The sequence below is a fragment of the Haliotis cracherodii genome, unplaced genomic scaffold (assembly GCF_022045235.1).
Source record: "Haliotis cracherodii isolate W230 unplaced genomic scaffold, xgHalCrac1.p SCAF_4, whole genome shotgun sequence".
NCBI classification, from domain to species: Eukaryota; Metazoa; Mollusca; class Gastropoda; order Lepetellida; family Haliotidae; genus Haliotis; species Haliotis cracherodii.
In genome coordinates this window covers 67,236,962-67,297,909 of record NW_027266297.1, presented here as the reverse complement: position 1 = coordinate 67,297,909, position 60,948 = coordinate 67,236,962, and the positions used below count along the sequence as shown (strand labels likewise).

At 41.3% G+C, this 60,948-nt stretch overlaps 5 protein-coding genes across 7 annotated transcripts; 3 read left to right on the top strand and 2 right to left on the bottom strand.

Annotated features, from left to right (window-relative positions):
* The first annotated feature begins 3,237 nt into the window (after positions 1-3,237).
* Positions 3,238-12,348, top strand: LOC139479735 (TATA box-binding protein-like 1). The gene is made up of 5 exons (XM_071262594.1): positions 3,238-3,853; positions 4,183-4,265; positions 4,904-5,071; positions 6,873-6,967; positions 7,778-12,348. The coding sequence occupies exons 1-5, from the start codon at positions 3,623-3,625 to the stop codon at positions 8,023-8,025; spliced, it is 825 nt and encodes a 274-aa protein (XP_071118695.1). The 5' UTR covers positions 3,238-3,622; the 3' UTR covers positions 8,026-12,348.
* Positions 12,349-21,622: 9,274 nt separating this feature from the next.
* On the top strand, positions 21,623-29,658 carry LOC139478882 (regulator of chromosome condensation-like). Its single transcript, XM_071261556.1, has 11 exons — positions 21,623-21,730; positions 23,408-23,489; positions 23,604-23,791; positions 24,332-24,511; positions 25,210-25,354; positions 25,489-25,560; positions 26,253-26,411; positions 27,043-27,159; positions 27,507-27,665; positions 27,976-28,081; positions 28,504-29,658. The coding sequence occupies exons 2-11, from the start codon at positions 23,411-23,413 to the stop codon at positions 28,571-28,573; spliced, it is 1,275 nt and encodes a 424-aa protein (XP_071117657.1). The 5' UTR covers positions 21,623-21,730; positions 23,408-23,410; the 3' UTR covers positions 28,574-29,658.
* A 2,131-nt stretch (positions 29,659-31,789) lies between these two features.
* Positions 31,790-34,489, bottom strand: LOC139480032 (membrane progestin receptor alpha-B-like). Its single transcript, XM_071263004.1, has 2 exons — positions 34,257-34,489; positions 31,790-32,855 (listed from the first exon to the last, which is right to left on the bottom strand). The coding sequence occupies exon 2, from the start codon at positions 32,853-32,855 to the stop codon at positions 31,803-31,805; it is 1,053 nt and encodes a 350-aa protein (XP_071119105.1). The 5' UTR covers positions 34,257-34,489; the 3' UTR covers positions 31,790-31,802.
* A 501-nt stretch (positions 34,490-34,990) lies between these two features.
* Positions 34,991-45,393, bottom strand: LOC139478762 (membrane progestin receptor alpha-B-like). Of its 2 annotated transcripts, none has more exons than XM_071261376.1 (2): positions 45,296-45,393; positions 34,991-38,020 (listed from the first exon to the last, which is right to left on the bottom strand). In XM_071261376.1, exon 2 carries the CDS (start codon positions 37,969-37,971, stop codon positions 36,952-36,954), a length of 1,020 nt encoding a protein of 339 aa, XP_071117477.1. In that variant the 5' UTR covers positions 37,972-38,020; positions 45,296-45,393; the 3' UTR covers positions 34,991-36,951. The 2 variants fall into 2 exon arrangements, with proteins under 2 accessions (XP_071117477.1, XP_071117476.1); XM_071261375.1 differs by lacking the exon at positions 45,296-45,393 and adding an exon at positions 44,206-44,346.
* Positions 45,394-46,413: 1,020 nt separating this feature from the next.
* On the top strand, positions 46,414-53,544 carry LOC139479883 (membrane progestin receptor beta-like). 2 transcript variants are annotated; one of them, XM_071262803.1, is made up of 2 exons: positions 46,414-46,673; positions 52,306-53,544. In XM_071262803.1, exon 2 carries the CDS (start codon positions 52,317-52,319, stop codon positions 53,343-53,345), a length of 1,029 nt encoding a protein of 342 aa, XP_071118904.1. In that variant the 5' UTR covers positions 46,414-46,673; positions 52,306-52,316; the 3' UTR covers positions 53,346-53,544. The 2 variants fall into 2 exon arrangements, with proteins under 2 accessions (XP_071118904.1, XP_071118905.1); XM_071262804.1 differs by lacking the exon at positions 46,414-46,673 and adding an exon at positions 46,698-46,840.
* Positions 53,545-60,948: the final 7,404 nt, after the last annotated feature.

Sequence of the window (60,948 nt, the reverse complement as noted above, 5' to 3'; positions counted from 1 at the left end):
ATCCGGGGTGTGAATTAGATATTGCCTTCATGCTTACAACGGGGGCGGTTGGGTATCCTAGTGGTTAAAGCGTTAGCTCGTCACGCTGAAGACCCGGGTTTGATTCCTGACATGGGTACAATGTGTGAAGCCCATTTCTGGGGTCCCCCGCCGTGATATTGCTGGAATATTGCTAAAAGCGGCGTAAAACCTCACTCACTCATGCTTACAACAAAAACGTTCAAAGCTGTATCTTTGTTTACCCCTGCATGAAGCAGTAGCCAGTCTGAGATGACATCAAACCGGAAGTCTTCTGAGCATCGTTCCACACATTCTACACCATCTGTAATAGTTACATATTTACAAGATGGTTCAAGAGGAGAATGATCGGACTGATCTTTAAGCAACAAAAATATATGCTGAACATGGCCGGTCATTGATACTATCTCGTAATTTTGTCTCCAGCCACCTTTAGGCTTATCATAAACGGGATCGAGTGGTCAAGCTCCTTGATTTGGTTGATGCATGTTATCGCATACCAGATGCGAAGGTCGATGATCATAATGTCAATCACTGGATTATTTACAGACGACAGTCACATACTGGGAAATCTTGCTGAGTGCGGGGTTAAACAACAAACAAACATCTAAACATCTCTAAACATGACACATCAGTATAATGATGTGCGCTAATGTATTCCCATTATTATTTTGAGAGGCACTATCCCTGATTGGAGGGGTAGACTCTTGTGGAAAAGGGTCGACCCAAGCTCCTTTCCTGCGAGCGACACCTTCGTTACACTCTCGGTAATAGAGAGCTCCGCGAACGGGCCATCGCTGTGAGGAGCCTGGGGTCGCCCCTGTTCTGTACGCTATCAGGGTGTGCATCACAAACGTTGTTCTTCACAGCTCCACACAGCACAGTCCATATATCCGGAAGTGACACAAGATGGTTCCAAGATGATTGAAAGCACATGAACATGTTGTCTTTATGTACACTCAAAGTAGTGATCTATGGAAGATAACTCCTGATGGCTTAATGTGTTCATGGTATGGTCTATGGGAGATAACTCCGGACAGCTTATGTTAAATAATGTACTCTTCAGTGAGAGAGTAGAAAGAATTGAATCCAATGTCTGCCTACACGTACGCTATGTGCTCATGTGTGAATAAAAACCCTTGTTCTACATTTCCTGAAGCCATTTTACAACAATGATTTACTACAATAATAAGCAGACCCTTGAGGGGCGTATAAACGCGTATTAAAATGATATCAAACTCAATCAACTAAAATGTCTTTTGATAACTTGAGACAAACCATGTCTATTCCTGGGCCCCGTTCCTCAAAGAGATCTTAGCACTAAGGCGACCGTAAGGCCAATACTGTAACATAGACCTACGGTCGTCGTTGTGCTAATATCGCTTTGAGGAACGGGGCTCTAGTTCGTATGACATTGCATAGTTTGATTGTGCCCTGCTCAAAACAAACACAACAACCACAAACTTTAGATAGTTTGATACCAGGTGCACCAAGACTGACATATCTGATAACCAATTACAAGGTAAAAGATCTGTCGCAAAACGCTTGCTCGTTGCCATCTTCCCGAGGCAAGTGAGTTAACTGACTATAAAAGTCCAGTTTCCACCTTTGCCGAACTAGGCTGGTATTATGGAGTTACATTTTGGCTGGACTAACGAGTCTGTGCATAGTCCAATCAAAATCGCGCACCGAAATCGAAATCCGGTTCGTAAAGTGTCATGCAGATTGCGGTCGACTGCAGCATTTGCAAAGCATTTGCAAAGCATTTGCACCGCTAACTTGTTGTCATAAGATATTTTCTATATCTTTTCATGTTTTTAATCAAGATGCTCACGTGATTTGATGCACTTCGCGATGTAAGACTCGTTTCATGACAATATAGACCTTGATTATCGATAAGATCGTCTTGACTGGGCGCCACCGTTTTATTTGAAACAAATGCAAGTGATACGAGAGGTTGAATCTGATTGGTGAGTAGGAGAAGCATTGAAAGGACATAACTCGTAATAGCCACTGGTGGCGCTACGATCGAGTCCAGGAATCCCAGCCTAGTTCGGCAAGGGTGGAAACTGGACTTCTAAAGTCAGTTAACTCTCTTGCCTCGGGAAGATGCTTGAGGTATCCTTTCATTCCCTTGGATTCAAGTACCATGAAACGTTGACGGACTGTAAGATCGTTGGAGAGAACTTTATTTAATTACAAAAATGATAACCTTTACGAATTTACGAATTGTAATTAATCATAAATGTACTCCTATTGGCACCTCAGCAAAACGTCTCCGATTTCTCTGGCGAAAACGGCACGGCATTTGGCGTAAACGGCGTTTGTGTGTGTGTGTGTGTGTGTGTGTGTGAGGGGGGGGGGGGGGGGGGGGGGGGTGTTTAAACGATTTAAAACAGCAACGATCCACTGGGACACTGTTGCATCGACATCAATGGGAACGCGTCCTTATGACTAGATGTCCTTGATTAAAATTTTCTAAATTTGTCTATGCCATTTTCAACCTACACATTCATCTCCTAACATCACCACAGTACGTACACAGTGAGTGAGTGAGTGAGTGAGTATGGTTTTGCGCCACTTTTAGCAATATTCCAGCAATATCACGGCGGGGGACACCAGAAATGGGCTTCACACATTGTACCCATGTCGGGAATCGAACCCGGGTCTTCGGCGTGACGAGCGAACGCTTTAACAACTAGGCTACCCGACCGCCCCTGGTACGTACACAGAGTTACCCCTGTACATTCTTTTATATTCAACACAGGTTCTTTGTTTATTTTTTTAATAGCACTGTAATCGCGACTAATTGTATTGATTTGAATAGGCTACAGTGCACATCCAACACAATCAACATGGACTTGATAGTATAATTGCTCCAGCATATCGTTAGGGGCATGGACATCATATCCTATAAATAACTTCATAATTTTTTATAAGGGCTATCCAAGAAACCTCTGGATATAAATGTTTCATACAATTCAACATAATACTGAACAAAGTTATAAAGAAATGATACTTTTAGTTGTAAATGAGGAGACATGGTGGCCACGCCTTTTTTGTGTTGTTGAAATCATACGGAAGATTCAACCGATGGTCGGTTTGTCCACGAAGGGTTTTGAGAAGCGCACATGCACTCTACCGCAAAACCTGGAACAGTTGGCGCACCGGAAGAGTTAGTTCCCTTGTGAAACTCTTCGATGCGGGAGATAAGAGAAAAACCGGGCGAAGGAAGAAACTCCTTGCTGGAAAGCCTCTCCTGTTAATGTTGACTTGTACATAGTTTGTAGATGTTAGTTTGCCTCCGGTCAGAGTGATAGTCACATTATCTCCCATCCTTCCCAACAGTCGCCGTTGAACTTTCTTCTTTTCACGGAGAGACACCAATCAACCTCACTGAACCGAGACGCGTACAAAAATGCATGCTCAGTTCTTTCAGGACATTGATTTGTGATAGACGCTTACTGGATGTGTTCCAAGAATCGCTGTCACATCCATTTTTTGTCATTAACAAGGGAAGTTGTTTTTAAGATAAAGCGGTTCACTTGTTAATCACCTTTGGCGCTTGTGAATTGAGTGTTCCTGGAAGAATAATCTTGTGAGCATGGCAACAGAAACGCTTTACCCGCCCGGTGTGTTAGAACCGGGAGAGATACCCCCAGAGCTCCTGAATGGTTTGATGGGAAACGGCAATGGGGCAGAACATGTGGACGAGGAACCAGTTGTTGATATCACAATTAACAATGTCGTGTGCAGCTTCAACACAAGGTGCCACTTGAACCTGAAGAGAATAGCTTTAGAAGGATGCCATGTTGAATACAAACAGGAGCAAGGCGTAAGTTCTTTTGACAAGGAGTTAATAGACCCTTCATAGCATGGAAAAACTAAAAAAAGTGCATATAACATATGTTAGTGTAAAACTGTTTCAGGTTGACATTATCATTTTTCTTTGATGCTAAATCATGCATTTAAACAGCAAATGTAATTGAACTTCATTAACATGATAAAGATAATATTATTTAGCTTATCAGTAAACTTAAATGAGTGATTATAAATGAGTGGATGAGTGAATATTGTAGTGCTCTCTGTTAGGATCATATACAGTCATGGCACCTTCCAAATTGTAACGTAATGTTTGCTTATCCATTTGTCCTGGTGTTTCAGATGTTGAATATGAAGTTGAGACGTCCATATACCACAGCTAGTATTTGGTCCTCAGGGAAGATCACATGCACGGGAGCAACCAGGTGCAGTGTTTCAAACAAACTTAGGTGTTAGAAATATTTGTCACGCTGGCTGTTTTCTTAGCAACTGTCCAGGGATTATCTTCTCAGTCTGGATATTGATTAGCTACTGGTTATGTAATTACTAAGTCAGTGTGTGAACTTGACCACTATAACAACAGCCCATTTCTGGTGTCCCTGCTGTGAGATTGCTGGAATATTGCTAAAAGCGGCGTAAAACCGTACTCACTCACTCACCATGATCACTATTACAACAAAAGAAATCGGTCCCATAGTCCTTGCCAAACTAACCCGTGAAGATCCGGGTTAGAATTGGTCTTCAGCATCCCATGGTCATCATTTGAGTAGATTGATGCTTATGATGTCAATCACTGGATTGTCTGATCCAGTCTTGATTATTTACAGACTGCCATCATAAAGCTGGAATATTGATTAACGCTTCGTTAAACAACCACAATCTCAATGCTTGCCAAGTTGCTGAGTAGTTAAGATATCATAAGGGCAGACGAAACTTGCCATTTTTAAGGGTTTTGCTGTATGTATAAGGACCAATGGACTAAAATTATTAATTGCTGCAATTTGGCAATTTGAGGCACCAATATATGATTTCTTGATTTTGATGACTGATGATATGGTTTCAGTGAAGATGACTCACATCGAGCAGGGAGAAGGATTGCTCGGCGCCTTCAGAGGCTTGGCTTCAACGTACGCTTCACCAACTTTAGAGTAGTCAATGTACTAGGAACTTGCAGCCTACCATTTGGAATCAAAATAACAAACTTTTCTAAGGCTCACAGAGAAGAAGCAAGGTACGTTTGAAGAAAGAAATCAACTTCAACTTACCTAGATTGAGCTGCTATTGTGACACTCAACAACCTTGTTTATGGCATATTGGCTGGCATAAACCTTGCACATTTTTCCCTTTTCTGAGAAACAGCTGTTATGAAGACCATTGGCACTTGATGCCATATCAGTGTTAAACATTAAGGAGGTCCTAGGGTCCTTGAGGGTTGCTGTTGCAATATTACCATCTAGACACCCTGAATATATCATTTGCAACATTAGGGCTTTGTCAAGAACCCCACACCTTCCAAGCAAAATTGAAGAACATTTATATGTATATGCATGTGTACCGTTTTCTTGAGTATAGTGTGCACTTTTTGAAAAAAACCAACAGCTGTGTAGAAGGGGGTGCGCATTATACACGAATTAATGAGTTTTGATGGTTTTTCCCCCATGGAAAGACATTACCGTGAGCATGTAACACCGGAAATACCATGTCAACAAATCCATACTGAAGTATGCAAATTAGTCATGTAATTACACTGTCTGGCTATAAAAAGTGTTCTTTGTATATCTGGACTTATGTTTGTAACTTATTTTATTAATTTTATTCAAAATTCCTTTTAATATTGTTTTAATTAATTTCGGCGAAATCTTGTGTGAAGCAATCAGAAGATCGCACAACTCACCGTTATTAACAGCAACCACGGTCAGATTACCGCTATCGACGCCTTGAAGCGAACTTTAGTTGACAGAGAATGGATACATATATCATAAATGCTATACTGTGACTCGTTAAAAGTCATATTTGTTTTTGTTGGACGATTCTATGTCAACACGTAATTCTTGCGATCACTTGCACGGGTGCGCACCATACTCAAGAAAATACAGTAAACATGTTGTCATTTCCTCAAATCTGCCAATGGACCCATGAAGGTCTTCAGCAATCCATACTTGCTGTAAAAGGCGACTATGCTATTGCAGAATGTAGGTTACCCTTAGGAGTTCTTTCGACTGTTGCTTTTTATCCAGAACATATATGCCCTTAGGTCATTGTTTGAAATAAGCACCTGCCTGATCTCGTTCTGGGCCCTTAGTGTATGGGCCCTGATGACCTGCTGTACATTTTGTATCGATTGATTTGTCACAATAGCCTGCAGTTTTTTTAACTGAGGAGGGTTTAGTCAGGGCCTGCGTTTAGTAAAGTCTTGTGGGTCCAGATGGCAGGCTGGCAAATGTTTTGTTCATTTCAAACTCTGTCTAAGGCACAGATATTTTCATCAAAAGTAAATATTTATTCAAATAATAATTTCAGTCCAAATCAAGTTACATTGTATATTGTCATTTACGTACAATGGGTGCCACGCCTAATACCTGGGTTCAATTCCCATCACGAGTAAATGTGTGATGCCCATATCTGGTGTATGGGTATGGGTGAAACAGTTTTTTAAGGTGTCACAAGTGGCTGTGTGGGGTTACATCCCTTAAACGTGCCAGAAAGCAAAGATCATGGATGGGAATTCCAGATTCATCTTGATTATGTTTTTGGATTTGTCAGCACCGGACCTAAAGTGGTAAATGTCTAAGACGTTTGAACTTTCCTCCCTCATGAAGCTGATGCGCCACGATATAACTGAAATAATGTTCAAAGCTACGTTAAGAACCAAACACACTGTTTACGTAGATTTGTAGTTGAATGAGTACTTGAGACTAAATGTAATGATATAAGTCTGCCATTTTCCTGAACTACTTATCAGTGGAATATTAGGAGCGTGTAAAATGCTTCACTGTTGACAAATGTGAAATCTATGTTTGATTGTGTTTTAGTTACGAGCCAGAGTTGCATCCAGGAGTGACTTATAGGATAAAGGATCCTAAAGCCACACTCAAAATCTTCTCCACAGGCAGTATTACAGTAACAGGTGGGTAGTTTTTATCATGTTTATAACCATCAAGTCAAGGGAGCATATATCATAGCCTGTTTGTTGTGCGTCGTAAAACTCCTCTCCACAAATGAAGCTGAAACTTGCTTGTTCCTGCTAATGTTTACACCCCAATTTGTTCAAGGGGTTCGAAGTCTGTTTTCAATGTGGCTGAGACTGTGGCCAGCTGTGAGGGTTGGATCCCAGATCATGGGATTTTAATTGACCACAATTACGATTATTGGTTGGTCTGAACCATGTCTGTGTTCCTCGGTTTAACAGGTTTTGTTCATATCACTGACCTGAGTCACTGTGAGCTTGCATCAGATATGAAGATGGCATGCCATGGAATTAACCTGATAAAGATCAAGGTCACTTCCTGTTTTGCCGTTTGTTGCGTTAGGGATATGTGAGCTGTTAAAACCACTTTCAGTGTGACAGGTTTCGTTAATAATAACATAAATAGGATTTCATTTAGTATTTTCGTCAGCAATTTCAAATTAATCTCACTTAACATTCATTTTTTAATACATCTGATCGTGACCTGTGTCTGACAGCCTGAAATAATACTAAGTAACATCAGTGCGTATTTTCCACAAGAGATGTTTTTTTTCTGGATATAATTGTAATTAGGGGTGTGTATTATACATGAGTGTGTATTTTACACGAATAAATACGGTATCTGAACTATAGGTAGAACTGGAATGAAATCAATCTCGCTGTCTTAATATGGCAGTAGTATTTCATTATAGGTGCTGTCATTGTGAAGACGAATTTCACCTTGAGTTTCTTTTTTCATTTGCATTCCAGCTCCATCAGTAGCAAACGTCCAATCAGCCATTGAGCACATCTACCCTCTCGTGGTGGAGCACAAGGCGGAGGAAACGGAGATTGACAGGGTCACCCTGCTCCGTGAGAAGCGATTCCTGGAAGGGAGCAACGCCATCGTGAGTGCTCGCAACAAGGGTCAGAGGTGCTTCACGACAGTCGAGTCAGAAGAAGACGAAGCCCTTGACACCAGTGATGATAGTTTTGACAGTGAAGAGAGTCAGGATTAACCTTGTTCCTGTATTCGTGCTGTGTTGGTGGGTGTATTCTGTACAGCTTCCTTCACAGGAGCAAGAACACTGCTGCAGTCGACTCATGTTTCATATTCTGTGAGCAGCTGTTTAGAGTGGGTGCTATTGACACAGTATGCTAATCCCAAATTAGGGCACTAGCAACAAGACAGCCTGTTCCGTGGTATCTCAGACAAGGAGGCGAATGTTTTTTTCAGGTAATTGACAGTAACATGTGGATGTTACTTCAGACTTGTTGCCATGGAAACTGAACAACGACATATCTTTACTGATGTCTGTGCGGAGTATTAAGGACTCTTGTTGTTGTCTAGTAAAGTGCTTGTGATGGGCTACTTTGTGCTGGTATTTCATCATGTTTCATACTGTGGGCATCTTCCTGAGGCAAGGGCGTTAACTGACTTTAAATGTCGGAACAAAGCTGGAGTTTCTGCGCTCGATAGTGATGCCACCAGTGGCTATTACAAGTTGTGTCCCTTCTATGTCTCTCCTATTGACCAATCAGATTCCACCTCTCATATCACTGGCATTTGCTCTTAACAAAATGGCTGCGCCCTGTCAAGACGATCTAATCGAAAATCAAGATCTTTATTGTAATTAAAAGGATCTTCATCAAATCACGTGAGCACCTTGGTTAAAAAAATTGATTGGCAAATACCTATTGACACTGAGCTGGCAGTTCACATGCTTTGAAATCCTGCAGTCAACCGAAATCTGCACAGCAGTTTATGAACCAGCTGTCAATTTCGTTATGCGATTTTGATTGGACTATGCATAGACTTGTTAGTCGAGCAGGGAGATAACTTCATAATTCCAGTCTAATTCGGCAAGGGTGAAAACGACTTTCAAAGTTAACTCCCTTGCCTCGGGAAGATGACCTGTGGGTGATTGGACTAATCTCATTAAAATCAGATCTTAGTTCTCGCCATCGCTAAAGAAAGATCTGAGGACATCCCATTAAGGGTCACGTCAGAACGACCTTTCATCCAACCAATCAGAGCGTCGCTTACCAGATCATGTAAGTGACAGTCGGAATGTGATTTCTAATCATGCAACCACAACATATTTAACATGGGGTAATCCGAACGACAATAACAGGTTTTTTGATTATATCCCTACAATCTAGGCCATCTATAAGAAATTCCAGAATGTTCTTCTTTTCAGTTTAATTTTTTTTAATCGAGAATACCTCAAAATATGTTTCGAAGCGTAGCCGCCAGTTTGAAACTAGTGTCGTAAGGCTCGAGAAAGCTGCTTTCTGATTGGCTAATGTCGATTTCTTGTCAGTCATTTCATTGGTCGGTCAAAATTCGCGAAAGGTCGTTAGGACGTGACCCGAAATGGGATGTCCTCAGATCTTTGTTTAGCGGTAGTGAAAACTTAGATCTGATTTGAATGAGATTGGTGATTGGACTGACATGAAATAGGTCCAAATTAACTCATTATTATTTTCATCTTATGAACAAGTAATTACCGGTTTGCTGATCTTATTTCAGTTGTACCAGGCATTTCATTAAGTACACAGTGTGTTGTTATATTCATGTGGTCATATTCATACCTGAGGAAAGTGGCGATGTGGAGTACGTGTGTTGTATCTGTTTGTCTGTTTGTGGCAATAGTTCCATGATGACATGAAACGAGGACTTGTGTGTGTACATGCTGTAAATTGAGTGTCAGGATGTTGTCTTCACAGTCTGTGTCAGCAAGTGTGTACCTGGGGAAAAACATGGAGGGGAATTACCAGATTACCAACTTACATTTAGTTTGCTCTCAAAAGGGTAAAAGCATTTGTACTCTTGGTGTTTGCTCAGTGATGTAATATTTATGAAAATGGGGTCCCAGACTTGCTAGGATCTCTTACATGATTAGCGTTCAGGGTCATGGGCTTTTTGAAGCCTACAAGAACATTTGTGCAGGTTTTTTTCAGGGATTCAACATATTAACTGTTTGTCTACATACCAAATCAAATACCACATTATTTCAACACCTCACATGTTGTAAGTATGCACAGTGTTTAAGCTGTTACCAAATTTCAAAATACAATGTGACGTTTGTAGATATCAACAGATATTGAACAAATTTAATTGAATGTACGATGTTTGATTATACCTGAGGTTAAATGTTCTTAAACCCCCCACCTTCTGACAAGATTATTCTACTTATTGCTGGTTCTTACTTGCACAAAAAAATTCAGATAATGTACGCATATAATTTCTTGAAAATTTTGTATGTTAATTATGATAAACTGGTGTTCATGATCGAGTTGATCTAGGGCCTATGATGAGTATTAAAAGCTTTGTGGTAGAACCAGACGTGCCTCCGTACCCATGGTCTGTCTGAGCATCAGAAAGACAGTGGCATGTCTGTAGGGTCAGTTCAAGGGCACAGACAAAAGAGGAGGCCTCACGTCCATGCATTTCCAGAGGTTTCCATATCTTTCCATAACTGTTCTTGATATGATGTACGATATATATATATATGTGTGAGAAGTATGTTGAGTTTGTCTGTACCACAGAATTTGCAAGATGTTCGTACTGCTTTGTCTTGCACACAATAATTTGCTGTATTGGGTAACATTTTCTTGAACATACCTTTCATTGTTTGTCCTACCTTTATGCAAATTCTTGGTTTGAAAATTGTCGTTGCATTTATCATCTTTGATTAAGGCTTAAAAAAACTAAAAGAATTGGTTCTCGGGTAATGGCTTTTGAAAATATAGTGCGGGCGGGCCATGGTTGTTTTTTGTGCTTGTTCAAACTAGTATGTAACCAAATCAACAGTTGTGTACCTGGGAACAATAATATAAACAAGCATACAAACTCCTATTGCCACCATGACCATAACAGGAAATGTGCAGTAAAGCAGTGCGCATGTAAAGGGAAGTAACTGCGTGCTATAGTGGATCACATCATTTTTAAGTATCAGGATTTTTAATTTTTGCTTAGTATGGGAATAAAAACAAAACATGCTGCAGACTTTATGATGATGCGGGCGGTGCCTGAGAACCAAGACTGTTATTTTTTTTTAGCCTAAAGTTCAATGTTTAAGTTTTGTATTTTGTAGTTGGTTAAATTTCTCTTGTTGATATTTGTATGGCACTAAAGTCAAGCATTGCTCGTGCATGTTATGCATGTGATTATCAACATTTCAGACGTGCAACCAGATATTGCACTGGTTCATGCTTGTGTCAAATATTTGTTAAATGAATGGCATTGACTAAAGTGAATCTCACATTTTGCATCCACGTAAGGCAATAATTCCTCCATCGTTACATAAGCATTTATCAATATTTTGTAGCAGCCCATTTGTAGATTTCACCTCACAGCGCTCTCCGTTCGAGTTGGCAGGATGGTCACTGACGTGAGGAGTATATTGTACCATCTGGATATTGTGTTTCTCTTTCTGTTTTTGTGTTTTTTGTTTCCTCATTGGAACATAATTACATGGTGGCCATGGATACAGGACCATCAGGATAAAATGCCAGGGTCCTTGGAGACTGTAACACTAACCAAGTGACGGCGCCATGTTGATACACCTCGCATCTGTGTCGGTTCAGGGTGATTTGGAGGCTTTGTGTTATGTCATGATGCGAGTCCTTGAGGGCACCATAGCCGCGTTACTCACCTCCCACAATGTTGGTTACGATGGATTCGGAGGCTTTGTGTTATGTCATGATGCGAGTCCTTGAGGGTACCATAGCCGCGTTACTCACCTCCCAGAATGTTGGTTACGATGGATTCGGAGGCTTTGTGTTATGTCATGATGCGAGTCCTTGAGGGCACCATAGCCGCGTTGCTCACTTCCCACAATGTTGGTTACGATGGATTCGGAGGCTTTGTGTTATGTCATGATGCGAGTCCTTGAGGGCACCATAGCCGCGTTGCTCACCTCCCACAATGTTGGTTACGATGGAGGCTTTGTGTTATGTCATGATGCGAGTCCTTGAGGGCACCATAGTCGCGTTACTCACCTCCCAGAATGTTGGTTACGATGGATTCGGAGGCTTTGTGTTATGTCATGATGCGAGTCCTTGAGGGCACCATGGCAGCGTTACTCACCTCCCACAATGTTGGTTACGATGGATTCGGAGGCTTTGTGTTATGTCATGATGCGAGTCCTTGAGGGCACCATAGCCTCGTTACTCACTTCCCACAATGTTGGTTACGATGGATTCGGAGGCTTTGTGTTGTGTATCACCATCAGTGTACTACTACAGAACAAGTGCTATCATATACAGTTTGAATGTTATGAATACAATGCCACGGTTTTTCACAAATTTGTTATCAAAATATTGTGACAAATAAATTTGTTTCAAAGGACATAATTGTTTTCGTATGTTTGAAGACTCGTCATGAGTTTGTGGTGCCTTGAAGAGGCCAGGAACATGATTTATTCTGTTTTAGCAATATTCCACCTATGTGACAAGATGAATGGGCTTCATACACTGTGGTCATGTATGGCAGTCAAACCCAAGTCATCAGTGGAATGAGGTGGTGGGGTAACCTAGTGGTTTAGATGTTGGCTAGTCACACCGAAAATCACACATGGGTACAATGTGTGAAGCCCATTTCTGGTGATGTTGCTGGAATATTGCTAAAAGTGGCGTAAAACCATACTTGGATATCTTAGCTGCATTATGACCCTGGAAAACTGTTTTCACAAGTTGATACCGGGTATATCCTGTTAAGGATCCAGTTCATCCTCAAGGCCATAGCCTTGAGTTTGTTTACGACTTAACACAAGAAGTATTTTCTGTTTGCCGGTGAAATTTGGTACGTCTTAAGAGAAGGGCCGAATATGGATTTGATGCCTATCTGAGACCACTGAATTCCTGACGGCTTCCAAAACTGTTTCAAGACATTTGACCGTGACAAATTCTGGACATGTGGGAGTGTACTGACCTACATTCTAGGGCCTGTTGCCGCCTCTTGCTTGACTTCCTATTTGCCTTTTGTGATTCTGAACTTTAAACTGTGGGTTTCCATATAATTTAATTACACTTTGAAAATAGGGGGGGATTTCACACACTCGTAAAGATCCAGGTTAGAATAGGTCTTCAGCAACTCATAGGTCTTCAGCTTGTATAAAAGGGGACTGCTTGTTGAAAGAGGCGACAAATGGGATCGGGTGGTCAGACTCACTGACTTGGTTGATGCATATCTTCGTATCCCAAAAGCGTAGATTGATGCTCATGATGTCAATCAATGGATTGTCTGGTAGAGGCTTGTATATTTATAGACCTCCATCATATAGCTGGGATATTGCTTAGTGGTGTTAAACAACAAACAAACTGATATCACAATTTAGTTCTTTGAAAACTGATTTCTGGGTTAACCTGTGCATTTCAATTTGGAAACAATTGGCAGTCACAAATATTTGGGCTACACCATGTTTGGGCAAGTGTAACTGTGAACTCAGTATTCAGCACAGACTGATAGTTCTTCAAGTCATAGTAAATCCAGGACCTCAACCTTTCTTGTCCTGGTCATGTAACAACAGGCACAGTTGATAGTCACTGTTTGGACTGCCTTGGCTTATAAAGGGATGCGTCCGTTAGGACTATCAGTGTATTAAACACTGGAGACCCGTGTAGATTCCGGGGTAGAATAGGTCTTCAGAAACCCATGCTTGCCAAAAAAGGTGATTATGCTTGTCATAAGAGGCGACTAACAGAATTGGGTGGTCAGACTCACTGACTTGGTTGATATATGTCATCGATCCCAATTGCGTGGATTGATCCTCATCATGGGTGAGTGAGTGAGTTGGGTTTAACGCCACTTTTAACAGTGTTCCAGTTATATCATGGTGTCAACCAATCATGGGCTGTGACAGGTAACTCGGATATGATGGGTCCTGATTAGGGCCCGGGTAGTCATGTGATACTTATATATTGTTTAATGACAATAACAATAAAAATCCAGGGTAGTTCTATAAGTCGCTAATATTCACATTTCTTTGGACTCGTCCCAGCCCTACTGTGGTCTGCTACTTACTAATGTTGGCATCTAGAACAGTTTACACAGTGGTGCCTTCCTGGCCAATGTTTATGGCTGTACTCCATGTCATCCCATCTGCCCTAGGCAAGAGAGTTAACTGACTATTAAAGTCCAGTTTCCACCCTTGCCGAACTAGGCTGCAATCATGGAGTTCTATTTTGGCTGGACTACACGGGTCTCCAGCCAAAGACCACAACTGTGACTGAAGAATAAGATCATGTGTTTAATACACTGATAGTCCTTTATGGACACATCCCTTTGGAAGCCAAGGCAGTCCAAACAGTGACTATCAACTGTGCCTGTTGTTACATGGGTCTATGCAAAGTCAAATCAAAATCGTTTCACGAAAACAGCATCCAGTTTCTAAACTGCTGGGAAGATTTCAGTCAATTGCAGGATTTGCAAAGCATGTGTACCGTCATCTTAGCATCAACAGATATTTTCAAATCTTTTCATGTTTTTAATCAAGGTGATTTGATGACTTCGCGAAGTAAGACCTGTTTTATAACAATATAGATTTTGAATATCGGTCAGATTGTCTTGACTTTTGTTCAAAGCAAATGCAAGAGATATGAAAGGTGGAATCTGAGTGGTCAGTCGGAGTGACTTAGAAAGGACATAACTCGTAATAGCCACTGAATCGAACCCAGTGTTGTGTTGGTCAGCAAGGGTGGAAACTGGACTTTTCCAAGTCAGTTAACTCCCTTGCCTCAGGAAGACGGAGTAGTCCTGACTGGTACAGATACATTACAGACTCATCACAGACACAAACATCCAACAACGCTGTCCAATATCCAGACCATCATGATCACCAGACAGACTATGATAGTGATGATCATGACAAAGTATCTGAATCTATGTGTTGAAAAAAAAAAATCAGATTCAGGACAAACGATCTTGAGATTTAATTCAGATTGTGAAATTTATTACATTTCTTGAAGTTTTATATCAAGACACATCCTGCTACATGCTGACAGAATACACACGTCAGATGACCTTTCAGCATGCTCAATAGTCAGTACATAGTGAAACAAGGTTCCTTCATTCTATGTGATCAATGATGATCAATGATGATCTGAATGAGACTCAAGGTCCAAGCTCGATGTGTACTTTGATGATGAACAGATATGAAAAATGTGTTCTAATCTTCTGCACGCTTTGCAGGCGGACCACATGGCTGCAACATACGCTCCATAATGTTGAACCGCACACGGGCTCGAGCTTCATTTTCCGCTAAAGCAAAGTAATTGAGAGTGTCGTGATGACCGAGATAGGAAGCGTAACTGTCTCTGTGCTGGTTGGTCATCCATTCCCACTTGTTAGTGTCAGCGTGGCCGGTGCCGATGTACTTGGACTGCAAGTGTTCCAGTTGACTGTGGATGTTGTACCGGTCACCCATGTTTCACAGCTGTAGATGCCTGCAAAGAAACAGACAAGTTTCACTTAATTCATTACAAGCCATACAGCAAAAACATTTTTTAAAGATTAGTCTTTTAGATTAGATTTTGACCGCCTCCGTGGTCTAGTGGTAGGGAGTCCACCCAAAGGGGAATCCCCTGAGTTTGATCTCTAGCTACATCATACCAAAAGACGTTAAAAGATGCTACTTTTGAAACCCTGTCTTGTGCTTGCCATGAGGGGTTAAAGCAAGGACTGGTAGGCTTGGTGTCAGTATACTGTGTCTGAGTGTGGGGTATTCATGTTAAACTGCAGCATGGTATCTGAGTGGGTTAGCACCATAAAATCTGCATCAGTCTAACTAGTACAAGCAGCCAAACACACACACACGTGCATGCATGTCGCTATACAAGTGCTGTAATCTAGAATGTGATGTTAAACCCATCTCACCTCACTTCACCCCACCGGAGGACTTACTGGTGTAAACTTTATTTCAGTGGTCCTCAGATCGAGTCTGTAGATACTGTAGAGACTAGGTGTTATAAAAACAAACGCTTAAATTCTGGAAAATCTGTTTAGTACTTCCAATCGCTTCTGAAAAGTACCACCTCTACCATAAAACATTGATTAAACAGGTGTTCTGTTAAGGCATTGTTTGTGTTTTCTATGACAACACATGAGTAGTCACAACATACCACACCTGTCTGTATTGTAAATAGTAGGGCTGGGACGAGTCCAACTTCACTACCCGGGTACCTACCACGCTATTACCCGACCCCACCCGGGTACCTACCACGCTATTACCCAACCCTACCCGGGTACCTACCACGCTATTACCCGACCCCACCCGGGTACCTACCACGCTATTACCCGACCCTCCCCGGGTACCTACCACGCTATTACCCGACCCTACCCGGGTACCTACCACGCTATTACCCGACCCTACCCGGGTACCTACCACGCTATTACCCGACCCTACCTGGGTACCTACCACGCTATTACCCGACCCTACCTGGGTACCTACCACGCTATTACCCGACCCTACCTGGGTACCTACCACGCTATTACCCGACCCTACCTGGGTACCCGTTATATGTCTCAAGACTTTGGTGTAAAATATCCGACTGGGAATAGTTTGACCGTAGCCCTGGAAAGTGTATTTAGATCATGTATAAAACTATCTGGTCATGCATACACTGACGTTGACTGAAGTATTATCTTTTTTCAAACCTATAAAGGCCAAAATGAATGGGTGCATAGTCAGAAAGAAATGCGAACATTAGCAGTGATTAGTGACTTGTAACCATAGATTTTTGAGATATTTGTTGTCTTTAAACAATATATCACTTGAATAACCACAGGTCTGGGTAGTCCTGTGGGTACCCGGGTCCTACTCAGAACCCATCCTACCCGTGTTACCCGTCCCAGCCCTAGTAAAGAGTGTAAGCTGAGTCAGATAGTTATTGTGAAATACCTCAGTGTCAACACACTGAAACACCAACTACAGTTTCACCAATAGGACATATAGAGAACCTCATCCGAGTGTCTTTTGATATCATATATATCAACACAAGTTGATAAAAGTTGAAAAATTCCGAGGCTTGTCGAGACTTTTTGACACTTTTATAATCAAGTGTTGATATATTTGATATAAAAAGACATGAGGGTGAGATTTTATTTATCATCCAACATCATTCTTCCGACTTTTTCAATTTGTAGACAGTAATTAGCAGTGTCTTCAGTGTAAAAAGTATTGCAAACAGCTTCAGTAGCAGAGCCATTAGTGATGTCATTTGATTGTGACGTCATGGTAACCAGTGACGTCACAATGGTCTGCAAAGCATATATTCAAGCAATATCTCCTGTGGGAGCCAGTTTGGGATGATAAAACTAAAGACCATAATACTGGGTCTACCAGCACACTGAGAGATTTGAAATATCTGTTGTCAGATTATAGTTTAGACAAGTAAGTGATCTGTGGGAGCCCGGCTTAAATTAGGTCGGACTTGGTTGATAGTGGGTCATTGTACCTCGATGGTGAAGAACATTACTCGATTGTCAACCACGTGACTTGATCATTTACCATATTACTGGCCGCAGACAGATATTCAGAATTTTCATGACTTTGGTGCAAAACAACAAACAGAAAAAATACAGTGAAAAATGGATAATAAAATTATAACTTCCATTTTTGTGTAAACAAAGCCAAACTTTCAGCAGCCAATATCAGAATACGTTTCTGAATTTTGATTTTGGCTAGGGCACATTTCTGTGTACAGAAACGTATCTGGAGTACATATCTGTAGCACCTGTGCCTAAGTTGGTACATTTATCTGGCAGCTTCCCGAGGCCAGAGAGTTAACTGACTGTAAAAGTCCAGTTTCCACCCTTGCCGAACTAGGCTGGAATTCCTGGGCTAAACCGTAGCGCCACCAGTGGCTATTACGAGTTATGTCCTTTCTATGCCTCTCCTCTGGACCAACCAGATTCCGCCTCTTGTATCACATGCATTTGCTTTAAACAAAATTGCAGCGCCCAGTCAAGACGATCTGATTGATAATCTGATAATCAAGATCTATATCGTGATAAAACGAGGGTTACATCGTGAAGTGCATGAAATCTTGTGAGCACCTTGATTAAAAAGATGAAAAGATTTAGAAAATATCTGTTGACAGGTTGGCGGCGCAAATTCTTTGCAAATGCTGCAATCGCCCGAATTCTACTCGGTAGTTTACTAACCGGATTTCAATTTCGTTGCGTGATTTTGATTGGCCTATGCAAAGACATGTTAGTCCAGCCGAAATGTAAATCCATGATACCAGCCTTGTTCGGCAAGGGTGGAAGCTGGACTTCTATAGTCAGCTAACTCCCTTGCCTCGGGAAGAAGTTATCTGGTTGACATGCCAAATACAAGCAAAATTTCCATTTCAACAAGCGTCGCCTGCATGAAGTAATATTTTTATAGCCAAGGATTTTAGACCACAGGAATACTTAGCTGTACACAAAGAGAAATTTAAAAGAATATTGACCTAGGTCTATGCATCCTCTTAAGGAAATGGTCCTAAGGAAATGATGAAACCATTTTTGGGGTGTAGAGCGACCTATTCCCGTGGTTGGACACACTCTTCTTGGCGTGTATTCTATTTCTTTCGAAATGCCGGTAAATGGATTGGGAATGGCAAGGACCTTAAAATGACTCTTCTACATATATACAAGACCAGTTATACATGTGCTGTGACCTGGACACCTTAATACAAACGAAAACTCGATCGTAGTTCATACCTGTTTCTTGATAAATAGAAAGAACTTTAGTACGTCTCCGAAAGTCCCGTACGTACAACGTTTAGATTCTTCTCGACCGGAGTCCTGCCTAGCGAAGCTCTTGTTAATACTAAGGACAAGTCGACCACTTGCTACCACAATAAAACCAGTTTTGCTCCATGCACTGTTAAGATACGTCGCGCGATGGTTTGAGCTTCTCTTGTGTTCCGGTTTACCCTAGTCCGTGATCAAGCATCACTACAAGCTCCACAACATTGCGTGACAGATTCACTTGGATGGAGCACCTTAAGCTGGGCCCCGTCTCTATTTTTTGACGACGCGCATAGGGAGCCGGGAACCAGCTTATGGCGCACTTACTATGTATTGCTGTTGGGAGCTTAAACAAAAACTGGTTCCAATGTCGGTTCGCGCGGCAGGCTTACGGTGTGTTTCTCGTTCAAGTAGACAGACACCCAGTAACAGCATGGAAAAATGCTGCTTGCACGGGTGTTCACAGTAAACTGCGTGCGCAATAACATCACACGAACTGTCAACGTTTCTTCATAAGCGAATACACCACCACCCACACACACACATTCGCTTATGAAGAAACTTTGAAAGTATATAAAATGCAAAAGTTCAAGATGAGCTGTATGATTTACTCCACCAGTTTCACGAATATATAAATTAATTAGTTCAGTTATTTTGCATCCGCGACAGAATATTACAAATTGCTGATTACGATATTACAGTCCATGATACGGTTGAGAAGTAAGAACAAATATGATCAGGGTCTAGAGCGCTGCATGTTTTCAGAAGTGATGCTCCGTTTTCAACTCAAACTATAATATACATAAAGACGCGTAGATCCTTTATCACCCCAGATAAAGTGATGTAGGAGGTTCAATAAAAATAGACATATCAAGGAATCCTCAAGTCTCTTAGTTTCAGGAGCTGAAGGGGATGAGTATATTCTGCTAAAACTGAGAAGGTGTTTGAGTATATACTGCTAAAGCTGAGAAGGGGATGAGTATATGCTGCTGGAGCTGAGAAGGGGATGAGTATATGCTGCTAGAGCTGAGAAGGGGATGAGTTTATGCTGCTAGAGCTGAGAAGGGGATGAGTATATGCTGCTAGAGCTGAGAAGGGGATGAGTATATTCTGCTAGAGCTGAGAAGGGGATGAGTATATGCTGCTAGAGCTGAGAAGGGGATGAGTATAGGCTGCTAGAGCTGAGAAGGGGATGAGTATATTCTGCTAGAGCTGAGAAGGGGATGAGTATATGCTGCTAGAGCTGAGAAGGGGATGAGTATATGCTGCTAGAGCTGAGAAGGGGATGAGTATATGCTGCTAGAGCTGAGAAGGGGTTTGACTATAGGCTGCTAGAGCTGAGAAGGGGTTTGACTATAGGCTGCTAGAGCTGAAGGGGTTTGACTATAGGCTGCTAGAGCTGAGAAGGGGATGAGTATTTGCTGCTAGAGCTGAGAAGGGGATGAGTATATGCTGCTAGAGCTGAGAAGGGGTTTGACTATAGGCTGCTAGAGCTGAAGGGGTTTGAGTATAGGCTGCTAGAGCTGAGAAGGGGATGAGCGTAGGCTGCCGAAGTTGAGAAGGGTGAATGTTTTATTAAGTAAGTACTCTGAATGAGAGATTTGTGTTTATAGAACTGTGTATTTAGCTTCACTAAACAAAGGAGTGGATCTTAGCACACCAATACTTGGTATATCAATCAGTATTCATCATCTCCCATGGAATAAATACCCGGAATCTCCAGGAAGCGTCTGTTGTATAGTAATTACCTTTGGTTGTAGTTGGAGAATGGGTTCATGGGAACGGGTCCTTATATAGACGCACTCCTTATACAGAGGCAACACATTCAAAATGAAAGGAGATCGTGAGAGAAGGAGTTCCCTGTTCAAGGCCGGCCGTATTCCCTGGAACAAAGGCCTCACTCTGTTGGAAGTCACGACAGGTGTGTCTCCACCAGATGTACCAAGCGTATCCTCAAGGACGAGACTCAGCGTTGAGGAAGGGAAGGTAAGTTTTGTCGATCTTGACTCTTTACGAAGGCAAACCACTGCACGTAGATCCGTACATAATATTATAACTAAATATATCAATATTCTTTATTCATGTTTTGTAGGTCTTCGGCCATTGTTACATTATAGCATTTGGAGCTAATTGTCTGCGTCATCTTAGTCTGTTTGCATTCAAAACATAATGTATCAATACGAAAAAATTATGTTTCGGCAATATGCCATCTGAATGACGGCGATCTGTAAATAATCGAGTCTGGGCCAGTCAGTGCAGTGATTGATATCGTGAGCGTCGATCCACGCAATTGGGATCAATGACATGTCAACCAAGTCAGCGAGCCTGACCACCTATGCGTTAGTCGCCTTTTACGGCACGCATTGGTTGCTGAAGTCCTATTCTTCCCCAGATCTTCACGGCTGTTCTCAAACTTGTTTCGTCGGAATGAATCAGTGAGGAATGTAACAATAAAACGTATACCGGACATTGTGAAACATTTCTGACCATATACATGTCCCAATCATGTAGAATTTAAAAAAAAAAATTTAAATTGTAGCCAGTATGTTAAATCTAAAGTCTTATGAAGGCCTTATGGCACTGGAAGTCAAACTGAGTTTGGTAGTATAACTTCTACCTTATTTTAAATCGATGGCTAAGCGAATGTCATTTATCAGGGAGCCAATCTGAAAATGAATGTGATCCGGAATGATTGGACTGGGCTTCTGTCTAACTAAACACGCGTACGGTTAAACTGGTTTTACATTTGGTACGCGCCGCAAGCTTCGCGTTTGCGTTCAGGTAGACAGAACCCCAGTCATTTGGAAATGGACAAACTCAAATCCCGTATAACAATGACTAGGGTAACAGGAAGTCGTAAGTGGCGCCATTCCTAAAAACGTGTATCAAGGGGGAGCGAGTACCGGCAGCTCTGTTTTCATTCAACATATTTGAGATTATTGAACGTTTACATAAGTAAATACTCTTGATTAGCATTGTGTGTAAGTACTTTAAAATGTTGATCAAATTCTTGATATTCCGATCTGTGCGCCTCTAGATGTAGATATGCACTGCTGGTCACAAGACAATTGCTACCGGTGTGTTAAAAACAAAGTGGAGAATATATCCGTTAGATAAACCCTTTTACTACAAAAAGCGCTTGATCACTTTGGTGTGAAAAGCAGCAGCAGATCTTTCCAGTTCGTCAACTATTCCATTTTGGTGAATCTGTTTATTAAGACTGTTTAAATTAGTTCGTCATCCAGTCATTGACGATATTCTTACATGTTTGTTTTACTATTATACTATGAAACAATGAGGCTGACAGCATACTCATACAACTTGTAAAGTGACCCTAGATTTAGTTCTTAGAAATAAGAAAATCATTTGCCCACATGCATTGTTTCAAGAACAGTTTAATAACCTCTATCTTGTTTGGTCCATCTGATAAATGTTACACTTACAGGTGAAATTGTAATTGTAGAGTTCATTTTGTTTATAAATTGTAATTAAGAATAATAATATTGTGAATGCTTTATCCTTCCAATAAAGGAGATAGGATCCAATGCCATTAAATTTTAGTACCTCTTACAGACCTAGACTAGAAGATAACTTTTAAAGCAACATTAACAGTCTTTTAAAAGAGGACCTGAGGTCACTAACAAATGGAAAAATAGGTTTTGCTTGGCTCTGTTAAGATTCACGGTTGTAATCTAGAGATCTTTAAAAATATGCAGAAAATACAAAAATTGCAAGAAGTAAGTCAGTTCCTAGAAACAGGATGGCTTGCCACTTAAACGTGATGTAATCGAATTGTCACATAAGCAGGATGTACTCGTCTTGTCGTATTAATGAGCTTATGTCATGACTGTAAAGCACAAATGGTTTATGGTCTGTTGTACAAACGAACTGTTGGCAGGCCTGGTTGAGCCGTCTAGTAGAGGAAAGACTTCTGCACTAATTACCCAATTTGACATGGTATAATCTCTATGTTTTGACAATAAATTGTCAGAAAATCTCAAGTGACTCCTAAGTGTGAAGTGCACAAGCTTGTTAATTGTCTGCCATCCTTTATATAGTTGGTCAGGTAAGGTTTGTACATTCACTGTACCTCTTGCTTTAGAAAGGTGACAACACTGGAAGAGCAGCTCCAAGTTGAATATTTTAAGTTGACACTGACTCTCAGAAACTGATTATTCTGTTGTCTTGGAAAGTTGCACAGTGCATAGATATTCAAAGGTTAGTTTTTTTCTCAGAAATGAAAATGTTATTGTTTGAATAGATACTGAGCAGATAAATGATTATGATAATAGATGATAAATAGATTATGATCGATTCTTGTCAGATTTATTTCGTCCTTCCTGGAGGCTGATATTCAGCTCTGAGTGTGCAGAAGATAAATTTGTGAATGTTATTATATAGTAATGGCCTTGTCAGTCAATGAATTGAATTTCATTAATAATGACATAGTGAGGCTTCATGCTTTATAATGTTCTACTGACTTGAATGCAGTGGAAAACTAACAATCCAATTTTGAACAACATAACCAAGGCCACTTAGTTTGGATAAATCCCTGCTCTTTTTCCCCACCCCCCAGTAACAATATCAAAACTTGTTTAGATAGCACGAACCCAAAGCACTGCACTCTACAGTTGCTAAAATAACTATTTTGACTCCAGATAATGGCTGGACGTGGCAAGAAAAGAAGTCGTGATGATGGGAAGGCGTCCAAATTGGACTCCAAACGCTCAAAGACATCAGGTAATTAAACAATTTCATGTTACATCATTGTTTTTATCATGATTTGTGTTCCCTGTGTCTGCCTACCACACATAATCTACAGGATGGTGATGGAACTGACTTCTTTCCTTGCAGTATCCCATCCGAGCCACGGTGACACAGCCGGCCTGGTACTGACCCTGGGAGAGGGGGATGTGGGGCAGCTGGGCCTGGGGGAGGACGTTCTAGAGAGGGCTCGCCCCGCTCTCGTCAAGCTCCCCAACGCTATCCTGCAAGTGTGTGCTGGAGGAATGCACACTATGTGTTTAACCGACAAAGGAGAAGTAAGTCTGTTTACAATAGTGAACTGTGTGAAATAAGGTCTTGAACGCTTTTTGAAATTTATGTCTTGTTTATATTGTGATGTTAGCGTTAGGAAGTGGCACTCGTCCTGTAGTCATTACCGGCCCAGGTATTCAAAGGAATAGTAGAAATTTGCCCGTTTCAAGGGTTATCATATGTTATCAGTGGACTAAAACTTTCTATTGCTGGGATGTGGTTCATGCTCGGACTGTGTAGTACAGAAAAAGTTGCTTTTGCTTTAGTAAACATTCAATTTTTTACTTATCCTGCATTACTCCTTAATGCATTCACTGCTTACCTTGCGACAAAAAAACTGGAAACGTCCTAGCTGTGTCGCGACAGGCAGTGGTCATGCGGGATGTAAAAGTGAGATTGCGGACCGGAACCTCACCCTAGAACCATCGCCGGGCGCTGTCCCAGTGTTTTTTTTTGTCGCAAGGTAAGCAGTGAATGCATTAGGAGTAATGCAGCATAAGTATACAAATGTAAAAAATATTTAGAATTACTAATTTCTGTTTCAGCTGTTTAGTTTTGGTTGCAATGACGAGGGTGCCCTCGGCCGTGACACATCTGTGGAGGGGTCGGAGAACACCCCAGCCAAGGTGAACCTGGCAGCCAATATTGTGCAAGTGAGCGCGGGGGACAGCCACACCGCTGCACTCTCCAGCGAGGGTATTGTGTATGCCTGGGGGAACTTCAGGGTGAGTGACTTACTACTCAGCACAGAGCAAAGACAGGTAGCAGGCACAGTGGTGTAAGGTGCTATACAGGGTCTTATAGCTCCAGTCTGCCACTCTATAGGTCACAAGTAAAATTTTATTATATCTTAATGGATATGACCTTCGAACCGTCCTCTTTGGTAATGTCAGCCTTGACAAAGAAATACTGCTGAAAATCAATGACTCTGTTCATCAAAAGAATTGTCTATATATTGTTTATATCTCACCAACTTTTGATGTACCACATGTGACTTAATATCAAGTCTATACTACTGTATAACATAAAACATATACCCGTGTACTACTGCTGCTTGTTTATCAATCCACTTTCACTGTAAGTGGAAAAGGGGGCACGGGTGGCCCAGTCGTCTAAGGCGCAGCGATTCGCTGTGCAGAGTTGCGTCCCTTGGGCACGCCAGAAACCTATGATTGTGGGTTCGAATCCCGGTTCACCCCGATTATGTTTCTAGGTTTGTCAGCACCATGCTCGTGGGTTTCACCGAAGTGGTAAACGTCTGAGACCTGCATCACTTCGGGCCTTCCTGACACGCCGTGATATAACTGGAATACTGTTAAAAGCGGCGTCAAACCCAACTCACTCACACACTCACTGTAAGTGGGAAAACTATAGCTGGTTAGCTTGGGAGATTAGGTCACGTGAATCTGTTTTCTATATTCAGGATGCCAGTGGATCTATGGGGTTGTCCTCTGCAGGTATTTCCAAAGTACCGCTCATGGTACTTCCAGATGAAACAGTTGTAAAGATATCATCTGGCAGTGACCACCTGGTGTGTCTGACGACCAAAGGTGAAGTATACACATTAGGTAAGTGTTTGTGACAGTCCACATCCCCAGCAATACATTTGACCTGATTCAAATTTTAGAAACTACGTAAACACTGAAACACCAGACTATTCGTGTGCCATTTTTCACTTTTACATCCTCCGACTTTGTTTCAGGCTGTGCAGAACAAGGTCAGCTGGGCCGCATTGCTGGCTGCTTCACTGCGAGAGGGGGGCGGAAGGGCTTGGGTAAGCATCTTTATCTTGTGTTTGATAGGAATAATAATTCCTAATGATGATTATTACAGGAACCTTGCTTGGATATGTTTCCATTGTCTGATAGACATTGCTTAAAAGGATGACAAAGTAGAAACAAATTATGGATAACAACTACAGCCGTTACAGTTAGTTCTTCATGAAGTGTCCCGAGGCAAGAGCCTTAACTGACTTTACAAGTCTCAGTTTCCATCCTTCCCAAACAAGGCTGGAATTCCTGGGCTCAATCGTAGCGCCACCAGTGGCTATTACGAGTTATGTTCCTTCTATGCCTCTCCCATATAGCCCCCTCTCCCATCAGATTCCACCTCGTATCACATGCATTTGCTTCAAACAAAATGGTGGCACTCAGTCAAGATAAAACGGTTCTTCACGAAGTACATCAAATCAAGTGTGCACCGTTAAAACATGAAAAGATTTGGAAAATATCTGTTGACGAGTTTGTGATACACATGCTTTGCAAATCCTGCAATCGACTGAACTCTGCATGTTTACGTACTGTAATTCAATTTCGGAGTGTGATTTTGATTGGACAATGCATAGATCTCGTTAGTCCAGTCCATAATCCCAGCCTTGTTTGGCAAATGGAAACTCTCTTGCCTCGGGAAGATGTTGCCAGTGTAGCAATGTATTCCTTCTGTAAGTATGTAATGTTATCGGTGCAGATCTGATCCTCAACCCGGGACTGGTCAGATGCAAAAAGTACAGGTCCAGGAAGATGGTGCAGTTCTCGGACATCTGGACCGGCCAGTACATGACATTTGCACAGGAGAAGGACACGGGAGACATCTATGCCTGGGGATTAAATAATTACTACCAGCTAGGTAAGTTAGCTTGCTGTACTGGATTTGATACTGTACATTATTACACCCATGTCCTGTGAAATATTCAGGTTGATTGCTCAATTGCATATCCTTTATACTGTGTTACAAAATATTCAAATTTAAAAGGGGGCGTAGGTGTAGCCTGTAGGCTAGAGCCCAGCTTCTCCCGCCGAAAGGTCATGTTCGATGGATACAATGTGTGAAGCCAATGTCTTCTGCCATGATATTGCTGGAATATTGCCATATTTACTCATATATTGAAATATATTGAAACACAGGTTAGGTGTACATTGACAAAGAGGAACATGCCCTGTTTCACACTGCACTAAAATATGTTCAGAATTTTGTCAAGATTGATGCCACTGAAAATATATTTACAAGCCTCTGGGGAAAGATTTACCTCCCCTTAACTGTTGCGGTTGTGTCATCATCATGTAAGTTCTTGTACAAGTTCACCTGGTTGCTTTCTAAACAAGTTGCTTTCAGAACTTCATTCAAAACAAAATATGAACTACAGTCTGTTATTTTAACCAACTGTTTATGAATTCTGGAGGTCCCCAGTGGACAACAGTGTCATGATACAGGGCGCTTCAGGTACAACAATACATATTTTTGACTGCCATTGTTTCAGGTTTTGATGACATGGAGAATCGCTATTTGCCGGAGCGAGTGGCCTCCTTCTGTATGGGAACGGACTGGAAGAGCATCATGGCGGGGCAGCATCACACGGTCGCACTGGACACAGAGGGTAAGGGGGCCCACCTTCATCCTACCTTGTAACATAAGTGGACAGGCATGGATGGATGATAATGGGATAATAGGATACGTATCAGTAACTTGACAATTGTTGACTAGGAAAAGCTGGCTGTTCATAGTGGCTATTTTTAGTTGTGAACTAATTACAAATGTGCTAATTACAACACATTTTGCTATATCTGACAAAGCCAATGGTCATTATTAGAATAGTAAGTAATATGTATCAGCAAAAAAAATACCATCTATTGTATTGTCACATGAAAACTCTTGCTGCACCAATCAATGAATTGACTTTATCTGATACAAAGGCCAGAGTTGTATGTGGGGATGTGTTTTCAGGGCGAGTGTTCACGCTTGGGCGTGCGGACTACGGCAGGTTGGGGCATGGTGAAGAAGGGAAGGAGCTGTCAGAGCCCACGCTGGTTGCAGCGCTACAGGAGAACAGGTGTACACAGATCGGCGCAGGGGGATGTGTGTCTCTTGCTGTCACAGAGAAAGGTGAGATACCTATTGTTTCAAAAGATAGCTGTGAGCAACCATATTGCTTTCATCCATATTGGATATGGAATTTAATCATCTAGGCGACTGTTTACTGATCATGTGGATCAAGGATCCTATTCAAGGTCACATCAGATCCCAAACACAGTAGTTGGAGACAGGGCTAGGATTAATGTATTTATTTCACTGCTGACATCATCAGCTAATAGTTGCCTTGTGGTAGTCATTCACTAGACCTTCCTGAATTCTACTTGTGGACTAGCAGATGTTCATGTAGAAAAACTGAGTTCCATGGTGTCTGGTGTTGCAGGTACTGTGTATGCGTGGGGAATGGGAACGAGTCGGCAGCTGGGCCAGGCGGAGGATGACGACATCTATGAGCCAACAGAGATGGGCGGCAAACAGCTCGAGCACAGGTAACTTTGTTATCCACTTATTTGCATTAGAGGGCTTTATCTAGGATAGGCCTTTGTAAATTTTAGTCATTTGCTGCAGACTTGGGGCCTCTGTGCAGATAAATCTAGATAAATTCCTTCATTTGGTATGAGCGGCCTACTGGACTGTGGATGTCATTTTTGTCATGACAACCACAGGGCGATTGGTTCATGCCCAAACGTCCAAAATTATGCTGGAATTCATGCATTGCATGACATTTGTCTTCGAATCTCCAAGGATATTTATCTGTAAACATCCACCTTTAAAATGAATCCAGTGAGAGGTTGTTATCCTATTTGTAATGACTAAACAATGCCAGTTTATGATATAGTCAAACAACAGCTTTAGTGCCCCGTGACCAATACCTCAAGGATAGACTAAGATGTTCTTATTATTGTTGCAGGAAAGTCATTTCAGTAGACGCAGGGGGCCAACATACAGTTCTGCTTGCCAAGGACAAGAATGGAAACTGATCAGTCGGATATGTTATAGCTGAGGTCTGATTAGAAAGTCGCAGTATGGAAGTGAATTGCATCCTACAGTTTGCAGACTCATCTGTCTGTTGGAGACCAAGACATTGTGTTTGTGCTCCTGTGGCATAGGAACAGACTATAGCAGAGGCAGCAGGGGCTATCTAACATGTTGGTGAAGACAGACATGGGTTGACATGGAAGATTGTTTCATTATTTTAGCAAGATTGGCTTGTAATACTTTTACTGAATGAATTTTACTGAACTTTAAGATCCCTTGGAAGGATCTGGTTATGTTTACCCTATTCAAGTCAAACTGATTATCAAAAATGAAAAGAATCAAGTGAACAGGGGGCCAAAATATCTGCTGAAGCAGAGTTTGCTTTCTTTGAAAAGTAAATTGATGACAATTGATAACCATGTCCACATTTTTGGAAAATAATAGTTTGTAGCAAGTTGCACCAACTGCCGAAAGTGAAGAAAGTGCTAACAGCTTTTCAGTAGTTGTGTGATGCAGGTTGCCTTGTTGCAGTTGATAGTCATGTTTGTACCTGCTCAACATCTCCATCTTGTCTGTCTCATGTTTATTACTGGACCTCTGCTGGCAGCATCACAGAGTTTTAGTATTTATCAATATAAACTGGAACAATGAGAAGACAATTATATCATCTCACAAAGTGATCTTTCATTTGTGGTGTGTGTGTGGGCGTTGCTTGACATTTTTGTGTATAGATGAGCGGCAGCAAGGTTTTAGTGTTTTGAGGCTAGTGTTAATGATATTTGCCCAGATTTTAGAACCAATACCACATGTATATTTGTCATGAGAATTTCTACTGTTTTATCCTTCACTGTGTCAAGGCTAAGTTTATATTGAAGTGCTGTTCGGCTTATTCCAAAGCACCTCCAGGGAACTTGATAAAAATGCTTTCATTGAATGTATGTTTAATTAATTGTTCCAAACTTTATTTTATTATGAAATGATTGCTACTTGTGTGTGACATCTTGTATGTAAACGTTTGCTTGAATGAGTGCTTGTATTTGGAAACATGTTGAACGATAATGAGAGATTTTGTAAAGCTGATTTTGAATAAAGGAATCCACTAGACCCTGTGTTATTGAAAGGAGACTGTGTCCAGTTTGGAGGACCCAGGGAGGGGAGCATACAGTGCTCTCTTGTCTCTTATACTCAGATAATCAATGTAACAAATGTTATATTTGGGATAAACTTTCTGAGTAAAGTACAGATTCTCCTACTTATTTTAGCCACTGAGGCTTCCACAAAAATGAGAGTCTGACAACTGGTAGTCTAGATTATATACTTTGTGTACCCCTCTGACAAGTGTCGGACTTTCATTTTAGATTGCTGACTTTGTGTGCCGGCGATTAGGTGCCTCACTCTGGCAGTGTGGGTTCGAATCCCGGAGGGACGAAACCCCCCAAAATATGAGACTCAGAAAGTGTTATCCCAAATATAACATTTGTACATTTGACCACTTTCTAAAAGGCATTGTGTGTTCAGATAATCAAGATGACATAGATGACACTGAAGACCGCTAAACCTTTGATAGGGGTAAAAGGGTTAAAAATGCATTCAAAAGCTGGCTAGAGAGCTGTTACTAACCCTGGATAATTGTCACTTCAGAATCATTGGATAATGAGATGTGCCATTCTATGTATATATTCACTCGACTTCAGAATAAGGAAACAGGAAAAGTGGACTGGTGATGTCACATTGTCAAGATTATTTATTTTCTGAATAGCTAAGCTAGTTTTGTTTCATATTTATGTACACCAAAATAATCCTAAAATTGACGCATTAGAAAGGTCTGCCTTTCATCAAGAGTGCAAACTGTTTATCACCTAATTAGATTGGAATATTTTGTTTATTTATATATAAGGGTGTAGAAGCTAGAGCCAGTATAATGGACTAAAGCATGTTTCACATTAGCAGGCGATCCTCTAAAGTTGCAGTACACAGACAACTGAATTGAGATTCCCTCTGGTGCTGTGGCTGTTGGGGCTCTCTGTTGCCTGCACAACACTAGTCATCAACAGCAATGTCTGTTTTCCCATGACGAACTTTGGCCATTAGACATTGCTTTAGGTTACTTGTCCACTGTCGCAAGTCCAGTGGGTCATATTTAGTGTGAATAAAGTTGTTTTTAAAATGGGAATATATTTTTTCACCAGAATACTTTATATCAAATTTCAGAAATTTATTCTTGTCACAAGGTTACAAGACAATACCCTTAATGTCATAAATCTCTTACTCCTTGTCTTATTCTGAAAAGGGGCGGTCGGGTAGCCTAGTGCTTAAAGCGTTCGCTTGTCACACCGAAGACCCGGGTTTGATTCCCGACGTGGGTACAATGTGTGAAGCCCATTTCTGGTGTCCCCCGCCGTGATATTGCTGGAATATTGCTAAAACCATACTCGCTCACTCACTCTTATTCTGAAAAGGCCTTTTCTTTCGGCCTCGTCATCACATCAGAATGATCAGTCACAATCTGAGTAGCATCAGCTAAGGAGAAGCAAACTGTAAGGTTGACCGGTTTCTAATGGACTTCTGGATAAGTCGATTATGAGCCTCTTGTCTTTAAGTGTAAGCTTCCAAAACAACCAAAAAATATACCCTTATATTTTTGCACAACACATTAACCATTCCAATTTGGAAAAGGACCCCTTCATGCAGTGCTTAATGACCAAGGCTCATAACGGGGCGAATTTTAGACTCCAACCCAAGGCCTATTGTCTTCACGAGCTATCCTCGAAACAGGTTAGGCAGTAGGATATCAAAGTGGATAAAGGTTTGCTCATCAAACCGCAGAACCGTGTTCGATCCCCATATGCAGTTGTTACAGCTAACTACCATGGAGGTAGAAGAGGTCTTCAGCAACCCATGCCTGCCGTAAAAGGCGACTTTGCTTGTCGTAAGCGGGATCGGGTGGTCAGGCACTGCATGAAGGGGTCCCAATTACGTGGATCGATGCCAATGATATTAATCACTGGATTATCTGGTCCAGACTCGAATATTTACAGACCGCCGTCTTATAGCTGGAATATTGTTTAGTGTGGCGTTAAACAACCAACCAACCAACCATAGAGGGAATATTTCTTTGCAACGTAAAACCAGACTCCCTCGATCGTCGGCCAAACAACCATAACATACGTCTTTTTCTTCTGATCTATGTATTTAGTATAAATAAAAAATAAATATGGGTTAACAAATGTATCATTTGCTCTTTGGTCGTATATCAAGCCAGTGTAGAGTCTCCATCTTGGCCCTGGCTGCAATGTCCTTCCTAAGAGTGACCAGGGTAAGGACCTGGGCCGAGATGAGGACGGCGTACGCCGCGAGGATGTTCCCGAGGTTAGGGTTGGTGTGAGCTGCAGCTCCTGCCTGGATGTCCACGCGGACCCCCTTCATCTGCATACTGATGGTCACCAGACACAGCAGGTGGAACAGGGAGTGCCCGTGACCCAGAAGGTCAAACCGCCCCGGGGCCAGGCGCTCTGGGGCGTGGCAGGAGAACAGAATGGCACATATCGCTAGCAGAAGGAAACACATGGTCAGATGGTTCAGCGAGGCGAGGGAACATCCTGGCGTCGTCATGCACTCCGTGTAGCGGGCAAATATCGGGATTGAAATAACCAGTGCGTAGAGTAGCAGAGCTGCGATCATGAAGACATAACGGGTGCTGTTATTTGTGGATGCGAACTTGAGTTTGGCACGACAGCAAACGTAGAATGTAAACCAACTGAAGAAGACGTTGAGAGGTAGGAAAACCGGTTCCATGACTGCGTACATGTATCTCTGAGAACAGATGTACATACACCCTATTCCAGTCCCGAAGGTATAAAGAGTGACACCACCATAGTCCATCATGAACAGAACATAATGCCACCACACAGATTTAGAATGGAACTGGTGGGCAATGGCGCTCAACAACGTCCCGAGGAAACACCCCAAACTGAACCCGATCAATGACCAGCTATATTTGTCCTCAATGAAGTCAAACGTCTGTGAGAAAGACCAGACGTGTCTGAGGATGAGCAGGGTGGCTAGCACATGAGACCAGACGTTGACACTCTCGTTGTGGACGTGGAACAGTGTCTTCCAGTAGTAACACCAGGGCTGGTCTTGCAGACGATATCCGGTGAGGATGAAGGGTTCCCTGAAGACAGGTGCGACGTTTCTGGCTGCAACTGTGCTCAAATGGGGCTGTGATATCGACAGGATGCGGGAGGGCACCCCCGACAGTCTGGCCCCACTGATGATCATCATCTGGAAAAAAGAAATAACGCAGTTTAATATACGCAATATACGTTTCATGGTAAGGAGTGAGGGTTGTTTGTTGTTTGTTGTTTAACTTCGCACTCAGAAATAGTCCAGCTATATGACGGCGGTCTGTAAATTTTCGAGTCTGGACCTGACAATTCAGTGATTGACATCATGAGCATCGATCCATGCAGTTGGGATACGATGACATGCATCAACCAAGTCAGCGAGCCTGACCAACCGACCCCGTTAGTCGCCTGTTATGGCAAGCAGGGGTTGCTGAAAACGGATTTTCGTGGGTCGAGTGAGGGTAGAGTTTACCGCTGCTTCAAATAGTATTTCAGTTGTGTATCTGCTAATATAAATATTGCAGGTACGTCTAGACATCACTACAGTATACATTATATATTATCATATTAATTGCGGATTTACGAAAGAAACGTTTTTAGGTGCTGTTTTCCCGTTATATCTGTGTGTAATATTTATCATGCGCACATACATCAACACATTATATAGCATACAATATTCGACAAGCATTTATGAAATGCTAAAGCGGCGTTCATCAATTGAAAATTGAAGCCAAAATATTGCTCTGTTTGCTTGACGATAAACACCTTTAACGATCATCTTGAGAAAGCACATGGTGGTGACTCTTAGTAGCCTAGCTGTCGATACTATCGATTTTCAATATACAAGCTACAGCGAGTCTGTCAAGATTATTTATTTTCTGAATAGCTAAGCTAGTTCTAGGCAAAACAACTGGTTCAAAACATGAACAGGCCATGAGGACGGAAAGCGGGTCCCAATCCTCATTTTGGTGGCCTGTTATGACAAGCATGGACACTGTACGAATATACATCTACACGGCAGGGGTAAGGCGGCAGATGTTGCATTGATGTTATCGATGTTTGTAATGAAAATCTGTGTGATTTAAATGAATACGTCGGTGTGATATGCTGTCTTGTATCATATATTCACATGGTATAAAATGAATCTGTGTGTTATTTAAATGAATAAGTCGTTGTGATATGCTGTGTTGTATCATATATTCACATAGTATGAAATGAATCTGTGTGTGATTTAAATGAATAAGTCGGTGTGATATGCTGTGTTGTATCATATATACACATAGTATGAAATGAATCTGTGTGTGATTTAAATGAATAAGTCGGTGTGATATGCTGTGTTGTATCATATATTCACATGCTCCATACACACTGACTATACTATTAAATGGAGATTAAATATCACAGGATACAGGAAGTGAGACAGGCCGCACTCCATGTTACCCCGTATTTAACAAGGAACTAATTTCACCGTGGTTTGCACAAACAAAGTCACATCGCAGTCTCGATCGACAAGGCGTCAAAAGTTTCATACACGGAGTTATTTAGTGCATCAACATACCTGGTATGACGCTGTCGTTAATGCTGTGGCAAGTATGTCCAGGTTAAAAGCCTTGACGAGAAGCCATGTCACTGCTGGGCCCTCAAATCAGCTCCACCGACAACTGTAGTCGCCCTAGCATGCTGGGTCAATACAGACATCAGTAACAAACACCTTCCCACGGCATAGACGTATTCATCATTGAGGGTATATATCGTTTTGACCTCTGGCGATAAATCAACCAGGTAACTTTGAACTCCAACGGTGACGCAGCAAAACGCGGAACCAATAGAGCGTGGCAAGGTCCGGTTGTTCAAATAAAATAGCAAGATAACGTAGCCGATGGCGTGTTTCTTCCCTAATGCGCATGTGTCATTACATTCAACGTCTTCTATTTGGATTGAGGCTTATACCAATCGTTTACTCGTTTGACTATGGGGCGTTTGGGTGTCCTAAAGTTGGCACCTTCTCCGCTCGCCCGGCTGACCATTGGTTTGAAAATCAAATAATCTATATGACTCATATTCATTGAACTCCTATGAAATATTATACTATACAATACAGAAGTCTTTGTCTCTGGAGGCACATACAATAACACGCCATTGGGGTACAATATGGGAACATCCTGGGGCTATAACAGTTAACACGGGACAGATGGAGCATCGTCGGCCAATAGAGACCGAGTTTTTGCCATAAAAATGACACACGACACGTGATAAAAGAAATAAAATATATATATTTATGTTTTTCCACAAAATACACAATTGGATAATCAAACAATTAATCAGAGGTATTGGTTGACAGATATGTTTGACAGGTACAAAATCACTTCGGAAGCACATTGGAAAAGGTGGAATGGCATGAATACTTTAAAGAAAATAATATCAGATTCACCAGGCCATTTTCGTTCACCAGAATATATTTCAAAGTACTGGAACAGTAACTATAAAAATGTTATGCGTGTGCTAATATTACTAACAACCAAATTTGAACAACACAAATTGCGTGACCTCAAACGTTTGCGAAAAGGCACTTCAATTGGATGTCTTGTAAACACTTAAAATTGTTGACTATAAAAATATATATATCTGGTGGGAAAATGGCTCTCGTTAAACCTCGTCACGCAATCACATGTAAATATATTTGTGTGTAAAAACAGCAAAGAACAATAAACATCACAAAGTCGGAAGTTCAAGGATTTAAAAAAATAACATTAGCTACAGAAGTGACCGTTTTCTCATATCCTACTGATAAATATTTCTTGTTTGATTCTCTCGACCGACTCTTTGCGGATTGGAAGAAAGACCTCATTCCCCGATCTATTCCCACGACCATCCCCGATTTTCAAGTGAATTATACCTCCATTCCGTTATGATAAATGCCCTGGGTCAATAAGCCACCATACCTTCGTTTTGGAAGTAACGTCTCCACCTGCACCGCTCCTAACCATTGCTAACTGTAAAGAATAGGTCCAGGGTCAGTATCATGACACACTGGAGACATAACATCCTGGATTATCGAGGGATGTTACGACTGACGAACCTCGACGACTAACGAATAAGAGTTACCATAGCAATATGGCTCAGATCACTTTATGGAGCGGAATAGATCCCCCGTTGTAAAAATTGTCCCGAAAGCGGAATAAATAGGGCTGGGGCAGTTACATACAACACGTGACATGACAGGGGTAGACAGCATTGGTAATATCAATGCAACTCATTTCGGGACAGTGGTAATAAAAACCACTTTGGTAGACTAGTTTCTCCAAAGTTTCACTTTAGCTTGGCCTGGGGGACCAGTGTCCGTGTTTATTCCTGAATGACAAACCATGTGCCTCCGTGCTCATCGTGGTTTGGAACATGGGATTATTAGGAAATAAGACTAACGGTTTACTGCTTGTTTCTAGTGAGAAGGGAACCTGTCCAGCAATTTACTGAATTGCCCCCTCATCTCACATATCCACATGCTCGTGTTTCATTTGGTTGGCGTTAAGAATGTTGTGCATTGTATCACTTCATGTCATGGAATTTGCGACACTTTTATACACATTTATCAGCGTTTCAGATCGGTTAATGTTTTCAGGACATTGACTGATAATGATCCCAAATGTCCCATGAAAAGTTGCTAAAATCATGAAAATGTCCTAGTTATCATTTGTCTCCAACAAAATCACTGTCAGAAGCTACCAGATTACTAAGAGGCAAGCGCGGAGGCGAAGCATTCCATAAGATGAAACTATAACATGAATAACTGTAAACCTACAGAGGCAGAGCACCAACCCATGGAATGTAAAAATGCACCCATATACATGTAATACTATTTCTACCATTCAGGCTCTGCACAAGCATCTACAGCTGCACTGGTAGCGATATCCTTCAGGGGGGTATTTTAGCTGAACCATTGCCAGTGCGGCGGTCAGTCTGCGTGGAGCATAAGCTAAAATGACGTGAATAAACATAACACTGTAAATTAAACACTCCAACAACTCCTTCTGGTATGTGTTTACACTATACAGTGAAATCTCGTTAATCCGGCGGTACCGTTAAATCCCAGTTAAATCGTCCGGATTAAGGAATTTCCAGATTAACGAATCATTGGTTATTAGTTATGTCCCTTTTTTCATAAATAGACCCCCCAACAAAAGTTGTTCGGATTAACGAGTTTTCATTGTATATTTAAATTCATTATGTAAAGATATTAAACTGACGGTTCCCATTCAGTCAGATTTTGAGGCACTTAGAACTTCTTTCACTTTTGTGTTTATGAGCCCTCTAATGCTGACTAATGTCAACAACTCAACGACTATCAACACTGCAAAGGCCATCAGAAATGACGTCAGATCTGGACGTGTATGCGCAGTAGCACCGGAAACAATATCCGTTTTTATGGCTTCCATTTCAACCATCATGGTGATCAAAGTACAGATGTGGAATATTTGGTGTCCATGGCCGAAAATATCGAAATGTCCTGGTTTCAGCTCTTCTGGGAAGTGAGTGGAGAAGGTCAGAGCGTCGGATATGAGGAAGAAGAAGACGAAGTGGAGATGTGTGAGGGAGGAAAGGCGACACTCGTCGTCCACGATACAGGGGACGTACCTGGCAAGTACTGGTAAACCCACAAGAAAAGCCTGGGAACCTAGCGCAGATACCATCAACAGCTTTCTTGCCTTGCTGTAAGGGTCCTTGAAACAGAGTTTGGCGATGCAACAGGAGAGGAATCCCATCCAACTCATCAATACATTAAACGGCAGGAAGACACTTTCAACGAGTCCATAAACGTCCTTATGTGAGCACACGTAGAAGCAGGCTAGTCCCGTCCCAAAACTGTTAAAGGTCACTCCTGCGTAGTCCAGCAGGAACCAGATGTAGTGCCACCAAGGCGACTTGGCGTGAAGGAGGTGACAGGCAGAGCTCAGGAAGGTTTGGATAAGAGCTCCAATGCTGAAGCCGATGATGGTGGCCGCGTCCTTGTTGGTTGCGAAGTCAATGGATAAGCTGAGTCGATATAGCTGCGTAAGGACCAACACAAAGGCAAGACTGTGTGTCCAGACATTCACGGACTCGTTATGAAGCTGGAAGAAACTGAGGAAGTAGTAGGACCAGGGTTTGTTCGTTGGTCGGTAGCCGCTGATGATGTACGGCTCCTTGAACATGTGAGCAACATTCTTCACCGAAAGTGTCGGCTGGTGCAGAGGCATTCGGAGGAGTATCTTCATGTAGTCCAGAACATTAGTCATGGTTGAAGAGTCCTTACCTCGGCGCTGACAGACACTCGGTTCCTTTATTCTGAAACATATATTACAAAATGTATATTCTAGTGTGATTTAATCACTCGTTACGATGTTTTGCAGTGGTACACGTATACTAGAATGAGGTTAAATGCACAAATCAACCCTTTAGTTTGGGCTCTAAAATAGCCTCGTCACAATACTATTTAAGGACGCCATACGACATAATAAATATCGACGCTTGCCACGTTAAGGTGACATATAAGGAGACACCTTTTAACCTGTACCAGAAAGATCGAGTGAACTTTGCTAATATGATCAACAACTGTTTTTTGTCTTGCATACATTATGAAGAAAGGGAATGATAAGAGATCCTATTCAAAAACGTATTTAGTCAACAAAACAATCAATGGCTACAAAATATCCATACCTACCATTCAACATGTTCCTCTTATTTACGTACATCATTTCGTATCAAGTGCTATCAAATCATTGACCTCAAGGCAGAAACTATCCCGATGCATCAAGACTTATGAGACAAACGCATATGAAGTTGCGAACGATGTAAGTGTGGTCGACTACCATGAAAATAACACAAATCAAATCTTTACTTTAAAGCACATTACCTTCTGAAATACATGTCCTGGTATCCATGTCATGTACATAAGACTATACCAGCGTATATATATGACGCACCCAGAGATAGAAATTAGCACTAGTCCTTGCCCTTGTCAAACTGCCCGATAGTGAAGATATCATGAGGACTAGTGAACTGTAAGTTTCATGAGGACTAGTGAAAAGTTAGTTTCTATTCCCGAGGGTCCTGTGAATGTCTGACTGCATTCAAGATTATCCGGTAGAAACCACAGCACTACCATCTAGATACGTTTATGCATGGCGGATTGTAACAGGTGCGTTTTAATTACAGTGCAGTCCAATCTCAGCAGACTATATATGTAATTTTCACAATAAATAAATGTAGAAATGCTTGGTTAATACCGATGGTTGTACTGCATATCTCGCGAGGAACACTGAACTCTATGGTGGCTGAGAAGGGCCATCGCTATATCGATACTATATTGCGATACCGTCACAAACGAAATATAACATTCAACGTCAAAGCAATAGAACGCCACGACAAAGCTTTAGTACAAGATATTGCAATACAGGGACATAACGATATTGCGATATATCTCTAATAGGGTGGTTCTCGTTGGCCAAAACGTTGTCTAATACTGTTTAACTGCGATGTCAAACCATGGCTAAAAACTGGAGCACAATGGAACAACGTCGTCAGATGACTGGAAGCAGGAGAACTCACATGACCGACCAAGCTCAAACCAGGTCATGACAGCGGCTGCCCAGGACCGCCTAATACGGTTACAAAGGTGTACAACGTCCTGCACAACAGCAGCAATTACAGGATTGCGAACGATATCTGAACAGGTATTACAGGCCGCAGAGGTAGATGCGGCCTGTCAGTAGCGTTATTTTGATATCAACTGCGACGATCTATGGCGCTTAGCACGCAGCGTATGACCTAAGCTAGCCCGGGCCCCATTTCACAAAACAACCTCAGCGCCAAGGTAACCACATGGACTTAGGTCGAGATAAGGTTGCTTTATGAAACAGGTGTAACTTAACGGACGGGAGAACCAGGATGTTGCGACGCCTGGGGGTTAACAGAGTCGCCGGTGTTGCCGGTGTAATCATGTGGGCGGAAGACGCCATGCAGTACTTGAGGCTGATGGTAGAGACACGAGATAGTGAGCTCTCATGTCCTTGCCATTGCAATTTTCTGTGTAATATCTTCATATTGGACACACTTACACTGTTGTTCGATTTGCAATTATTATATGTCATCACTCATCTAATGTCTAGATGTGCAATAAATATTTTACTTCCCACATCCAAATTTAGTGTGCGTTTCTTTCTAATGCTTATAGAACCTTTGTTTTGAATATATTGAATTTTATTTCATTCTGTGTTATTATTATTATTATCTATTTTCGCTTTCATTTATTACAATCAATTTTAATATATAATACATAGTACATGAAGACTGAAAATAGTTTAATTCTATTTGCCTAATGTGTAGGATTCAATGATAATCAAGTTTCCATTTAGACCAGACCAGTCGTCTCGCCAATCTTTAACAAACACTGCAACCCATGCTTGCCGCAAGAGGCGACTATGCCTGTCGCAAGAGGCGACTAACGGGATTGGGTGGTCAGGCTCGCTGACTTGGTTGATGCATGTCATCGTATCCCAATTGCGTGGATCGAAGCTCATGATATCAATCACTGGATTGTCTGGTCCAGACTCGATTATTTACAGACCGCCGTCCTATAGCTGGAGTGCGGCGTTAATCAACCAACCATGAAACATACATAAATCTTCTACAGTTTTGTGGCAATGCAGGGTGGAATGATTAGTTATGGAATTACAATTGTGCTCCGCTAACGTTCATGGTGCATTCGTGCTTGCTGATTAAGTATATTCCGTGTTTTCGTGCGTTAATCACACTTGCTTACCACTAATTAAGTCAGTCAAAACAGTTCCTGTAGATGAAAAGAAATGGATATCTTATTAGATGCTCAGTGTGAATCTACGTACCCGCTTTGTTTTATTTTGCAAATGGTGACTGAGCAACAACCCCATATCGCGTGACCCTATCGCCTTTTCGCTCTATCACTTCGTTTGTGGCAGTTTGACAATATCGTATCGTGATATCGCAATTTCGTATCGTACCATCGCTCTGACATTCATGTGTTAAACTCCCAAAAGCACCAAATATATATAATTTGGTCACAATAAAGCAATAAATATACCGATCTTCTGATCATTCTTCACCTCTAGAACGACAGGTTATCTTACTCTGACCAATCAGCAGCAACATACCACACATGAATGTGTGTAATTAATCACAATTATGGCTGTCGTTTGGATCGGTATATTTATCGGTGTTAACCATGTTAACCGGCCATTTGGTGGTCTGTGACATTCGAGCGGCTCAAATAACTGACTTTGTTGTGGTGCATGATTGTGTTCTTGTGATGAATATCATAATTCAGTTATGTACCACAGTAAGTCACGCCTGGAAGGGGCAAACCACAAGCTGATGAGTAACAAGCATGAGTAACGATCATCGCTGCCTGCGAAGGTACGATTCGATCCCAGAATATGCTTGTATACGAACGTAAGTCGAACAGCGTTATAAATTGGCACTAGTCCTGTAGTCCTTACCAAACTGCCCAATAGTAAAGGTATACTAAGGACTAGTAGAAATTGGCCCATTTTAAGGGTTTTGCTATATGTTATCACTATAAGGACTAGTGGACAAAAACTGTTAGTTTCTAACCCTGTCGAATAATACAGATCGGTTGGTTAAGCAACGGGACTTAGCTGATTGCATGCATTTGGGCCGTGGTTTGCTGCTCGTGCTTTCCAGACTCAGGTTTGCCTGATACAGACTCGATTATCTACAAACCGCAGTGAAACATCTGGCGTCAAATCATATACCACGAGGCTATCATTCGATATCATATGAATAAACCCCAACAGCCAGCTATAATACATATATACAAGATACGATATACACTATACCACCACGCTTATTTAAACATCAGTATTTAACACAGATACGATACTGCATACATTCACGCATGTACGCTTCCATTAGCACACTTATATACCTGAATGATGTATTACTATGTATCATGTGACGGTGGACTGTAAAGCGTAAAGAAGGTAAATCGGTACACCTGCTGCGACTGCAGCCTAGCTGATGCCAACACCCGACTAAGTGTGGTATATGAATCATACATCGGCAAGGACACACGTATCTATTCGTGAACTAATCACTCAGTCACTCTTGTGTGGAAGGGCAGGGCTTTGTCAAGTGTGCTTGCAGGTTATCGTAATTTATGACCTACAAATAGGTGTAAGTGCTTCAAGGCCAAACTGAAGTACCATAGACGCTGTCACCTTAGTTCAAATTGCCCAAACAAAAATTAATAATCAGCCTCGAGAGTGACAATCAATAACACGATTGTGTCTAACTGAGATATGTGTGTGTTCATAGGGCATTATGCTTCATGAAGCGAGAACATATCATTGTAAACCTCCTATTTAATAGGGTTGTTGGGGTAATTATGAGTGAAGAAAATATGTGAATGAGAATTTCATCTTATCTTTACTTAATTATTCCTTATAGAAACTGTTCAGTCAATTCATGATGACAAAAAATGACCGATTTCACAGGGGTAGAAACTAACATGTTTAGCCCACTAGTCCTTATAATGATAACATATAGCAAAACCCTTAAAAATGGCAAATTTCTACTAGTCCTTATGATACCTTAACTATTGGCCAGTTTGGCAAGGACTACAGGACTAGTGTCAATTTCTAACCCTGTTTCAGTCTGGGTGTATATAAGATATTATATAGGTGTCCATCTGACATCAAGGGTTATGATTATTGGTTAAGATTGCATGTACTGGGACCAGACCATCGGTCCAAAGCGACCTGAGACTGCGACTATATCACATAATTCCCCTTTTGTATTGTACCAAACAAACAAGTAAATCTATTATACAGTAATATGCACGTACGGTCGTATGGAGCTGAAGCTGCTTTGTGGAACGAATGGCAGTCCAATGCAGGCAGGGTCAAGCCTAGTGTGCATTTCATATGATGTCATTATGTTTTTTCATAACATCTTAAATTGTGCACGTTTTGGTTTTTAACCAACCAATATATCAATAAGCTGTTTTTTTCGAACGATAAAAAGCCTATCAAATTTGATTGCAACTAACGGAACAAGCTAACATGCTCGAAATCATATCTTGGCATCATTTTCAAAACATTGAATGCATGGACTTTCTAAACTGATTGTACAGGGCCAAACAATATTTTACTATAAACTCTGGCTATACGAGCCATTGGCTAAACCGCAACCTCAACATAGATATATCACAAATGAAACAATTACAAAGCGGGAATGAGGTTATTCCCTTTGACAATCGAATACTTATGTCAGAAGTAAAGTATAAAACAGTATATTTTGTTTATCAAATTACAGTGAACAGCTGCCGCGGTGAGGTATAATCACGAAGTCAGTGTTCATTCGGTGGGTCGCAGGTGTTAGTTACTGTATGGATGAAGACCCATAGAGCTTATTGATCCAAAGAGGCACCAGTGGGGTCTGAATACATTGAAAATATAGATTATATACTTATTTTATGGAAGCATCAAAGCGTATCAAGATTTATGAAAATAGATGCATTAGCATTTGAACAGTTCTTTTGAGTATTTGGATGTGATATCTATCCCAACTTAACTGATGAAGCCACACTACCCCCATGTCCTGGGCTACAACAAAGAGTATAAAAGCGGCTTCAGAAATCCGATTATCGGCATAATTTCGACATAATTTCGACTAATTGGCACTAGTCCTATATTCCTTGTCAAACAGCTCAATAGTTAAGGTATCCTAAGGACTAGCTGAAATTTGTCCTTTTCAAGGGTTTTGCATTATGTTATCATTATAAGGACTAATGGGCTAAAGCGATTAGTTTCTATCTCCGATTATGAATGTGATCTAAATCGATATGGAGTGAACGACGTTATACATCTGTATCTCCATAAAACATCAATGTAGCACTTATAAGGCAAAAGAAACATCAGAAATCAAGTAAACTTCTGGTGCAGGGACTCTTATCAATATAGATCTAAGAGGGACATTAATGTTTACACTATATTATATAGATCCAGGTGATCCAGTACTTATTTGATAAAGTAAATATTATATGACTCCGGTGTGATTTGAATGCATGTCAAGAGGCCCAGGTTTAGAAATAGAAACATCCTGGTCGCTTCAGCTGGCAAATTGAAACACTGTTTACAAATTCAGATTGCGCAATACCACTGTTAGTATAACTCAGCACACCGCCAGGTGGTCTTATAGTCGTGTATGTGTGTATGGAGTTATACATGTCGTGTTAGTCATATTTAACTGTTTGGTTTCGGAACGAGGACAAAGACAGCATTCTTTTTGTTGCATTAAAGAGTATCCTGGTATACGAAGGTACATGGTAAGTGAATCACATGACTTGACAGTGTGATCTACTTCCAGGTATGCCCGGGCGTTATCGTGTAAACATTGACACTGTTTCGTTCCGCTTGACGAAGCACTGTTGACCTACAAAATATGAATATGATATGTTGAAAATCGTGGCTTACCTCTGCATTTGTATGAGTACAGTCTTGTCCTCGGGTTATCTGTGTGTCGCGTGAAGCACTGTGTTCATTCTAGACTCCAGAATATCACTGTTTTCAAGTTGTCAAGTAAATATTGTCGTCTGCTATTTACGCGTCGTGAGTACCTTCTTTGCAGTTAATCAGAGAAAGGTTTTGATTGGTTTAAAAATATGGCTGAGTACTTAACGCTTCGACAGTTCGATTTGACAAGTGAAATTCCCGCCGAGGGTGTCTCTTTATCATATATTATATGTGTAGTATTTATGTATAATTTATATTATTTTTTAATGTTGTGTATTGTAACGAGGTGAGATTGAAATAAAGTATCTTGCTGGCTGGCTGTAAGTGTTTGTGAACAATGTGTGAACATTAAAAAAATTAAGTGCTGCCGCTGCCATAGAAAACTGGATAGTCAAAAGCAAATTGATCCAGGGGTTATAAAAATAGATCTGTGCGGAAAACGAATGATCAACGATGATTAATGTATATTAATACGATATGATTTTTCCCCACAATACCTCTACCACACCTCTGCTAGAGCAGCTGCAACTTTACTAACACAAATATCAATATAATACCAGTCAGTCTCTTATACCATAAGCATGAGTGAGTGACTGCGTGTTTAGCAGTCAATAATATTGCAGTAAAATAAGCACTTCAACAGCTGCTACTGCTGCAGAATATGTTCTGGTTACGATCAGTCATCGATATGTGTACACACTGGGGACCCATGCATAAATTCACGACATTTTCTATAACATTATGTATAATTTGTTTTGATCCATACACGTGCATGCACGAAAGTTGCCCCATCATCAAGTTGACACTTGTGTGTATGGCCAAGACACTATCTATCTATCTATCTATCTTTTTCTATCTATCTATCTATCTATCTATCTATCTATCTATCTATCTGTCTGTCTGTCTGTCTGTCTGTCTATCTGCGGGGACTGACAGACTGTAAACATTCTCTCTCTCTCTCTCTCTCTCTCTCTCTCTCTCTCCCTATTTTCTCTCTGTGTGTATATATATTGATATATAAACAATATTGATATTTAAACAAGATACATACCCACAAACCTGTGTTGCTCAGAAGAAGGACGTTAGCACTCTCGTCGAGAAGTTGTCATGGGATACATAAGGATCACAGGTAATGCGACTATACACGACCCGTCGTGCAGCTAATAGTCAAGTCATCCGCGTCAATATGCCTATACCATGTACGGTATTGAAGGCCAATAACTGAAATTGTCATTAGGCAATGGGGCATCGGTGCGCGTCTGTTGATATCATCAGGTACCCAGGTGACATTAATGTGATTACTGTGTACCTATACCTACATACCGCGCCTGGGCCGAACCCCAAGGGCTAGTTAGCACGCCGATGAAGCCGGAAGATAATTAATTAAACTTAGTTGGGAGTGAATGATGTGTGCTAGTGCTAAAACCTTCATATTTGGGAAAATATATCAGTGACGGGTACGTACGTTTACTTCTTTGAACATACGGGCGGTCGGGTAGCCTAGTGGTTAAAGCCTTCGCTCGTCACGCCGAAGACCCGGGTTCGATTCCCGACATGGGTACAATGTGTGAAGCCCATTTCTGGTGTCCCCCGCCGTGATATTACTGGAATATTGCTAAAAGCGGCGTAAAACCATACTCACTCACTCACTCTTTGAACATATGACATATAATAACTATTGTTCAATGAGGGTTGCTATATCTCATTGTAGTGAGTATTACTGTACGCATAGCGTCCATGTTGCTTGAGGATATATTGAAACACATATTGTTCAATATAAGGGGGCGTATTTTCTGACCCTTTTTTAATATAACGGGACATATGTTAAAACCAATGTTATTAGAACAGCGGGACATATGTTATGACCTAGCTTTTAGAGTATAACGGGACATTTGTTTTGACCACGCTGTTCGAGTATAACGGTACATATGCTGACCACATTTTTGGAGTATAACGGATCATATACACAATGTAAGCTGTTCAAGGTTAATACAATAACAAAGTAATTAACACCGGCCAGATAGTATGCTCCAGTGCTAGGTATACCTTCATCGCAGGCCTCCAGGTAAAACATGCATTTATACAGAAAAGGTGTGTTTCCATGGTAACCATGAAACAGGTAGGTGCCTGCCAGGAACTTGTGTTCTGTGAGAGCGTGGAGGTCGGCGAGAGAGAGAGAGGGAGCGTGCGGGCGGGCGAGCGGTGGTGTGGCAGAGAAAGAAGCCATGACGGGCTATGGAGATGGTTTGTGTAACAACGTCGCCCGTGTACAAGTATTGTGGGGGTGTTTGGATTTGTTTTGGTGACAAGGGCGGAGGTCTATCAGCACTTTTCATGGAGTGTCGGAGGCAGCGGGGCGCTGAATGGAAAATATGTCGCGGTAACCTCTTCCAAAGTCAAACTTATTGTTTTGGCCGAGCGTTGAATATGTAAGTTTATAATAACCGGACATGTACCTTTTATAATGATTGACTGTACCGACATGTATGAAAAAGTTGCATGTACTCAACGAGTGATCCAGCATGCTTCAATTCTCACTACAACCGACAGCCATAACGCAGGGTCAAATGAGCTTTTCAAGCGTCCCTTGTTTAAGGTAATATTTCTTGCTTGCCTCTTAGCCTGTTACCAGTGACGGCTTGATCAGTAATATGTAATCTAGAATACGCTTATAAGCACCAAAGGTAATGTTTATTATGTAAAGCTCGTTTATGTAACATGCGATTCGAGCTTGTGCTTATCGCGGTTGCTACGCACCTGTTGGCTCAGTGTTATGTGCAGGTAATTTGTATGCATAGCCTGTCTACATTGTTAAACTGTTGTGTAGCTGTCTAGACATCATACACGTACATAACTGTTATAAGTTTAATAGTGTGGAGCGTTTTGTAGTCATTAACTGTGATACGTGTTTTCAGAGAGAGTGTGTGTCATAGAAGAGGGAAAACTCCGATAGCGTGGGACTGGGGTTTACTATTGTGTTTGGGGGTAGGGGAGGGGGCGGGGGGCACTAACATTTATAGCATTATAGCATGTGTAGATCAAAATAATTAAAAAAGATATGATTAAAAAAAAGCTTGGTTAATAAAATATGATTCAGGAAATAAATCGGCATATCCGTCTGTATAATGAAGTTGTCTGTAAAACATATCTATTATCATAAAAGCAATATTCTGTATAACAGCGGGATTTATGACAGTAAATATATTAGGGCTAACATGAATTATTAGTCACAGGATGTTGCATCATGTCTTATCTAATATCGGCATAGAAATGATATTCTAGGTGAAAATGTACTTCAGATTCTAATTGCAGGGGCAGAATTTTTTTTTCCAGATGGGTGCAATTGAGAGGTCTGATGTCTCATGGCACAAAGCTAAAGCATCCCTCGTTTAAGCAACAGCTATGCAACAACAATGTAATTACTCTCGTCATAACACATCAACAATATTATGCAAAACGATGGGTTGGGCCACTGCATATTGTATGAGAATAACACTACTATGACACATCAACAGTGTTATGCAAGACGATGGGTTGGGCCACTGTATATTGTATGTAAATAACACTACTATGACACATCAACAATGTCACACAAGACGTTGGGTTTGGCCACTGCATATTGTATGAGAATAACACTACTATGACACATCAACAGTGTTATGCAAGACGATGGGTTGGGCCACTGTATATTGTATGTAAATAACACTACTATGACACATCAACAATGTCACACAAGACGTTGGGTTGGGCCACTGCATATTTTATGAGAATAACACTACTATAACACGTCATCGATGTTACACAAGACGATAGGTTGGGCCACTGCATGTTGTATGAGAATAACACTGCTATGACACATCCAGAGTGTTATGCAAAACGATGGGTTGGGCCACTGCATATTGTATGAGAATAACACTACTATGACACATCCAGAGTGTTATGCAAAACGATGGGTTGGGCCACTGCATATTTTATGAGAATAACACTACTATAACACGTCATCGATGTCACACAAGACGATAGGTTGGGCCACTGCATATTATATGAGAATAACACGACTATAACACAGCATCAGTGTCACACGAGACGATGGTTTGGGCCACTGCATATTTTATGAGAATAACACAGCTATGACACATCAACAATGTCACACAAGACGATTGGTTAGGCCACTGCATATTGTATGAGAATAACACTACTATAACACAGCATCAGTGTCACACGAGACGAACAAACAGTGTCATACGGGACTGTATTGGGCCATTGTACATGGATATGTCTACTAAGGCACGTCCACAGTGTCATACGGGACTATAGGTTGGGCCATAGTATATAGATAATAACATTTTGCAAATAGTTCACCAGACCTTTGTTACTCAGACTCACTATATTCTACTGATTGAGTGTCTGGTCTGTTGATTATATATCGCACACAACTATAACAATGTTCAGTGTGTAACTGTGGCAGTCATGCGTAAAATTAGGACTATATTTTTGTCCGGTATCCACAGAGTTAGAATAAAACGGATTGAAAGGATAAAACCCCACCAATACCAAAAGCATTGTTACAAGGGAAGTGTAACAGTTAGCATATATTGATATCTGCGTCGTGTTTCTATGGGCTTCTATAGACTGATAATTCAATTACGGACGCAGCCTGATAACAGCAACCCAATCGTGACTGGTCTGTTTATGACATTGCAGAATAACAACTGGCTTTCAACTAAACATCCCATTTATATTCTTCATTATTCTCAGCATGTAACTGAGATGATATTTAATGTGAACAATATTATTCCTAATCAAATCAGCGGCTGTGAATCATATGGAATATTCCTAGATAGACCAACATATTTTCTACATAATATACCAGCATAATATTGCTGGCGAAATATAAGGGAACTGATGAAATGATAGCAAAGGCGTTATGACTGTGATTTATTTCCGGCGTGTAGATCACTATCTGGCGTGTCCACCATGTTGGACGATACATGCACGGCTTGATGGCATACTGTTGATTATGGGTGCTGTTGGTATTGCCCGCCATTCCGCCTGAAGTGCTAACCCAAGCAGGGCCACGTTGTCGGGTGCTTGGTCTCTGGCATCTTCCCGAGGCAAGAGAGTTAACTGTCTTTAAAAGTCCAGTTTCCACCCTTGCCGAACTAGGGTGGAATTCCTGGGTTCGATCGTAGCGCCACCAGTGGCTATTACGAGTAATGTCCTTTCTATGCCTCTCCTGTTGACCAATCAGATTCAATCTCTCGTATCACTTGCATTTGCTTCAAACAAAACGGTGGCGCCCAGTCAAGACGATCTGATCGATAATCAATATCTATATTGTGATGAAACGAAACTTACATCGCGAAGTGCATCAAATCACGTGAGCACCTTAAAAAACATGAAAAGATATAGAAAATATCTGTTGACAACGAGTTAGCGGTGCACATGCTTTGCAAATCCTGCAGTCGACCGAAATCTGCATGACACTTTACGAACCGGATTTCGATTTCGGTGCGCGATTTTGATTGGACTATGCATAGACTCGTTAGTCCAGCCAAAATGTAACTCCATAATACCAGCCTAGTTCGGCAAGGGTGGAAACTGGACTTTTATAGTCAATCAATCAATCAATCTTTATTGTATGAAAGGCCATTGGCCCATATACACATACAGATAAACAATATTATTTACAGCTGTACAGCGCATTTTATAATTATTTGATAACTAATATGATGCTTGACATATAATAAAGGTATTGTAATAACATTGGTAATAACCACAGTGGCAGCAGTAGTAGTAAAAAATAAAAAAGGAATACAAAAGGAATGGAATGGAAATATGAAGTTTTACGTCGCAAAGGCTTTCAGCCATAGCGCGACATTCAATACAAAAGGATCTATCAGGAGGATCTATCAGAAATATACTCATCATGTCAGGACAATTTGACAATTTAAATGTATATGCATTTCTAGTAGAAACAAACAGACAAAAATGAAATGTAGATACTCCTGATCTAGATGCGAAAGTTTAAAAACAACTTATTATTTCTGGACATATCGGATTTACTAAGTAGTTTACTACGCACTCGTAGACTTTGATAGATGTATTGTAATATCTTAGTTAATTTTTTACTAGAGATACCATTAAAAGATAATATTTTGTTCATGGAATAGTGGTTCTTAGTTATATCAGGCATATATTTCAATCTTAGGTTGTCGTAAATTGGACATATAAACAAAAAGTGTAATTCGTTTTCAAAATGGTTTTCGCAGAATGGACAAAAACGCATATCCTTAGGAATAGAGGAGAAGCGACCCCTGTTGCACATCAAATCATTTAACCCTAGCCTAAGTTTAATAAATGTGTCTCTAATTTTTCTCTCTGTTATAGTATGCAGGTAAACCTCTGGTGTTAGACAATATTTAAAGGTTTTATAAACGTCGTAGCGTGTACTGTTATCTAGTGACGACCTCCAATTTTGAGTAAACATATCAATTGCTACCTGCTTAAAAGAGCTAAGAAAATACATTTTGTCTCCAACGCTTTGATTAAGCCAAACATATCCAAATCCGTGAGAGAAGAGTAAATGCTTAATGTTTGATGCCCAGGTTACGTAACCAACATTATCACGATAGACAAGCATTTCGTAGCATTTTTGGGGGATTCGTTCCCGCGACATCTCTGTTATTTTGAGCCAGTATCTGAGTAAACGTAAATATGAACAAATATATAACGGGTATCTGCCACATTCGCCATAGGCCATATGATTTGGAGCCGATTTAGAAACATTTAGAAATCTTTTACATGCAGTTAAGTGTACCTTTTCAATATTGTAATAGGTTTCAAAACCCCAGACCTCTGATCCATATAATAAGATTGGTTGAACTTGAGCATCAAACATTTTGAAGAAGATAGTAGGTGAGATAACACGCAATTTATCTAGAACGACAAATAGATTTATTAGGGCCTTTTTTGCTCGTAGTGCGAGATCGTTAACGAGATGTTTAAGATTAAGGTTAAACGGTAAAACAACACCGAGGTATTTATACATGTTTGTAACATTTATAGGTTGGTTATTAAAGGTTAGTCAGCTAACTCACTTGCCTCGGGAAGATGGCGTACACACTCTGACCTAGAACATGCCACAGATCCTCTTTTGGGTGATGTCAGGAAACGTTGCGGGCCAGTCATATGCCCATTCACAATAACTAAATTAGTTCGCCTGTCATGTGTGATACCGCCCCACACCATGACACTACCGTTCCAATAGTATTGTCACGAGTTGTTGCCCTGGCATACCGATCGCCGCTACCTCGCTAAACGCGTTTTCTGCCATCTGTGAATCGGAGGCAAAACCTTGATTGGTCTGTGAACATGGTGTGACACCAGTGGCACACAACCCGTCACTGGTGTTGCCTGGCTCACCCCCATATTTACCGCCTATGGTAAACTATTTGGGTTACACCCTTCACAGGACGCCTTGCTCTCAGGCAATTCGTCTTCCTGCAATTGTACATATTGACAACAGGACAGATTTCAATCTTTAGCGTAGAGCAATGCATTTAACGAGGCAATCTTGTCAAGGTGTCGTTTTTTAGGCCTGCTACGCCCGGGCCATTGCACCCACAATTCGCCATTTGTCTGTTCCTTGAGATACTGTCTGGGAGGCATTTTAAGCGTGTGCTCAACTCAGTTGCATTAGTTTTTGTGAGTCCCCAATTGGAGCGCACTCTTTTGCTTCAGTGTGCACGTGCATCACGTGCTGTTCATGGATAATGTGAAAATTCATTGTGGTTATATATTGCCTTCAAATGCAACGCCTCGGTTTTGTAAATGTACGTGTCAACGACAGCTCCCTTCAAATCAATAGTTCCCTTATTATTTTCGTCGGTAATATGTATAATGCATGATATGAACAGGTGATTAATAATTATACAATCCACTGTTACATGAGCCATACTATATAAGTGATGGTAATCTTAACTGGCGTTAGTGTGTGTCCAACCTAGGCGAGGACACATTTGCTGCTCTTGCCGTGTTACAACTTATTTCACTTTCCAGACGTGTTGAAGATGCTGAGGTCGGAGCTGACGTCGCTGATGATTCGGGCCCATCATCTGCTCCGAAAGCAGCCGACATTCAAGGCGGAGGAAGTTCCAATGTTGTACCGCGAGCCAGGGGTTCTAACCGGATATCGTCTGCCTGGAATGAAACTGGTATCCTATGTCATCAGCGTCCTACAGTTGAACAACGAGGTCGTCAACGTTTGGACACATCTCATCGGCTTCGTGGTCGTTCTCTTCAAGATCCACTTTCTGCTGGAAGAATTTGGACCAGACGATTCTAGGATCTTCCCAATCATCGGTTTCGGAGTCTGTTGTCTTTTTTATACATCTTTCAGCGTGATCGCGCATACTCTTCACTCTATATCTCCCGTCGTCCATTACACGTGCTTCCAAGTTGACTACGCCGGAATAGCACTGTACGCCTTTGGGGGATCACTCTCAGTGTTTTATACGAGTGCCGACCGTGAGACAAAGATCCAGCTGCAGGCGTGGTTTCTACCCGTGAACTTCACACTCTCTTGGTTTTGCTTTTTGTGTTGTTGTATAGCGAAGCTAAAATATCGTAGACCATATCCGATCAGTAGAAAGTTATGGCAGGTGATCCCTTATGGTGTTCACACGCTCTTCACAATGGCGCTCGTCTTCCGCAGAACCGTCAAGTGTTACTCCGACAACTGCAGCGACCCGGGGTTATACATGCATGGAACTGCCGTCATCCTCGCCTTTATTGCAGCCTTGACCTTTTCAAGCCATCTTCCGGAGAAAGTGTGGCCAGGTCTGTTTGATTTGATTGGTCAAGGACACCATGTGTTCCACGTGGTCAGCATCTTTCTAACCCTCAAACAGTTTGATGCTGCTCATTGGGACATTTTGCATTCCAGTATTGACGTCACTAACGACGTCACACCTAAATTATCCTCAGTACTGGGCGTGATAACTGGTTTGTGTGTGTGCTGTGTCTTAACTATTCTTGCCTTGAGGCCGTTCGTCACGAAGGTCGTGCAAGATGGTGACATTTTAGAAAAAAAGAAATGAGTGATTTAGTATGTATAAATTATTTTGTATGTTTTACAGATTGATATTGATATATTTTGTAATACGTGGGTGTCATAAACGATTTTTGTATCAGCAAACGTTTGTTTATATGTTGTGCTTCTCTAAGCACGGAAGACTCTTGAGATACACAGCTTGGAAGCCTTTGTGGATACATTTCTAAGCAAGGGGGGTGGCTTCTGGAAGGTCAAGCAACTCGGTTTTATACAGCTTTGAAAGGTATTTCAGTTATACGACGGAGTCATAGTTCTATCTGATAGTTGGAACCGGCGAATAGCCTTTCCTATGTAATGTCATCTGGACCTGAGCCCTGCTCCATACATGTGAAACACGGCCCAGGCCCGAAGACAAAATTGGTCCCGTTATATAAAGCATTAACGTTTTATTCTTTTCAGGGATATGCCTGTGCACATAAAAAACGTTTGTTGTACCAAACAATGTCTGGATATCTTTCAACAAAGATTTAGCGATGCCTTCAAGTATGGTCTAATATATTCTTATAAGATTTTAGCTTTGAAAACTTTAGAGGCAGAACAGTATTTAAGTTAATATAAACTGGCTCAACCCTGTTTAAAATGGAACATGTTTTGTTCGAGTGGGTGCACAATATTGAATATAACATTCCTAAATCACACAAAGTCTTTATTTTTTGTCGAGCTCATATATCCAGTAATTATCTTATAAAAACCCCAGTAGCTCTGTTTTCTCTCATGTTGTCAACTGTCATTGTATGTATTTTTCACCATGTGAATGTGTAACCTATGTGTTTTGGCCAAAAAGGCCTTGCCTGCAATAAACACATCTGAATATTGAAACTATACACAGCGCACTGCTGTAAATGGGACAATCGACTTCTTATTGAATAATCGAACTCGATGTCAGAAGCGAATGTGGAAATATCAGAGCTTCCACCATCCCCATCCTGAAGATACTTCACGCTATGATATAACTGAAATGCTGTAAAACTCCAACTCATTCACTCACACACAGGCATTCAATTTCAATTTGGATTTTATCTTAGCCATCTTATTCTTTTTGCTGTACCTGAAGTCTTAGATATCTTATATGTCGTAGGGAGATGTCCGTAGAAGTTCGGCATTTAATTCAAAGTCTTCCTTCTAGTTCTGTATCTAAGTATATTCCGGCTCTTAATGGAAGGTAAAAATAACGACTGGGCTAACTGCAGCGGATTGTTTCTCCTCGTTATATCTGAAAATAACAAACGTTTACAAAACTTCGTACCTTCTCGTCACAGATACGACGACACAACGATCGTAGCGTTATGATGAGCGTTACTCCCATACATTAAACTAGATTAACGATAGTCGTACTGCTACAATCGCTTTGTGAACCTGGAATCTTATTAAAGGTGGCCAGTATTGTTAGCTATGTCGACAGGACTACACGTTAATCGGGGTTACACATGGAGTTAATATCGAACACATGAACAGGAACATCTGATACATGAACAGGAACATCGTATCAATGAACATGAACACCTGACACATGTACAGGAACATCTAACTAACGAACAGGAACACCTGATACATGAACCGGAAATCTGGTATATGAACAGGAACATCTTGTATATGAACAGGAACATCTGATACTTGAGCAGGAACATCAGACCAATGAACAGGAACACCTGATACATCAACAGAAACATTTCACAAATGAACAGGAACATCTGACCAATGAACAGGAACATCTGGTACATGAACAGGAACATCAGATATATCAACAAGAACATCAGATACATGAACAGAAACATCTTATATATGAAAAGGAACATCTGGTTCATGAAAAGAAACATCTTGTATATGAAAAGGAACATCTGGTTCATGAACAGGATCATCAAACACATGAACTGGAATATTTGACAAAAAAACAGGCAGATTAAAAACAAGAACAGGAACATGTGATACATGGACAGGAATATCAAACCCATGAACAAGAACATCAAACACATGACAGAAATATTTAACAAAATACAGGGGGATTGAACATAAAAAATATGAACAAGAACACATGTACATCGAACAGGCGAATCCAGTATATGAATTGGATGTATTTTATTCGAAACTGTTGGTGGCCTGATATTTGACAAACGGTGCGTCAATACGCAGCCATTGTCGATTTGCATTGTCTTAAAAGGCATTGTTTTCACACTTGTTCAAAAATGCTATGGAGGAAAACAGTAAAGCAAAATGCACGTGCAAGAGTTACCACCCCTGCACAGGGTCGCTACTTGTCACAATGCCACAGCTACGGAGACTGCAGGACGCATCCCTGGTTTGAGGAGGATATCGGACCAGACAGACTGTAAGGAACCAGTTTCGCGAGGCTGTAATCTAACCCAGAAGACCAGTTATCGTCCCTGTTGTGTAACAGATCCATCCATATCCTACACCACGAGATCTGACTTTGTCCTGGTTTGGGGAAATTTGACAAATCGCTACTTGAATCACATTCTTCAACCTCACCTTCTTCCAATTATTGACCGTCAGAGGGAGCTGTTTCAACAGGACAACGGACCACCGCACACAGCTTGTGTCACGGTAGACCACCTTCATAATGCCAACATCAACATCATGCCCTGGCCGTCGAGATCTCCAGATCTCAATCCAATCGAACACCTCTGGGATGAACTCGATCGACGTATACAGCAACGTCAAAATAGGCCGCAGACACCCCGACAACTCCAACGCGTTACAAGCAGAATGGCGCAGAATTCCGCAGGACAGACATCGTACATGTATCCAGTCAGTGATGCAGAGCCGTGATTGCTGCCCGGGGCGGTCAGCGTTACCTTATGGCCTTATGTGACATGACAATGCACAGTTTTCAATGCCTTTGTACGACAACATGTGACTATCAAGCTCCAACATTTCATATTTGTATCTATGATATTAAATTAAATATATCGACTTTATTAGGTACAATAAATTTACTAAATATCTACCTGTGCGTTTCTTTTTTTGAAGAGTGTATACTAGCAGGTAGCATAGACGCCCCTGTAAATCAAACTCTGTGATAAGACACAACTTGCATTTGGAGAATGGCAGTGGGTATTCAAGAGTAAATTGACCTCAATTTACTGAAGGTATTTGTCATTTAGATAATTAAGATCATGTACGTGTTTTCACGAACAAATTACAAAATCGTTCACAAAATAAAAAAAAATAATATAGAAAATGATTTCTCTCTTATTTCTATATGTTCGAAGACACATCATACAGTTGGATTGGACATTACACAGCGTACAAATGAGAATATTGGAATTATAACGTGGCATGACAAAGTGTTTTTCTGAACTGTTTCCAATTTCGAACTAAAAGGGGCATTGCGTTAAACTATAACATTTGTGTCACAATATTCACTCGAATCTTCATTTATGAGTATCTGACACCAATATTCGATGGGAATTGAAGCACTTAGACACGTGTGTTTTGCATAATACCTTCAAGGTAAGGTTCTACATGGCGAGGGGCGGTCGGGTAGCCTAGTGGGTAAAGCGTTCGCTCGTCACGCCGAAAACCCGGGTTCGAAACCCGACATGGGTACAATGTGTGAAGCCCATTTCTGGTGTCCCCCGCCGTGATATTGCTGGAATATTGCTAAAAGCGGCTTAAAACCATACTCATTCACTCACTCACTCTACATGGCGAACCTCCTCAAAACCCCAGTGTTATTGCCTGTGAATGTGACACGGATTGCCCCCACTCCGTTATACATGTATATAGTTCGTGTACAACTTGCCCGGGCACAATGAAACATTGCTGGAAATCAAATGTTCACTATATGGAGGTGATGACAGCTAATCCCGACGCGGAAAATCATTAACGGGGGATTGCGAAAGTTTCGTGTGTCACACACAGGAGCGCAAGAATTATATATAATCTTCTTGTATACACGATACGTAATTACCTAGCGTCAGAACAATCAAACCTGCTTAATATATTATCATAAACTAACACTCAATATTTACCTACACATTTAACTTTAACCATTATACAGCTATTTTCGCTTAAGGGCTGTACGTATTATACAATGTGATGAAATAATCATTCTAAACACTATTCTTCTTTGTTAAACTGTTTGTCGTGCAGCGATATGTTCCCATGTCTGTCTATACGTCGCGTAAGGAACTAGTCCAGGAATATATCGACGGGGTACATTTACGTACCCGGTGACATTGGTTAGTTGCTTTGTTGTTTAACGCCGAACTCAGCAATATTCCAGCTATATGACGGCGGTCTGTTAATAAGCGAGTCTGGACCAGACAATCCAGTGATTGATATCATGAGCATCGACCCATGCAATTGGGATCGATGACATGCATCAACCAAGTCAGCGAGCCTGACCACCCGATCCCGTTAGTCGCCTTTTACGACAAGCATAGTCACCTTTTACGGCAAGCATGGGTTGCTGAAGACCTATTCTACCCCGGAACCTTCACGGGTCCGTACCCGGTGACAGGTTCACACTGCACTCATACAGGGCATCAACCGAATCCTAGATAATGTTTCGACCCATAAAATAACCTACCAATCCACACGTTCTCGACAACATTACTTTGTGCTGTTTAAAATCTAGAGAAACAAACGACTCCAGTCACAAGCACATGCAAAGCCAAGGCAATTGTTCATCTACAAAATAACGGGAACATGCGGATACTTTCAAATTTGTCGCCTCAATGACAAAATATATTTCCTGTGCAATTCCCTAATTTGACTTTTGTTGACCATATTTTCCCGTATCTTTTCAGGTGAACAATTGACTTGCCTTTGCATGTGTTTGTGACGGGTGCCACCGATACGCTCACCTTTTCGCGAACACCTGGTATCATCACTATTTGATAGTGATTCATTAACACGTGCTCATGATATAGGTACAATCGACTCTGCTTTTAGCAGATATCTTTTAATGAATATGAAAAGGGTTTTGTGGCTTTTCAACGACACATGGTATAGGACCGCCTTCGTGGTCTAGTGGTAGAGCGTCCGCCCGGAGAGCGGAAGGTCCGGGGTTCGATCCCCGCGTCATACCAAAAGACGTTAAAAGATGGTACTTGTTGTTACCCTGTCTGGCGCTCGGCATTAAGGGTCTAAAACAAGGACTGGTCGACTCGGAGTCAGTATACTGTGTCTGAGTGGGGTATTCATGTTAAAACTGCGGCATTGGTATCTCAGTGGGCTAGCACTATAAATCGGCATCAGTCCGGACTAGAACAAGCAGCCAAACAATCACACACACGCACATGCACGTCGCTATATAAGTGCAATAATCTTGGACGCGACGTTAAACCCCATTTCACCTCACCTCACATGGTATAGTCTTGTCACTCCAACTCGCGAGGTCCTGGTCACTGTACATCGTTAAGGTGAAACGGAACAATTCAAGGTGACGGGGTACAAATATTTTGAAAACAATACAAAATACCAAGAAACGCTAGCTTACTGAGATATAAACATTATCCAATTGCCAACATCACTGTCGGTTGCAAACTGAAGCGTTTGTTTTTGGAGATTTTACAGCCGCCACAGTATATATTTTCAGTGTAAACGACTGTGCGACGTTGGAAACGATTTTAGGTCACGGTTGACATATTGCTTACCGTCCTGCCCAGCGCTGCCTGTGGTTGGAGTGTGAATGTAGGCCATGGGATGGACGATAGGTCACATACAAACTATGTATAAGGTACAAACATATCATCGCTAAGTGTTCTGCAGTATGTGTTCATGTCATGCACGGGGGTCGAGGGGGCACCTTACGACCTCAGGTCAGAAGAGAGTTAAAAGGGATTAGTTATGCTTAACGCTCTTACCACATTTGTTCATTTATATAAAATATGTTTGAGACTATCAACTTCTTCAAGAAAGAACAAGCCTAGCAACTGTCTACAACTGAGAGCTGGAGCCAGATGCCCTCCCAGAAAACGCCGTTGTGAGTTGAATGTGGGGGAATCACCAGGGTGTCGTTGTACCATGGTGATCGTAACTCCCATACCTCAACATAGACTTACGACAGTCGTAGCGCTGAGGTTGTTTGGTACAGCGGCAGTCAGGGGTGAAAGGATGACAACCATGACGAAACATGGGTTCGAACTCACGACCATAGGATCTAGAACTCCTGGTCCTGCACAGCGGATTCCGGTGCCTTAGGTAACTAGGAAACCGTAGCCACCTTACAAAGGTTAAAGGCAGAAATCGATGATCACCTTTTCTCGTAGCCGAAAGCCGCTATGGGGTCCTACAGTCAGAACATGACCCTACATGGGGTCCTACAGTCAGAACATGACCCTACATGGGGTCCTACAGTCAGAACATGACCCTACATGGGGTCCTACAGTCAGAACTGTAGGGTTATGTCTTGATTGTATGAACCCATCGCGGCCCCCGCTACTTTTCTCGAACACCTGGTATCATCACTATTTGATCGTGATTCATAAACACATACTCGGAATCGTACAGTTGACTCTGCTTTCAACAGAGATGTCTTATAAATATGGAAATGGTTTTATCGCTTTTATCTATTCGAATCTCAGATTGTCCCAATTCAGTCTCTGATTAGTATCACAATTTCATTTGATGAAGAGCCAGGTTAGAACAGGTCTTCAGCAACCCATTTTTGACGTAAAAGGCGAATATGCTTGTCGTAAGAGGCGAAAGACGGGATCTGGTGGTCAGGCTCGCTGACTTGAATGATGCATGTCATCGCATCCCAATTGCGTGGTTCGATGCTCATGATGTCAATCACTAGAAAGTCTGGTCCAGACTCGATTATTTACAGACCGCCGTCATATAGCTGGAATATTGCTGAGTGCGGTGTTAAACAACAACAAACAAAACAAACAAAACGTTCACATAACCAGTTTGTTTTCGCAAGTGAGCAGGCCAAATAAAAGAAAACTGTATCCCTTTGAAGTGTTTGTAATTCATGTTTTAATGTTTCACAGTTTGTTGTCACTGATTTGTTCACAGAGTAGATCTGTTTAGTCTCATAGATAAATTCATCCGAGCTGTTAAAACTGAAATTAGTAGCCATATTATATAAAGACACATGATCAGAAGAATGGATACCAAACCTACGCAGATTCATACAGTTTGCACATCGGTTTTTCGATTCATACCCCAATGAACCGAAAAAAATACAGTCAATCCTTAAATGTTATCTGCAGATGTTCACACAAAGCCTTTGGCATAAATTGTATGTCTCAGCTGATGTAGATATCTCGCTGTCACACACACCTTCCGACGACCTCAGGTTGCTTAATAGACAAATCAAAGTAAAAACTAGCCACTGTTTTAACTTAATAAAATATTTCACCTCCATTAATTATGTACAATATTTCGAACATTTAACACATAAGTGATCTTGCTTGTTTAGTGGGTACTTTAGTCAATAACAAGACGAACTGGAAACGTGGACTATGACCCTAAATAATGGAGATTAACGTCCATATACATCCCTTCAAAGGAGGGGTCTGACTGATCTTATTACAACACAGTTCACACAAGACTGGCTACAACTCAGTGTAAATAAAAGCAACAAAACCCTTTCCATAATCTTAAGAAATCCGTGA

Bases quoted from the DNA above. Each gene is read 5' to 3' on its own strand.
- LOC139479883 (XM_071262803.1), top strand. From the start codon at position 52,317: ATGCTGAGGTCGGAGCTGACGTCGCTGATGATTCGGGCCCATCATCTG.
- LOC139480032 (XM_071263004.1), bottom strand. From the start codon at position 32,855: ATGATGATCATCAGTGGGGCCAGACTGTCGGGGGTGCCCTCCCGCATC.
- LOC139479735 (XM_071262594.1), top strand. From the start codon at position 3,623: ATGGCAACAGAAACGCTTTACCCGCCCGGTGTGTTAGAACCGGGAGAG. The intron at 4,266-4,903 runs GTGCAGTGTTTC...ATATGGTTTCAG, and splicing joins ACATGCACGGGAGCAACCAG to TGAAGATGACTCACATCGAG. The intron at 5,072-6,872 runs GTACGTTTGAAG...ATTGTGTTTTAG, and splicing joins GCTCACAGAGAAGAAGCAAG to TTACGAGCCAGAGTTGCATC.
- LOC139478882 (XM_071261556.1), top strand. From the start codon at position 23,411: ATGGCTGGACGTGGCAAGAAAAGAAGTCGTGATGATGGGAAGGCGTCC. The intron at 25,561-26,252 runs GTAAGCATCTTT...TTATCGGTGCAG, and splicing joins AGGGGGGCGGAAGGGCTTGG to ATCTGATCCTCAACCCGGGA. The intron at 26,412-27,042 runs GTAAGTTAGCTT...CCATTGTTTCAG, and splicing joins AAATAATTACTACCAGCTAG to GTTTTGATGACATGGAGAAT.